This window comes from Sapajus apella, unplaced genomic scaffold (assembly GCF_009761245.1).
Source record: "Sapajus apella isolate SASKATOON/1434 unplaced genomic scaffold, GSC_monkey_1.0 scaffold3, whole genome shotgun sequence".
NCBI classification, from domain to species: Eukaryota; Metazoa; Chordata; class Mammalia; order Primates; family Cebidae; genus Sapajus; species Sapajus apella.
This window is the reverse complement of record NW_022436943.1, coordinates 18,779,460-18,851,548: the sequence shown is the minus strand read 5'-3', so window position 1 is coordinate 18,851,548 and position 72,089 is coordinate 18,779,460. Positions and strand designations below refer to the sequence as shown.

Here is a 72,089-nt window from a genome sequence, read left to right as displayed (position 1 = left end):
GGTTTAAACTTTGAGCCTTACAAAAAAGTGGAAGTCCTTGTATTGTTTTATTAGCTAATCTAGAATTATAGTCATCTCAGAAAACGAAAGACCATATGCATATTTTTTTGCTATGGATCTGATAGCATAACTTATTCAAAACCACTCCCATATAATATGAACCAGTATTCTCCCTATGTTTTGAAAAGCTGCCAATCCACTCACTTATGACAAGTCAACTGGTCACAGCAAAATGTGAGAAACCACTATTGATAGAAACAAATCATCTCTACAGAGACTGTCAAGCAGTTTCCTGCAAGACCAGATCACTAGACAAGCTGCCCATTGCTTCTCATATTTAGGCTTCAGAGAAGGACACAGACTCAAGTGCTGTAGAAAACCGGTAGCCATGATGTAAGGATACTCAATCAGTCATATGGAAAGGTCCACAGGCCACTGAAAATATTTCTGTGTCTTCTAGATTGTTTAATATTACTATTATGTCAGGATGCCTACCTAATGGTTAGTTACCAAAAAGACGAAAGGAAGAAATGTTTCAAACATATAAGGATGTCTTATCTTTGAAGTACTGTGACTATCCGTAACAAGAATTAGATGTCTAACGATTCGGTATAATACTGAACAAGATAAACTGGAACTTAAAATTTCAGATAATTTTGATTAGAAAGGGAGGAAACAAAATTGCTAGATATGATGCTGTCACTTTAAAAGGAGTATTTTAAGTATATGTATGTTGCAGATAAAACCTTATTTCCTGTTGAAATACAGTTTGAGTTTATCTACAATAGAAAGATGAGCATTTTATCACAATACCTTTATAAGTTTTAGCATGTATTCCACTTGAACTATAGAATTATAAAATTATATTCCTAATTTACAAATTTTAGATTCAAATGTTCAAAGTAGGTTATTTGCTGGTTGTATTTTCACTATCATCACTATCTATTGATGGCTGCCTGCCATCTGGAACTGGCCCTCAGCCTAGGACGTATCCCTTAAAGGAAAAGTATGCCTCCAATTAATCAAGTTTCTTAATTTTCTCTACTATGTCTCAGTTTTGTGCATCCCTCTATTGTTTTACTCTTTTCAAGCCATGCTGCAGGTTACTTACTTCTTCCCTTCCCTCTGTACACATCCCTCCAATTTCAATTTGCTCAGGAACTTTCAATGGTTATTGGGTCTTCAGCTTGGCTTTCAAGGCTTCCACATCATCTGGTCCTGATCTACTTATTCAAAATCACTTCCATGACTTTTCAAATGAACCTCCGCTTTATATAACTTAGTCATGTCACTACTGCCCACATAATGCTTACTTTTGCTGTTGTGATTCTCTTCTGGCTTAGGTGTTTTCTTTTCTCCTTACTTATTCAAACTATACCCATGACTTTGTCACCAAATATTTATGACAAATAAATACTACCCTTATTTATAAAGATCAAATGCCACCTTCTCCTACACAACTTTTGTGTCCAACCTGATCCAAACTTGTTCTTTGAAATTATATTTTCCTCATGATTTAGAATGCAAAAACTCGAAAGTATGTCCTATACCATCTTCCATTTTATCAACAGTGTTACAAATCTGCTAAGCCAGGGGCAGAATCTTCAAAATCTTCTAAAGTTCCCACACAAAATCCATATTCAACAAATGTCTTTAAAATATATTCAACTTAGTTTCCAAATCTAAGTAAAAGAGTTTCATTGGATAGCGACGAGCCTGCTTAGCCCAGGGATTACCATTTGCTTCTCCCTTTTAGTAAAAGAGTTGCCCAGATGACAAAACAGAAAGGTCAAAATTCATTTTGGTAGAGACCTGGTTCCTGGCCACAACACAGATTTTTTTTTTCCCATGGATTATACAATGGGATGAAATGATAAACTCTTCCACATTAATGGTAGGTTGTCTATTTTATGGCTCCAAGTTTTCAACATAAAATATGCAGGCCTTCTATTCAAACAAACTGGTAATTATTTTTTCTTAGAAAATTACTTTCAGCAGGTAATTTTCTTAAACTCATATGTAGCAAATGTTGCTTTGGTATGCATGCTTTACAAAGAGAAAGAAAATATAAACAAAAAGGAAGGAATTCCAGTTTAGTATACTAACCAAGCAAGACATTAACTACCCTTCGAAATGCTGTCTACAAATAGTATGCCTCCTGCCATAAGGTCCATAGAATTTTCCTGTGGTTTCTGCCTGTCAAGTGGTAAACTCCTTTAGTAAAGCTTGTTTAATTTTCTTCAAAGGAGGCTACATATATTCACATGCTATTTCAATGGACAGTTTTTGAACCTCTTTTCTAAACATTTTCTCCCATGCCAAAAGTCTGTTTTAATAAAATGGCAAGAAATACAACTTTCTACTCCTAAGTTCAGAAGTTGGTATGTTGGTAACCCATATTTAAACACTACTGCTTCTACAGCAGTAGTCCTTCATCCTGTCTGCCCATGAAAATTACGAAGGGAACTTAAAAAAATTGGTGTCTCCATGGAATATTATGCAGCCATCAAAAATGATGAGTCTGTGTCCTTTGTAGGGACATGGATGAACCTGGAAACCATCATTCTCAGCAAACTGACAGAAGAGCAGAAGATCAAACACTGCATGTTCTCACTCATAGGCGCGTGTTGAACAATGAGAACACATGGACACAGGGAGGGGAGCATCACACACTGGGGTCAGTTGGGGGGAAATAGGGAAGGGACGGTGTGGGGTGGGGAGCTGGGGAGAGATAGCAAGAGGAGAGATGCCAGATGTAGGTGATGGGGAGGAAGGCAGCAAATCACACTGCCACGTGTGTACCTATGCAACAATCTTGCATGTTCTTCACACGTACCCCAAAACCTAAAATGCAATAAAATAAATAAATGGGAAAAAAAATTAAAAAAAAAATTGGTGTCTCTTAAACCTAAGCAGGAAAAAAAAATGGTGTTTGGCTATGAGGATGCAAAGGCATAAGAATGATACAATAGATTCTGGGACTCGGGGGAAATAATGGGAGGGGGATAAAAGACTACACATTGAGGAGGCTGAGATAGGAGAATTGCTTGAACGAAGGAGGTGGAGGTTGCAGTGAGCAGAAATTGTGCCACTATACTCCAGCCTGGGCAACAGAGCAAGATTCTGTCTCAAAAAAAAAAAAAAAAAAAAAGACTACACATTGGGTACAGTGTACACTGCTTGGGTAATGAGTGTACCAAAATCTCAGGAATCACCACTAAAGAACTAATTCAGGTAATCAAACACTACCTGTTCCCCCAAAACCTATTGAAATAAAAAATAAATTAAAAAAAATTGGTGCTTAGGCGCCATCCCATAATTTTTAATTCAGTTAATATGGTCTAGGGCTTTGGGCCCTGGTGTTTTGTTTTTTTTTTAAAAGCTCGCCAAGGGATTCTCATATGCAGCTAGGGTTAAGAATCACTGTTCCAAGGGGAGAGGAAATCGGAGGACCAGAATATTAGAGGAAGTAAAAGAACAGTTTTTGAACAATAATGCTATAATAGAAACAAACATTTACTGCATAACTATATACACTAGGTGGTATGCTAACCATGTTTCATCTCATGTTCGTTATCTATTGCCATATAGCAGATCATCCCAAAGTTTAGTGGCTTAAAACAACAAACACTAGAATCTCACAGTTTCTGTGGTCAGGAATTTGGGACGTTTCTCATGAGGTTTTAGGCAAGCGATCAGCTAGGACTGCAACTGTCTGAAGGCCTAACTGAGGCTGCATGGTCCTTTTATAAAAAGGCTCACTGTCATGACTGTTGGCAGGAGGACACAGTTCCTTGCTGACTGTTGGTAGGGGACCTAGTCCTTTATGCTGTGGGCCTCTTTGTGAAGAAGGCTGCTTGAGTGACTGTATGACATGGCAGCTGGCTTCCTCCAGAGTGAACGATCCCAGACAGAGCAAGTTTTATGACCTTGTCTTGGAGTTCACATATCATCAATTATGTCACATTTTATTCATTAGAAGTGAAACACTAAATACATCCTACTCAAGGAGAGGCCATCTCTCTATCTTTTGAAGGAAGGGGTATGAAAGAATTTGTGGACATATGTTTTTTAAATAAATTTTTTATTTTGAATAATTTTTCTGGAATTATGATAGATTTATGGAAAGGTTGCAAAATTAATACAGGGAGTTTCTATATACCCTTCACATGATTCATTTTTTTCTTAATAATCTTATGTTACTGTGGTATATTTGTGAAATCTAAGAAAGCAGCATTAGTAGACTATTACTGATTAAACTCTTGACTGTATTCAGATTCACCAATGTTTTCATTAACGTCCCCTTCTCTTCCAAGATCCAATCCAGGATATTAAATTGCATTTAGCTACCATATTTCTTCTAGTCTGGAATAGTTTCTCAATTTTTCCATGTTTGTCATGACCTTGATAGTTTTAAGGAGTGCTGGTCAGGTATTTAAAAATCCCTTAATTTGGGTTTGTCTGATGTATTTTCTCATGGTCACACTGGGGTTATGAGTTTTTGGAAAAGATTACCACAGAGATGAAGTGCCCTTCTCATCATACCATTTTAGGAGGTGCATTCTCTCTGATCATGTTAACCTTGATCATTTGGTCAATGGGGTATCTACCAGGTTTCCCCAGGTAAAGTTAGTATTTTTCCCTTCCTTTATGTCTTCCTTGGAAGCCAGTCACTAAGTCTAGCCCATACTTAAGATGCAGGCATGTAGACAATGCTTCTCCAGGAAGTAGAGAAGGAGCATCTACATATATTACTCGAGATTATTTTGTAAGAAAGATTTTTATAGACATATTTTAAAACCACACACATATATTCTATTATTTGATGCTTACAACAATCCTATAAGGACTATTGTTGTTCCTACTTTCTAGATAAATGTATGGCTCAAAAAGTTAAGTGCTGTACCCAAGATGACACACCTAGTGAGACCTGGCATTTGACATGAGGTTGGTCTGACTCCAGAGACTTTTTTTTTCTTTATGGAACCTTTTAACCTTTGCACTGATAAGAACCTGCTAATATAATTTAAATACACTTAACATTTTACAAGATTTTCAAGAACTTGGTAGAAAGGGCAATACAGAATTTGCTTAATGATATCTGGTTGAATATTATTTCCCAGATGTGTATATGTCACATGTACCTCTGTCTTCCCTGAGCACTTGGTACACAGGTACTCAGCAGATACTTATTGGCTGAAAGGAAAATGACTCTTCCTTCTTACAAGTTCTCTACACTGTCTTGAATGTCTATCATGGGATGCCAAAATTTAAGATAGTGGATCAGTTAATGCTCAGACCCAGGAGGAGATCTGGGATATGACAGGGCTCACACCAGAATGACTGGATAGAACCTGCAGGCTAGAAGGGTAGGACAAGCAGGAACTGTTTATTCTTTCTCTGCCCATACTTTAATGAGCAAGTATAACTAAAGATTCAGGTTATTTAGCAAATAGCCCCAAAATCTACTCAAGTAATGAGTATAACTTTTGGATTGCTGAAGTAATGGGTTGTTTTCATCATCAAAGATTACACATCATATTTCTGGGTCATACACAGTAAGTCATTTTCTCCAAATCTTGGGCATTTGGAAGCCTAGATCCCAGGAGAACCATGAGAGTTTTTCAAGCAATCTCTCCTTATACAGCAGATGCTCAGATGGTTCAGGGAGATGTCCCACACTTGGTTAAATTGGAACTCTGTCTCCCTGTGATATGAAAGCTAACTTATGGAAAGGTGGGCAGAAGGCATCCGAGCTCCTCTCCTATTCCTCCTCCCCTTCTCTTATTTGCTGTGTAGATGGAGAACTGGAAGCAGCCCAAAGGAAAGGGATAGTTCCTACTATGCTCAGTGTGCTAACAAACTCAGGAAGGGCCAGCAAAGTCTTCTCTATGAGAAGACTCTAGTTCACCTGACCAATCATACTAAAAAACATTTTTCTTCTCATCAGCCTTCTAGCAAGAAAGTATGCTTGGAACCCACCTCTAGTTTCTTTCCCCTGACTTATGTCTATAGTTGGGAGATTCCCAACTCCCAATCCCTACTTACAGACTCCAGGGGAAAAGAAAATGACTTCTATTAAAATGACTCCTATTACAATTAAAAAGAAAATGACTCCATATTACAAATATGTTTGAGTGACATTAACAGGTTCTCATCAGTGCAAAAATTAAGAGAGTTACTCATCATAACAATATGAGGTATAGGTACTCGGGCAAATTTATAAACATGCTTAAGGATGTGTCTGTATGAACTTAGTGGGTAAACCTCCCTAAATGTAATGTAAATAAATGAACTAAATGTTGTCTGCGGAGAGAGAAGCACAGGCCTGGGATGTTCAGAGAAGCAGGTGGGCTTCAGCACTGACCTAGTGGTCTCCTGGTTGCTGCCACTCCACACACTCCATTCTGGCTGATCTGGAAAGGCTCCTGGTAGCTCAGCCTCCAGCATGCCTGGAGTCTCCAGTTCCTTTCTCAGCAGAGAGCTGGGGGTGGGCCCAACAAACCTGGATTAAAATCCTGACTGTGCCTCCTATTACCCAATGTGACCTCAAACAGGTAGATCAATCTCTGTGTCTCAATTTCCTCATGTGCAACATAGAGATAGAGATGTCTAACTTTACAGGGTCCTTGTGAAAATTAAATTAGATAATGAATAAGTGTAATAAGCTTCACACAGTGGATGGCTCAGTAAGTCCTGGCTTTCGTAATGATCAAAGCTTCCCTTTCCAATGATCTCAAGACTTAAAGATATTGAGAGGTGACTCTAAATTAAGAAAAAAACAAAACTTAGAAATTTTCGTAGCAAAACCCAGTGAGAGGCTTCCAGGCTGCAAGATAGGGAGATCTTTCTAGACTTGAAAAGCGGCTAGTCTGAATTGAGATGTACTGTGAGTTTTAAATAAACACTAGATTTCTAAGATGCATTTTAAAAAACAATCTAAACTACATCATTAATATTTTTAAAATACTGATTACGTATTGAAATAACATTTTAGACACGGTGAATTAAATTTATATTATTAAAATTAATATCCTCTATTTCTTTTCACTTTTTAAAAATGTGGCTGCCGGAAAACTTTAACATGTGCCTCACAACATTTCATATATATGTATATATACATATATATATATATATATGTATATATATATTTGGAAGGCTGTTCTAGAACACTGAAGTAACCCTGAAAGAAGTACTTCATTAAATTTAATCCTAGGGCACTAAAATAGTTAATTCATCTCCCCAAGGCACTATCTGAAAGTAACTTAATCACATGGGAACACAAAATGAAATATGTCACAAACTGCTAATCACATCATTAAATATAGTCTCCCTTGTTGCAGAGTATAATCATTCGTGAGAAGAAAGGGCCCAGGGACTTTCAAATCATGAAAAATTTTAAATATCCATTCAAAAAATCGTGTCATCCCTGCTAAATTTGTCATAATCTAATCTGGCTGCAAATTAGTGCATGACATTTTTATCACAATTCACAAGTGCACTCAACTGGCACAAATATGCCTTTATTTATGCACAGAGCCAAGGAAAGGATGATCTTTGCTCAAAATAATGTGCTTAACTAATAGACCATCCCTTTTACCATTGGGGAGGCTAGAAGTAATGAGAAGATACGCATGAACGAACCAATATTAAACATTCAAGTAGCTAATTACATGATTTAAACTAGAAGACAAACAAATATGTTTTTATTTTTTACTGATCCTCAAAGCTTATAAGTGCCTAAATGTTTACTTATTTCCTTGTGGTAGTAAACTGCTATGAGAAAATGAAAGTAACACAAAACAAATAAACAGAAACAACCCTTGTATGCATTAAAAACTGTATTTAAAAAAATCTATGGCCAATAACTGAGAAAAACATTTACAATTTTATCAACTTTTAAAATGTTTAAATAAGTTTAGAATGAAAAATGTATGCTTTGTTTAAGAGGACACCCATTTCTTCTATTCCTACAACATCCTGTACCATTCTGTTTTTTCCTCAGTTTTACTGTAAATATAGCTATCAGTGTCTCAATATATTTGATATAAACATTTCAAATTTACAAATTTATAATCCAGGAACTAAATAATTTTACTTCTTTTTGGGCTCCTATGGAATTTTAAAGCTGTGTCACACTGCATTTTTGATGGCAGCCCCTACTCCTGCAATATTTTCATTGACTACATTAAGCTGTATAGATAGTCAAGATAGAGAAATTTCAATTCAAAGAATTCCCAATAACAAGGAGAAATTCCTTCATTTTGGTTGGTAGCACTGTGGCAATTATGCATCTAAGTTCCAGGACTAGAAAAATGCTCTGAGGGGAAATTTAACTATGGGGGAGTAATGACATTTTCAGGAGAAACACTATTATGTGGATAATGCCCAGTGTCTTAATAGACTGGCCACCCACCTCAACCAAAGTTTTAAGTAAGTGATATACCTTAAAGTTGTAAATAATAGAATACTCTATAAAATGCACAGTCAACTTTGCTGGGAAACATACGTATTACAACATGGGCATTACTACATATGAATGTGTCCATTAAAAATATTCCTCTAAATTCCAAAATCTATAATTTTGGAAGTGCTTTCACATCTTAAAATACCAGTAAATGCACGTGAGCACGACCACATTCCACATATCACATTACAGCTGCAAAAACACTGTACTTCAAAATGAAGTCAAACACGAGTTCAGAACCAAGCAGATTCTAAAGACAGAGTGTACAAAACAGGAACAAGCAGGCCCTTTGGAAAGACAAGGAAAATATCAAAATCGTCTCAACTACTCTCTACTGATTAAATATATTTCTGTCAAGGGAAAGTAGATTTAATTTCCTAGGACAACTCAGACTTTCTGACAACTTCGACTTTCTCAGGATTGTTGTGAAGATTGTAAAATGGAACAATCACTTTGGGAAACTGACAGTTTCCTGTAAAATTAAACAAACGTCTACTCTGTATTTTCAGATATTTACTCAAGTGAAATGCAACCTCATGCAAGAATGTTTCCAGCACTGTTGGAAAGATTAAATAAGATCATAAATAAGAAAGTCGCTTATACATGTTGGGCAAGTGGAAGGAGCTTATTAAATAGGTTCAATTGCCTTTCATGTTTTTGGATGCATAATAAAAGGCGAAAGATTTACATGATCTGAAGACAAAGCACTGTATATATTTTTGGATGTAATATAAAAAAGTACAGGATTTCAATAGGGCAGACCCGGGTTTATGTCCGGGTCTATTACTTATCCATTTTATTCACTGATTCAACCTTTTTCAGACCTACTCTTTGCCAAGTACTCTTCTAGATGTTGGTGATATTTTACTGAATATGATAGTTTGAGGCTTTACTCTTATGGGGTTCACATTCTAGCACCTTGGACAAGATGTTTAAGTTTTCTGAACCTCATTTTTGCCTCCACAGTTCAAGTAAATTTGGCACCTATGACATGCTGGGTATTGTATTAAGTTTGGAGCACAAGAACCAACTAGATAGAATCTGTGTTTTCAAGTACTTTACAAGTCCAATGAGGGCAGCAGACAAATCATCAGGAGAATTCAGGTGCTGTGAGAAGGATCCGGGCTGGGTGGCAAGGAGGTTGGTCGCAGGAGTGAGTCAGAGAAGGCTTCCTGGAGAAAGGCATTTAAATGCAGTCTGCAGAGTAAACTAGGCAAAAGATCTTCACGATTCACATTATCAGTGAGGTAAAATGAAAATATAGTTGGGAAAGTACACATCAATCAGTCCATAAAGTCCTTCATAATACAAAGCAGCATTATTTCTATTTTAGAGGCAAGAGTATTAAATGGGAAAATCACTGTGTAGCTGAATCCAGTTTGTACTATCCTTGACAGTATGTTATCTTCCTAATATGTGCTTCATCTGGACTTTCCACATCTGCTTCCTCAATCCCAATGCTTCTAGCTTTCTGCTTGAAGAAACTGGGTACTTGAATAAATTGTTTTTAATCATACAGGACCAATTCTGACTTCCAGACAAGTTCCTGGGATTTGCTAAATTCACAGTCTGCCCTGCAGCTCTGTGGTAGGCCACAGTGGCCTCAAAGCATCAAACAGGCCTTCCAAACAACCACGATTCTTGCTATTCTGGTACCCACAAAGCATTTAATAATTTTTTTTCAAGCTAATTGAAAAGTTCTGTTTGTGGCACTTGAATATAGTTTATGCCATAAATAGCCAGAACTATAAAGCAGTACAGGAAACACTAGCTCTGCTGGAAGATTTTTGATCTGCATTTGCTCTTTTATTTTATATGCTACACAAACCTCTGAAAAATGGAAGTAGGAAGTGGAACTGGGGACAAGGGCTTAGTAAATTACTCTTTCCAAATACTGTGGCACTGAAATAAACTTGGATGAAGGATGTCATTAGAGAAATACAGACTACATTCAGCACATCCTCATTCTATGGTATACACTCAGGCTGACTGAAGACCTTATGACTGCATCAGCAATTATGATGAAAGCCACTCCAACCACAAGAACCTTGAATCGTTTAAGCAGATTTTGAATTTTTTTTTTTTTTTTTTAATGAGATGGTGTCTTGCTCTGTCGCCAGGCTGGAGCACAGTGGCACGCTCTCAGCTTACTGCTACCTCTGCCTCCCAGGTTCAAGTGATTCCCCTGCCTCAGCCTCCTGAGTAGCTGGGACTACCAGTGTGCGCCACCACGCCTGGTTAATTTTTTTGTATTTTAGTAGAGATGGGGTTTCACCATGTTGGCCAGGATGGTCCTAATCTTTTGACCTTGTGATCTGCCCGCCTCGGCCTCCCAAAGTGCTGGGATTATAGGCATGAACCACCATGAAAAAATGTTTAAAGCACTTTAATTTCTTCCTGGGAAGTTGCAATAGTGGTTAGATAGCGCAATTCTCCTATAAATGGCAAGGGTTTATGTGAATGTTATACTCCATCTTCAGAAACATCTGTATTATAGTCAGATATTAGAGATGTTTCCTGGATTGTCAGAAAAAAAGAGGCTGTGATACAGAAATGTCCATTCACAAAATAATGGCAAGTATATACCCACAACAAAATCACTGGTATGTCTAATAAAAGTGGGCACCATGCAAAGTCTAATAGAACTCTCTTGCCAGCCTAAGTATGCTGAGAGCCTCATGTGAACAAGAGAAATGTGTCTGGTGAAGTAAAAATGGGGGAGCTTTTGTTCCTTACGGGAATAAACTGACCAAGAGCAGGAGGCAGCTACCTGGTGCCACGGCACCTGAGTTAAGGCTATCATTGAGTCCTCTCTGCTCCAGCATCAGTGCCTTCATATTTGGAGGCAACCAGCCTTTTGACCTTAGAGTTCTATCTCTGCCCTGGACGGATCTCACAAGATCCCTCTAGGCCCAAACCAATGCATTAGCAACATCTCTCTTTTTTTAAACCGCTGTGTAAAATCCATGTTTTAGATTAGGGAAAATGGTAGGGGAAAGGGCATTGCTGTAGAAAATAGCAAGAGTGAAAGCAACTTATTCTTGGGTGGAAAGAACCCAAGGAAAAGAGTAGGAAAAAGTTCTGGAAAAAGAAAGACGGATTGGTGAGGGGAGCTTGGCTTAGAGTCAGGAAAGATACCAAAATTTTGAAGGAAGTTAAGAAAGGAGGGAGAGAAGAAGGAAGTTGATTAGTTCTGAGACATCTCCAGCTTCTCGGCCTCTTCTCAAGAGACATGGTCAGGCCCTTTTTTCTGGGGAGTAAGGAGAAACGCAGAAATTCCATTCAAGAATTTATTTGTTTAACAAATATTTAGTAACTAATGGTTCCGATCATTTTCCCTGGTTCTGAAGCAGAAACTGGTTTAAAGCAATTTGATACTTACAGTCATCTACTAACTGGTTTAAAGCAGGTGATGTGAGCTCAGCCCCTGTGCCCACAATGGAATGCCCGTCTACTTCCTAACAACTATAATAATTTTAGCTACCTGCAAATGACCAGCAGCTTTCATCTCCCTATTAGATTATGAGCCCTTTATTTACTATTTTATTTGTAGAGACGAGGTCTCACTATGTTGACCAGGCTGGTCTTGAATTCCTGGCCTCAAGAGATACTCCTGCCTTGGCCTCCCAAAGTGTTGGGATTACAGGCATGAGCCCTTGCACCTGGCTCCACTTTTTGTCTTTTACAGTGATTTTTTACTGTATCTTTTCTGTACTTATATGCAGAAGATGCTTACCATTGTGTTATGGTCACCTACATCATTTAAACCAACAAGATGGCATGCAGCCACATAGCCTAGAAACAGTATATATCATACCACATAACCCTTAGGTGGGGCTGGATCTACTACCTAGATTTAGTGCATGCAATCGTCCCATAAGCCATGACCAGAGCTGCAACCTCTGATTTAGACAAGAAGTAAAGATGCTGGGACCAATGATCACCAGCTGCCCACCTACCAAAAAATTATGCTTCTGAAATCTCTTGATGTTTATTTTGCATGAAGAGCAATTGAGTTGTCCTATGTGTGCCATTCATAACAGAGCCCTTTTTTTCCCCTTTATTCACACTTTCAATGCATAGAAAAAAAAAACCTAGTGGTTAGCCCACAGTAAACATTTAATAAACACTCAATTAGCATTTGGCAAATACCTTCCAAGGAAAAGTGACCCTGTGGAGAACGGCAAGACATGGGCACCTGTGACCTGTACCTATGGTGTTAGTAACTGAACCAGGGGTGGACTCTTTACCGGAGGTGACTTATCAGGCTGAACTCAGCCAGCCTGGATGGTTCCAGGTACATGAATCTCCCCTCATCTGCACTGTATAAGGTGTTCTGCTCACGGAATCACCTTAACTTTGGCTTGAACTTAGTCCTGTGCCCTGGAAGCTTCTAGTTAACTATCCTTTAGGCCAGTCAAGAACTCCTGGACACACAAGTGATATGGGGCCAGGAGTTCAGGATATTCCTTCCTGCTCAGCCAAAGTATGGTGTCACAGTCCTCAACACATCCCCCCAGGCAGCTGCAACATGGAACAGGGTTAGCACCAGAGGCAATGATGCCAACTTGTATGCAATGGGGGGCCAGGTATAATTTCTCCCTTTGACTCAGAGAGGTGAGATCTCCTTAAACTCTAAGGCACCACTACCCAATAAAAAGGCAATGCAAGCCACATATGTAATTATGAATCCTGGTAGCTACACTAAAAAAAAAAAAAAAAAAAATGAAAAGAGTAATTAATTTTAATAATGTATCTTATTTAGTATAACATATGCAATATATCATTTCAATGTGAAATCAACCTTAAAAATTAACAAGGTGATTTATATCCTTTTCCTCATACAACTCTTCAAAATCCAGCATGTATTTTAAACTTTTTGTTTTTCCTCAGATGGGGTTTTGCTCTTATTGCCCAGGCTGAAGTGTAATGGCATGGTCTCGGCTGGCTGCAACCTTGGTCTCCTGGGTTCAAGCAATTTTCCTGCTTCCGCCTTCAGAGTAGCTGAGATTACAGGCACACGCCTCCATATCTGGCTAATTTTCTGTTTTTTGTAGAGATGGGGTTTTACCATGTTGGCCAAGCTGGTCTCGAACTTCTGACCTCAGGTGATCCACCTGCTTCAGTCTCCCAAAGTGCTGGGATTACAGGTGTGAGCCACTGTGCCTGGCCTTATTTTAAACTTTTAGCACGTCTCAATTCTGATTAGCACCATCTCAGACACTCAACAGCCATGTGCAGCTACTGGCCAGGACAGCACAGCACTGAGGAGTTCAGGAATCTCTGAAGACATCTTGGGTTAACTGTTCCTAAACAAATCTTTTTGACTAAAAATTAGTTTAGGAAAAATAAAAATATTTATGAACAAAGCACTCTAATAATTCCTGTGTGGGAAAATGATTACTCTTGCAATGTAGATTATATGTTTTAACAAAACGATGATAATGAGAAAAGTTTTGCTTTTTTTTAAACCACTCAAATCTTAATATCTGGATATGTTTATTAGAGAAGTGGCAAGGCAGAGGAAGTCTTTAAACTGTCAGCTTGACATCACATAAATAATCACACTATAAAGCTAGGTGGGTGGCAAAATGCTTCTCACTGCTAGGACGCCCTGCCCTGACCAAAGAATGACTCCCTGAGCCAGAGTGCTGGTTCTTTCCTGGTCTTCGTTTACAATGACAATACAAGAGCCCTATCAAGAGGAAGAGAAATAGACTGTAACTTGGTTTCTAACCTGTGGGTCTGAAGTTTCTGTCAGGCCACTGATAACTGTCCCTTGATTGAACAATATTTAATTTTCAGTCAAAACTATTTGCTGAATGCTAATATGAGGCAAGCACTATTTGAGGGGCTGCAATTTACCCACCACATATTTGTATTATTTTCCAAATGTACATGGAAGATATGAGTAAAGTAAAAATTCATAAACAAGCATGAATTCCCAGCAGCTTTCTCCTTTGCATTTTCCCAATCAATGGAATCTAAAAGTACATACATGTAAAGATTCCTGAAGTTGCTTGATGCTAAAGTGTGATCTTTCAGTATTAAAAATCACTGTTTTGCTCTTTTTCTAGTGGTATGAGCGGCATGACTTGAAGCCAGCCAGGACTCTCTCTTTTTTTTTTTTTAGACAGAGTTTTGTTCTTGTTGCCCAAGCTGGAGTGCAACGGTGTCATCTCAGCTCATTGCAACCTCTGCCTCCCAGGTTCAAGTGATTCTCCTGTCTCAGCCTCCCAAGTAGCTGGAATTACAGGTGCCTGCTAACATGCCCAGCTAATTTTTGTATTTTTTTTTTTGTAGAGATGGGGTTTCACCATGTTGGCCCACTGGTCTCGATCTCTGGCCCTCAGGTGATCCACCCACCTCTGCCTCCCAAAATGCTGGGATTTCAGGCATGAGCCACAGCATCCAGCCCTAACCAGGATTCTGAGATAAGATCCACCCATTGCTTGTTATTGAGTTAATGGTCTCTTGTTAAGAAGCACTGGGTTTTAGAACCAACTACAGCCTGAATTTAATTGTTCAATGTTAATACATTCAACATAGATGATTTCATTATATAAATGCACTGGCTACTTTGCAGTATTTCCTTAGGCATAATAAGCTTTTACCATAAAAGCCAAATCAACATTAATCTACAAAGCTGTCATTTTATATACACTGCCAAGGAAAAAAGATGAAAAGAAAGAAAAGATAAAGTCGACCTTTATCAAGGAACTGGACCAGCACAATGATCAAACCAGCTCTCTCATCCCTTTGAGGCAATCTGATTTATAAACTGAGGTTTCAAAGTGTATTTTATTTAATTGTTGAGCGCAAGAGAACAGTAGGACTTTTGGAACCAAGCTCTTTATGGTGCTGGCCTGCTCTGCTTTGGGGAAAAATTTAAAAAAACAATCTTTTAAAGTTAGCATTTTCAAGCCAGTCTAATAATCCCACCAGTTTCGTTTCCTTTCAGTTGCAGTAGCAAAGAGCAAAACGCCACCCTGGTGAACATGTGAAAGTATTCACGTTTCAAAGCTGGCTGGTAGACAGTAGCCAGCCAACTCCTCCTGTATTTCCAAGCAAACACAAAGCACAGCCATGTTTTTTATACCTTTTATAAACAACCTGTGTTTAAACAAGGCATACACAATGCTTTCTTCCCAGTCTCTAAAGGCTGGCCACTGTTGTGTTTAATTATACTCCTAAATCCTAAAGAATAAAACATCCAGCTAGGTAGTGACGGTGTGATCTCCATGCCTTGGCTGGAGGTGAGTGCAGAGCAAACCTGCCCAGGCTCCTGTTTCTAAACTCCTCCAGCAGGGAGGGCCTGAGGCTTGCGGTGCAGCAGAGCCAAATTCTTCCTTCCCGCTGGAGGAGGGCAAGGAGTATGCAGCACACACCAGTTGCATTCATGAGTAAACAATCTTCCTGCCCACCAGCACTATATTTAGAGCCATCTCTTGGCAATGCAAACTTATATTTTTGGGCTTTCTGCCACCCAGACCAAAAAAAAAAAAGGACAAGAAAAACTGGTTTGGTTCCAGTGCTCAGCCCAAACAACAAAAGTTAAATGTGGCCTTCCCCATTGATGCGTTTCTGTGTCAAACATCACTCCTTCAAAAGCAGTGAACACTGGATGTGGCTCTGAAGAATGGAATGCTTTTTTCCCCTTCCAATTCTAATGAGTAAAATGTGTCCTGCTCTCTAAGGGGACATTTTATAAAGAAGGAAGTAATGATACAAATTTATCGGAAAAGGACAGAATGTTTTAAAAATGTTTAAAGTACTATCCATGTTGGGGCTGTCAACTTCCCCAAACATGAGGTAACCCCTGAGAAAAGTTAAAGCCCAAAGCCAGCTACAGGGTTGATGGAAAAAATATGGAGTGCTAAACAGCTAGGCCTCTCCGGCCCTCAGAGGCAGACCCCAAGAGAGATGGTCTCTAGCATTTTGCTCTTTTGCTATGCGAACATCTGGCACTTGGAACTTTCAGGGCTCTTCACTTCCAGAAGAAGTGGTGCAGGCAGAGACCTTAGTGTGTACCCCCTGAGCAAGCAGCTGCCAGTCTTACTCACTTGGCTTCGAACTGTGGAATGCCACTGTCTACCAGAAATGAGCAAAACAAACGTCTCTCCTGTCCCTACACCCAAACCTAACTTCTTCCTGACTTTCTTCTTCTGTTTTTTTTTCTTTCTTACAATTATATTTTCTGAACTAATTTTAACATTTCTTTTATTACCTTGTCATTACCTTGTCATGGTTCTGACTGCTCAGAAATGTAGAATACTAACAGGACAGCCAGTATCTCCCATAAATGCAACAGCAAGCAGGAGAGCCATTTAGTGGTTTGCGTAAGTATTTCCTCCGCACTGGTATGTGCAGTCAGTCACCTCTAACTAGTTCAACAAATAAAAAAGGAAAGAACAAAAATATCTGCTGCTTTGCAGCCATTTTTCCATGCTAAAATTATAATAGAAAATTAAAACAAGTATTAAATTTCTTTTGAAAATCCTCCACAAAATTTCTTAAAACTACAAAATGATATGTATACATGCAAATTAACTCCACTTGATGTGAAATGTGAACACTTCTGAAAGCCCCAGAATAGTTCCATATAATACGTATTCTGATTTGGGATTTCATAAATGGGTAAATGCAAAAAGAAACTGACTTGCTGCCAAACAATTCTCATCGTTCAGATCTTAAAGACTGTTCACAAGGCCTCCTCCTCCCAGGCCTAGGCTGGGGTGTAAGCCCTGCTCCCCTGCAGTTAGGCATGACCCCATGATCTGCATGGGTCAGTGGAACATGAGCAGAAGTGACACATGTTGTTTCTCTATCACTGGTGCTCAGTTCTTTGTGTTCTCTTCCTTGCTACATTTACCTGAATCCTGGATGGACATAAAGCGTAAGCCAGAAATATATTAAAGACTTTTGCTTAATAGACTTTGCTGTTTAAGTCTACTGAGATTTGGGGCTGCTTGTCGCCATGGCAAACTTAGCCTAATCTGACCAATATAGTAAATTAGTAAAAAACGAACAACAATTAGCAGAAGATAATAGGGTAAAAGTTCATCACAGATCTAGTATCAAGAAGGCACTCAATTGTGTTACTCCTTCCACAGTGCTCCTTCCCACCACGGCTTAAGATTTGCATCCACTCGACTTCCGCAATATATCCTTGATCTACTGAAACCCAATGCAAATAAAATGCTTAAGAAAAAAACAGGGCCGGGTGCGGTGGCTCATGACTGTAATCCCAGCACTCTGGGAGGCTGAGGTGGGTGGATCACGAGGTCAGGAGTTTAAGAACAGCCTGGCCAACATGGTGAAGTCACATCTCTACTAAAGGTACAAAAGTTGGCTGGGCATACTGATAGTCACCTGTAATGCCAGCTACTCTGGAGGCTGAGGCAGGAGAATCACTTGAACCCAGGAGGCAGAGGCAGAGATAGCAGTGAACTGAGATTGTACCACTGCACTCTAGCCTGGGTGACAAAGTGAGTCTCCGTCTCCAAAAAGAACACCAAACAAACAAACAACAGAACTGAAAGGGTCCAGCTGAGGAAAACACATGGTTGCTAAGAAACAGTGATTTGCAGCATCTCCAAATCTCTGGTATTCAACACCGATCATCCAGGTTCAACCTGAACTATTCCAAGTACTCAGTTCCAGGTAGAATCCATGCACTGTACTGCTTCCCTGCCTCCTCTGGTGATTTCAGTGTGCAGCCAGGCTTGAGAACCATAGGTTCACAAAACTGGGCTTTATCATTTTCCAAAACTCAGTCCCAGGACACTGAATATTTTAGGAAATAAATGCAGAAACAACAGCACCCCCAAACAGCAGTTCACATTGTAGCAAAATATAGCTGAAGGACAGCCACAGTGGCTCACATCTGTAATTCCAGTGCTTTGGGAGGCCAAGGAGGAAGGATCACTTGAACTCAGAAGTTCAAGACCAGCCTGGGCAACACAGTGAGATCCCATCTCTACAAAAAAGTCAGTAAATCAGCTGAGTGTGCTAGTGCACATCTGTAGTCCCAGCTACTTGGGAGGCTGAGAAGGGAGGATGGCTTTAGCCTGGGAGAGCATGGCTGCAGTAAGAAGCGATCACACCACTGCACTCCAGCCTGGGTAACAGAGGGAGACCTTGTTTCAAAAAAATATACAGCTGAAGAGCTATAGTATCATCAGAGCCCCTCAAAGAACACATGTTGCTGCATCAGAAACCGAAGTCTTTTGGATATCAAGAGAGAAATATCCAAGAGCACAGTATCTCACTCCCTCTAAGAACAACCAAAGTTTCCTGGCACCCAGATCTGCGAACACACATTTCCCCTACAATGGAAACAATGATGATATTGTTATTTACTATTCATTCATTGCTGATTATGTACCAGGGATGTTGTTAGGTATTTAAAAGATACTATTTCATCTTATCTTCACACCAACCCCATGAGGAGGTATTACTATCATTTCCATTTTACAGACTAGGCAGTTGAGATGGTAAGCTTAAAGGACCTATTGTGTTTATTTATTTGAAAATAAAGAGGATATTTTGCCCCATAATATGGAGTAAAACTGAGGAACAGGTCATTTGGAACAATTTCTCTATATGCACTTCTAGTTGTGACAATACCTATTTTTCCAGAAACTCACTTGGTTTAACAACCTCAAGAACATGTCTTATTAATGGTAGACCACAAAGCATAATTTTGACAAACATGTAATGAATGAAAAATAATTATCTGAATGTTGATAAAGTTTGGCATCATTATATGTAATTCAGTTCTTTGCCTGAGGTTACGCAGTGTTCATGCATTCACCCAGTGATGATTTCAGAACCTTCTGAGTACTCGTTTCTGCAGAAAAAATGGGGAGCAGGACACACAGTCACTGACCTCTGCAAGCTTACAGTGCAGCTGGCACACGGGCAATTAGGCAGCAAGAATAATGTGCAAAGGGGCAAGTACTATGAAGTCTCTCAAGGTGGCTGAGACACGAGCGGCCAGCTGTCCTTCCATATACAATCATGCACCACAGTGGTCTTATAGCATTATCAGAGAGCTGAAAAATTCCTGTTGGCTAGTTAGTATACCACACTATACTTTTCATTGTTATTTCAGAGTGTAGTCCTTCTACTTACGTAAAAATAAAAGTTAACCATAAAACAGCCTCAGGAAGGTCCTTCAGAGGTATTTCTGAAGAAGACATTGTTACAACAGGAGATGACAGCTCCATGCATGTTATTGCCCCTGAATACCTTGCAGTACAACAAGATGTGGAGGTGGAAGACAGTGATATTGATAATCCTGATCTTGTGCAGGCCCAGGCTAATGTGTGTGTTTATATCTTAGTTTGTAACAAAAAGATGCAAAATGTAAAAAATTAACAATTTTTAAAATAGAAAGAAGCTTATAGAAAAAGGAGGTAAAGAAAATATTTTTGTGTAGCTGTATAATTTGTGTTTTAAGCTAAGTATTATTAAAAGAGTCAAAAAGCTAAAAAAAAAAACCTTAACAGTTTATAAATTAAAAAAGTTACAGTAAGCTAAGGTTGATATATTACTGAAGAAAGGAAATTAAAAAATACAATGCAGCCTAAGTGTACAGTGTCTACAGAGTCTACAGCAGTGTACAATAAGGTCCTAGCCCTTCACTTACCACTTACTCACTCACTGACTCACCCAGCACAGCTCCCAGTCCTGCAAACTCCACTCATAGTAAATGTCCTATACAGGCATACCATTTTTAATCCTTTATATTTTTACTGTATCTTTTTAATGTTTAGACAGATTTAGATACATAAATACCACTGTGTTATAGTTGCCTACAGTAAAGGGTACAGTAACATGCTGTACAAGTTTGTAGCTTAGGAGCAACAGGCTAGACCATGTAGGCTAGGTGTATAGCGGGTTATACCATCAGGGTTTGTATTAAGTATTCTATGAAGTTTTCACAATGACAAAATTGCCTAATGACACATTTCTCAGAATGTTATCCCCATAGTTAAGGAACACATGATGGTAACTGAAGTGCACTGGGCTTTGTTTTTATACTTGTGGCCAATTTAACAGATACACTCATTGATCAGACTTTGGCCTACTATGGTGCTGTGCCTTTGGAGCAATTTGTATCAACATCACGTTGCTTCAAATACATCTTCATGTCATTGGAAGTATTTCCAGTCTCATGTATAAAGGGTTTCCTTCAGTTCACTGTGGAGCAATTGCTCAGCTAGTCACCAAATTATCAGTTATCACAGGAATAGGGGAGTGGAGCAGAGGTACATTAAAAGCTGGCTCTCAACCTGTTGAATTACTAAGCAAAATTTGGGCCTTTATTCTACCTTCGTTTAAGAGGTGGATGAAGCATGGGAAGCACATTTTCCACAAAACGGCCTTTGTCAAGTGTCACAGTTATTAAGCATTTTGCACATAACTACAGGTCATTATACATCATCTGGTCTGAGATAGCCATTTTGCTAATACCTCCCTCCTTCTTTGAAAAAAACAAAACAAAAAAAACAAAAAACAAAACAAAACAAAAAAAACAAAAAAACAAAAACAAACAAACAAAAACCCAAAAATGGTTTCGTAGATCTGTTCTATAACTCAGTTTCAAGTATTAGAAAAGAAAGTAAAACATAATGGCTTATTTTAAGAGTTTGCAAGAAGAGGACCAATAATTGTTAAGCTCTTACTATATGAAAGATACTTATACCAAGACACTTATACCCAGTTTCTTAAATGTGTGCTATCTCATTTAAACTTTATCAAAACCACATAAGGTAGGCATCCTTGCATTTCATTAATTCTAAAGCACATTTTTAAAAATCATATTTTAATATGTTTGAAATCAGCGTACATCTTGTAATCAATCGAGTTATATCACAGTTTAATTGGCAGAATTTTTTCTTTATGACTTACACAGAAAATAATGCTGTATCTTAAAATATATAGTGCATCAGGATGCAATAAAATATGGTAGTATTATACTCATTTTACAGAGGAAGAAACTGAGGCAAAGAGAATTTGAATAACTTGCACAAGGTTGTATAGCAAGTAAGTGGCAAAGGAAGCATGAGATCCTGGGTTTTTCTGACTACAAAGTTCATGCTCTGAACTGGTACACTATACTGCTTCCCACCACATAGAAACACTAGATTTAAAAAACATTCATCTATTCAGCATTTAGCATCTATTATGAATGAGTCACTAGACTAGGAATTAAAGTAGTAGAAACATGAGTACAATAGCTTTTAATGTGACTGATTAGGGACTGTGGGCATCTGAGCAGTTAACTAGAATGTTCAGCTCTGTAGAGTTTTGATGGGCCCTGCAGTAACATTATACTTAAGCCTGGGCTTTCCCCCCTCCCCCTCCCAGGGCCCTTTTTTTCTTTTCTTTTTTTCCCACTTGCAAAATATCTCATGCCTACGTACAAGCTTTGGACTGGGTGAGTAATATTTAAATCAACATTTTGGTGTGGCAGACAGACTCTAAGATGCCTCCCAATGATCTCACCTACTGTTCACACCATTTTTAATACCCTCTACTAGTGGGGCAGGACCCATGACTTGTTTGTAGCCAAGAGAATATGGCAAAGATGACGGTGTGTCACCTTCATCATTAGGCTACACAGACTGGGGTTCCAACTTGCTGACTTTGATGAAGTAAGTTGTTATGGTGGGGAGGCCCATATAACAAGAAGTTGAGAAGAAGTCTAACTGTAGTCAATAGCAGCTAGGAATTAAGGCCCTCAGACCAACCACCCAAAAGGAAGTGGATCCTGCAACAACCATATAAGTGAGCTTGGGAGAGGATCCCTCCCTAGTTGAGCTTCCAGATGATACTCCAGCCCTGGCTGACACTGTGTTTTATTTTTGAGACAGAATCTTGCTTTGTTTCCCAGACTGGAGTGCAGTGGTCTGATCATGGCTTACTGCAGCCTCAACCTCCTGGGTTCAATCAATTCTCCCATCTTAGCCTCCCAAGTAGCTAGGACTACAGGTGCACACCACCACACCCAGCTAATTAAAAAAAATACTGTAGAGATGGGGGTCTTACTATGTTACTCAGGCTATCTTGAACACCTGGCTTCAAGTGATTCTCTTGCCCCAGCCTCCTAAAATACTGGGATTACAGGCATAAACCTTCATGCCCTGCCCTGGCTGACATTTTAAATTTAGGCTTATGAGAAAGATCTTGATAAGCAGTTGACCCAGCTGTGCCCTGATTCCTGACCCACAGAAACTATAAGAGAACAAATTTGTATTGTTTTAAGCTGCTAAATTTATGGAAATTTGTTATCTAGTAATAAATAGTATACCTGGTACTATGGTTCGAATATACAGGTATCCCCAAAATTCACAGGTTGGAACCAAAATCCAATGTGATTTTGATTAATGAGGCTGAGTTCTACGGATGGGATAAGCACCTGTATTAGTCTATTTTTGCATTGCTATAAAGAAATATCTGAGACTGGGTAATTTATAAAGAAAAGAGTTTAATTTATAAAGAAAAGAGTCATAGGTCCTGAAGGCTGTACAGGAAACATGATGCTGAGGAAACTTATAATCATGGCAGAAGGTGAAGAGGGAGCAGGCAAATCACATGGCCAGAGCAGAAGCAAGAAAGTGAGTGGGAAACTGCTGCACACTTTTAAATCACCAGATCTCCCAAGAACTCACTCACTATCGTGAGGATGACACCAAGGGGGATGGTGCTAAACCATTCATGAGAAATCTACCCCCATGATCCAATCACCTCCCACCAGGCCCCACCTCCAACTCTGGGGATTACAATTCAACAGGAGATTTGAGTGGGGACACAGATCCAAACTGTACCAGTACCCTTATAAAAGGGCTGCAAGGAATTAGTGAGGCCCTCTTGCCCTTCCACTCTTCCACTACATGAGGACACAGCAAGAAGGTGCTATTATGGAAGCAGAGAGCAGCCTCACTAGATACCAAATGCCGATGCCTTGATCTTGAAGTTCTCAGCCTCCAGAACTGTGAGAAATAAGTTTCTGTTTTTACAACTTACCCCGTCTCAACTATTTTGTTATAGCAGCAGGAAAGAACTAGTATAATTGGTTAAAAGGTAAATTTCTTTGTGGTGCTCTCAAATACTTGGTACTAAAAATTATAATTATAAATTTAACCTTTTGGGGGTTTAGGCCATAATCCTGAAAGACAGAATCCCAAACACTATAATCCTGAATACTGAAATCCCAAAATATCATAATCCCTAACATCTAAAATCCTGGAAATCATAATCCTAAGAGATCAAAATCCTGAAAACGTAATTCTGAAAAAAATAATAAAAATTCCTTAAGAGATGTTTATTTACATTTTTAAAAAGGAGATTTGAGAAACATCTAAAAACATGACAGAATATGTTGTAGGCCACTTTACACAATAAAACAGGCAGAACTAATATACAGATATTTGTAAGCATAAACACTCAGGCATACTAACAATGGTCACATGGGTGTAAAAGTTATGAGAAGAGAAACCATATTCATAAATAGGTCAAAAAGCAAAATGTATAAAGCAAGTCATTATGGTTGGTAATTGTGTGCACCCAGCTTTATAACTGTGGCATTTGAAATACCTTGATAGATATCCTAAGTCTTCCGATGAAATCTGTTAAAGACTTCAATGGGTCACCACCATATATGCAGTTGCCCAAAGAACCAAGAGTTAAAGAAATTTTATCTTTAACAAATGCAGGTATACAAAAGGACAACTTCATTTACTGAGGAAGTTTCAATATTTCTACATATGTGCACAATGCTTATACACAATGCTGTGATAATGCACTTTTGTGAAGTCAAATTGGTAAAAAAAAAAAAAAAAAAAAAAAAAAAAAAAGGTCTCTGGGCCTGTGATGGGAGGGGCTGCTGTGAAAGTCTCTGACATGTCTTGGAGACATTTCTCCTATTTCTTGGCTATTAACATTTGGTTCCCCATTACCTATGTAAATTTCTATAGCAGCCTTGAATTTCTCCCCAGAAAATGGTTTTTTCTTTTCTATCATCTGGTCAGGCTACAAATTTTCCAAACTTTTATGCTCTGTCACCTTTTAAATGCTTTGCTGCTTAGAAATTTCTTCCATCAGATACCCTAAATCATCCCTCTCAAGTTCAAAGTTACACAAATCTCTAAGGCAGGGGCAAAATGCTGCCAGTCTCTTTGCTAAAGCATAGCAAGAGTGACCTTTGCTCCAGGTCCTAGTAAGTTCCTCATTTCCATTTGAGACCACCTCAGCATGGACTTCACTGTCCACATCACTACCAGCATTTTGGTCAAAACCATTTAAGTGTCCAGGAAGTTTCAAACTTTCCCACATCTTTCCATCTTCTTCTGAGCCTACCAAACCATTCCAACTTCTGCCTGTTACCCAGTTCCAAAGGTGCTTCCACATTTTTGGGTATCTTTATAACAGTGACCCACTCTCTGGCACCAATTTACTGTATTGGTAAATACAATGCTATAAAGAAATAGCAGTTTTCACATCACTATAAAGAAATAAGTGAGACTGGGTAATTTATAAAGGAAAGGCTCACAGTTCCATGTGGCTGGAGAGGCCTCAGGAAACAATCATGGCAGAAGATGAAGGGGAAGCAAGGACTTCTTCACGACAGCGGGAGAGAGAAGTGCCAGCAGGGGAAATGCCAGATGCTTTTAAAACCATCAGATCTTATAAGAACTATCACAAGAAAGAATGGGGGAAACTGCCTCATGACCCAATCACATCCCTCCCTTGACACATAGGGATTAAAATATGAGATGAGATTTGGGTGGGGACACAGAACCAAACCATATTATAACAGGGGAGATGTCACTCATCTCTGCATTTCTTCCATGATCTTCAAAACTCACTGGATTTACATATGTAGCGTGGTTGTGGTCTGCAAATTTTCTATGTATGCTGTCCAACTGAAAGTCTGGTTATTGCTTGGCCATTGCAAATAAGTGATTTTCTGCTTTTGTAGCACCAATAATGATTAGCTTTTAAATTTTTATCTTTTACCATGAAGGAGCCCTGCATGCTTAACTAATCACAGACTTTTTTTCAAGATAACAATTTCATAGAGCTCTCTCTTTTTTTTTTTTTTTTTCTGATGGAGTTTCACTCTTGTTGCCCAGGCTGCTACTGGGTTCAAATGATTCTCCTGCCTTAGCCTCCCAAGTAGCTGGGGTTAAGGTATGCACCACCACATCCAGCTAATTTTTTGTAATTTTAGTAAAGACAGGGCTTCTCCATGTTGGTCAGGCTGGCCTTGAACTCCCAATTTCAGATGATCTGCCCACCTCAGCCACCCAAAATGCTGGGATTACAGGCGTGAGCCACCACTCCCGGCCTCATAGATCTCTTACATTGGGTCATAAGAAATACAGCAAGAAGGAATGATAATTCAGCTTCTCTAATACCAAATCTGTAACAATCAGGGTTCTCCAGGGAGACGGAACTAATAGCATATGCATATGAGAAGATATTTATTAGGGGAATTGGCTCATAGGATTAAGGTGGTTGAGAAGTCCCATGACAGGCTGTCTGCAAACTGGAGACCCTGGGATGCTGGTAGCCTGGTTCAGTCCAAGTCCAAAGCCTCAGAACCAGGGAAGCTAACAGTGTAACTCTCAGTTTTAAGTCAAAATCCTCAGGCCCTGGGGGCCACTGGTGAAAGCCCTGGAGTCCAAAGGTTGGTGAGTCTAAAGTTCTGGTGTCCATGGCAACAGAAGAAAAGTCTGCCCCAGCTCTGAAATGGAGAGGCCTTCTGTATTTGTTCTCTCCAGGTCCCCAACCAGCTGGATGGTGCCCCCCAATGCTGAGAGCAGATCCTCCCCACCTGGTCCATTCCGACTCATTCACACTAATCTCCTGGGTGTCACTCACAGACACACCCAGAATCACCCTTTAACAGGTTTCCATGTATTCCTCAATCTAGCAAACTGATACCTAAAATTATTCCACAAGTCCACTCCTTGTCAACTTGGCACCCAAACCCACCTCCTTAAGTCATACTTAATTTCCAAATAAAGACAATAACAAGGTAATAGTTCAGCCTAACGTGAGGTAACTAACACGATGTAGTTATCCTACATATAACCAAAAACTCACTATTTCCTTCCCCAGAATTTGGCTGTCAGGATTTTAATATTTGGGATTTTAACCTCTTGGGATTGGGATTTTTGGGATTTTTAGATGTTAGGGACTTTACAGTTTAGGGATTTCAACCTTTCAAGATTTTGACATTCAAAATTACAGTACTTGGGACTGTGTCTTTTGAGATTATGAGTGGCACCTATCTCTTGGTTAGATCACAAAAATAATAAATCAGGATTATGATCAGCAGCAATCTCTTGGCTAGATTATAAAAATAATAGCTACCATTTATTGAGCATCCATTAAAAGCAAGGTAAATTCCAGCATGTATTAGTGTAACTATGACCACATCTACCAAGCAATAATTCATTAGTGTAGTTACTGCCTATATACGAAACAATAAGTGATCATTTCCTTTAGCAATTAAAGAAAGTTTAGTGAACTTTAGTATTTCCTTATCCAATTACTACTCCTTTTCTTCTTTTGGAAAATATCCTCTTGCCTTCTAGAATATGCTACTTCTCCTATTATCAGTTATGCTATTCTAGTGGGTCTTTATCTTATGTGACCTAGTTCCCTGTTTGCAGTAACTGATCAAAGGGTAGCCATCTCATCCAAACTTGGCCAACAGGCACGCTTCTCCAAGATTTTTTTTAATGTGGGGCAGGAGACAGTAATGAAAATTCCTTGAGTTCCAAAACAGGGAGCGTCAAGCATGAACTCTCAAAGGCCAGGTTCCCTGCTGTGTGCAGAAGTCATTCTTCAGACAGGGATAACGCTATGAACACGCAGAAAGGGGCAGTCTGGTTCCTTCCAGTCATTTCTGCTATAATTCCTGATGCCTAGCTGCATCCCTGCCCTTTCTTGGGGGTCACAGAAGTTTACAGTAACATAAACTCCCTTTAGGATCTAAGCAAGCATAATTTAGCTTCAGTTACCTCCAATCAAAAGAGGCTTTAGTTAATACAATTTCCTAAACTATGTTACTGACATTTTGAAATATATGGATACCTTATATTGTTTAGAAACAATTGTTCTATTACTAATGAATTACTACCACACTTAGCTGACTTCTGTATTGCAGAATAATAAAGTTAGAAGGACATTAGAGTTATCCAGTCTGACTCTTACTTTTAAATAAGGAAACTACACCATACAGAGGTTAAGCTACTTTCCACAATAAAAATCCATGCCAGAATTTCCTAAAATTTGACCTCCTACACCCATTCCAGTGAGTGCTATCATTTAACATTATGTTGAGGTCTCAGAATTTATGGAGGCTTATTTTAAAGACTTTGACCTTTGTTTTAAAGATGCCTCACAAATCTGTCATCTTTCAAAGACTTATAATTAACTTGGTTAATTAATAAGTATATTGTAATAAATTAACAATTTATTTGATTTCACCCACAGAATTGTTCATTGTTCATTCTCAATTCTAAGGACCCTGAGAAACACATGGCCACCAGCATTAAAATTATGTAAAATAAAAGGAACTCTATGTTCACTCTTGCACACTCTGGTTTAGTTTAACTGCTTCACTTCTAGACTGCATAATAGTGGCTAAATAACTCAAAATTTACTACATAATCAATAACACTGCTTTGTTTTTCTACTCACGTATAATTTTTAATCATAATATATATTAAATAAAATATGGAAACAGAAAAGCAGAAAGAAAACATTCACTCATGTTTAATGTCTGAAATTGGTATAAACAATATCCCTGAACTATATAATGCTTTGGCTAGACTTTGTAAACTTATTAATACTGAGCAGCTACAATCCAAAACTTCAAAGAGGCAGTTGTTAATATGTTAATCAATACCCTAGGTGTTCTCTTATAAGCGCCTTTACAAAGAAATTCACTTCCCTCTACTCAGCCTTTTTACTGCTATTAAAATTACCTTCTCCTTGAAACCCTCTATAACTAAGGTCATCAGCTCACTTTTCCCAGGGGTTCCTTTGCTTACAGTATACATTTTAAGAATATCTGGGTCTCTGAATCACCTTGAGTTTTAGATGAAACAAAACAGGTTTCCCTGGACAGTTTAGCTCACTTGAAATCTCTATAGCAACCTAAAGGCATAGATATCTTTGGAATAAATAAACCATGCCAAAGCAAGCAGAGATTGTGGCCCAAGGCCATGCATGTTGCAACACAACCTTTGAGTGTAGATTATATTGCAGCTGCAAGATAGTGTAAAGATGGAATACCATCTATGAGACAGTTTTTGGAAACATCCAACAAGATTGAAAACAAGCAGGAGTAAGTGTGATTAATCAGATGTCAGAAGTGATTCTTTAATACTAAGAAACAAGCTTACGGCACAAAGCTAACTGGGGTTTTTTCTTTCAGAGTCCTTAAAAAAATAAAGCTTTATATGGTATGTCCTTTGAAGTACATCTCTCATAAGCCAGTTACCCTCAAGAAGAAATTAAGAGGCTAAACAGGAAAAAAAAATCAGTCTGCTTCCACCATGAGTTGGACACCAGCAAATTACTGTAATTCATGCCTTTCTCAGTGCTCTACTTGAACACAAAAAGGTTTGTATACAATTATAATAAGGCATATTCTTTTTAAAATTTTCTTTTCAGGTGGAGGCCATGCATTTGCTTTGAGACAACTACTGGTTCTCAATGGATCTCTCATACTTTTAATGAGAAGGGACTAGTCAGTAACTTAAAGCCCAGATTTTCTTTGTAATTTTAACTGGACTACACAACGTTGGCATCAGAAAATAAAGGTGGTTAACATCGTATGCTATCTAACTCAGCTCCATCCAGTGCTGTGCTGAAGTCAGCTTATACTAGCTTGTCAAGGGCAACAGATAACATCTCTTTCCAACCCCAAGTTTACACATCGTCATTTTAGTAGCCTGAAATTGGCCATGAGGGAGTACTTACACCAGAGAAATCGGCACATGACACAAATGAGCACTTCCTTTTTCTTCTGGAGAGCTAGTTGTCAAATATTTACCAGAACACCACTGGTTTCATCCATTCATTCAGCTGTCTAACATGTATTTACTGAAATCTAACATATGCCAGCTTGGACCTTGTGATAGGTCCTAAGAGTATACAACCTACACAGTCTGTGCCATGAAAACAGCATATATCTTAGTTTCCTAAAATGTGTGGACCAACAAAAATCCTGGTATATGATTTTCTTTCCCAGCTGAGTTAGATGGTTCATGATGATGTTCGAATCTTTAGAGATTCTAAAGAACTCTATTAGATAATGAAGTGGAGCCTAGGAAAACTGCACAGTTCTTGCTGGAGAGAATTAAGACTTATTGCTGAAACTTGTGATTTGGTAATTCTGCAGAGGCCCGCTTACTCAGCAATTTGTAAACTTTTTAGTTTGAGATAATTGTAGATTCACAGTAAGTTATAAGAAATAATATAGAGAGTTCCCATGTATAATTCGCCCAGTTTCTCCCAATGGTACTGTATTAGGCACTGCTGATAAAGACTAAAGACATATCCAAGACTGAACAATTTACAAAAGAAAGAGGTTTACTGACTATAGTTTCACCTGTTCTTGAATGCTTTGCTGCTTAGAAATTTCTTCCGTCAGATACCCTAACATCTCTCTCAAGTTCAAAGTTCCATGAATCTCTAGGGTAGGGGCAAAATGCCACTAGTCTCTTTACTAAAACATAACAAGAGTCACCTTTGCTCCAGTTCCCAAAAAGTTCTTCATCTCCATCTGAGACCACCTCAGCCTGGACCTTGTTGTTCATATTGCTATCAGCATTTTTATCAAAGCCATTCAACAAGTCTCTAGGAAGCTCCAAACTTTCCCCCATCTTCCTGTCTTCTGAGCCTTCCAAACTGTTCCAGCCTCTGCCTGTTTACCCAGTTCCAAAGTCACTTCCACATTTTCAGGTATCTTTTCAGCAGTACCCCACTCTACTAGTACCAATTTACTGTATTAGTCCATTTTCAGGCTGCCTGATAAAGACATATCTGAGACTGGGCAATTTACAAAAGAAAGAGCTGTATTGGACTTACAGTTCCACGTGGCTAGGGAGGCCTCACAATCATGGCCGAAGGTGAAAGGCACACCTCACATGGGTGTGCCTTTTCACCTACTTGTGCAGGGAAACTCCCCCTTATAAAACCATCAGATCTTATGAGACTTACTATCATGAGAACAGCACAGAAAAGACCTGCCCCCATGATTCAATTACCTCCCACCAGGTCCCTCGCACAACACATGGGAATTCAAGATGAAATTTCAGTTGGAACATATCCAAACCATATCAGTAACCCCTTATAAAACCACTGTCCACTATTAAAACCAGGATAGTGATATTAATATAGTCAAGTGAGAACATTTCTATTACAAGGATTCCTCATGATGTCCTATCTACTTACCTTCTGTCTCCATCTGTCCTTCACTCCTGGTAACCACTAATCTGTTCTCCATCTTGATAGTTTTAATAGATGTGCAGTGATAGCCCATTGTGGTTTTAATTTGTATTTCCCTAATGGCTAATGATGTTGAACATCTTTTTGTGTGCTAATTGTTTTTTTTTTGTGTGTTTATTTGCTATATGTTCTCCTTGGCGAACTGTCTGTTCATGTTTTTTGCCCATTTTCTAGAGGATTGCTTTATACTGTTGAGTTTTGAGAAAACTTTATATATTCTAGATACTATTCCTTTGTTAGGTATGTGGTTTGCAAATATTTTTTTCCCATTCTTCAGCTTGTCTTTATATCCTCTTAACAGAGTTTTTGCAGAGTAAAAGTTTCTAATTTTGATAAAGTGCAATTTACAGTTTTTCCTTTTATGGTCTGTGTTTTTAGTGTCAATTCTAAGACTTTTTTGCCTAACCCTAAATTCAAACAATTTTTCTCCTATTTTTTCTTTTAATTTTACAGTCATACATTTTATATTTAAGTTCATGATCCATTTCAAGTTAATTTTGTATAAGGTATGAGACTTAGATCAGGGGTTTGTTTTGTTTTTTGCCTATGGATATCCAACTGCTTCTCTACCATTTGTTGTGAAATATAATCTTCTCGCACTGAGTTTCCTTTACACTTTTGTCAAAAATCAGGTTGATTCATTTGTGTGTCTGTTTCCGAATTCTTTATTCTGTTGCATTTATCTATGTGTCTATCTCTCCACAAATAGCACACAGTCTGGATTACTGTAGCTATATAAGTCTTGAAATTTATTCCTCCTACTTTATTCTTCTTTTTCAAAATTGTTTTAGCTATTTTACTTCCTTTGACTTTCTGTATAAATTTTTGAATAACCTCTCTATATCTACAAAATACCTTGCTAGAATTTTGAGAGGAATTACATTAAACCTGTATATATTTTTGTGAGAATTGGCTATTATTACTATGTTGAGTCTTGCAGTCCATAAACATGGTATGTCTCTCCATTTTAGATCTTTGATTTCTTTCATCAGTTTTGCCGTTTTTAGCATAAGTCCTGTACATGTTTTATTAGATTTACAATTAAGTATATCTTTTGAGACATTTTAAATAACATATTTTAAATTCCAGTAGTCACATGTTCATTGCTAATATACAGAAATACAATTGATTTTCGTGTTTATTTTGTATCCTTTGACTTTGCCTAACACTCTTATTAGCTCTAGGAGTCTTTTTTTTTTTTTTTTTTTTTTTTTTTAAATAAATTCCTTGGAATAGTCTACATAAACAATTATTTTATCTACAAATAGAGATAGTTTTGTTTTTTTCCTTTGCAGTCTGTATGTCTTTAGCTCATTTTCTTAACTTATTGCACTGGCTAAAACTTCCAGCAATATGTTGATGGACAAAGTTGAGGCCAGAAATCTTTGCCTCATTTCTAATCATATAGAGAAAGCATTCAGTTTATTTGTCTTTTATCAGGTTTAGGAAGTTCCTTCTATTCCTATTTTTCCTCAGCATTTTATCATGAATGGGTGTTGAATTTTGTCAAATGCCTTTTCTGCATTGATTGATATGATTATGTGATGTTTCTTCTTTAGCCTATTAATGTGGTGATTAATAGGCTACAGATTAATTGATTTCCAGTCAATCCAGTGATTTTCACTACAGTGATGATTTTCAAATACTGAGTCAGCCTGGAATAAACTCTACTTGTTCATGGAGTACCATTAATTTTATATATTGCTGAATTCTATTTGAAATATGTTAAGAATTTTTAAATCTGTAGCCATAAAGGATATTTCTTTGTATTTCTTTTTTTTTTTTTTTTTTTTGGTACCATCATTGGTTTTGGTATTAGGGTAATCATAGTTTCATAAAATAACTTGGGAACTGTTCTCTTGTTTTTTCTTTTTTGGAAGAGATGTGTAGAATTGCTTTGTTGATTTACTAACCTTTTCAAAGAATGAAACTGTATTAGATTGTTCTTGCATTGCTACAAAGAAATACCTGAGACTGGGTAATTTATAAAGAAAAGGAGTTTAATTGACTCATCGTTCTGCAGACTTCTACAGGAAGCATGGCTGGGGAAGTCTCAGGAAACTTACAATCATGGCAAAAGCAGAGGGGAAGCAGGCACATCTTACGTGGCTGAAGCGGGAAGAAAAGAATGAGAGAGGAGATGTGCTACACACTTTTAAACAATCAGATCTCATGAGAACTCTATCATGAGACAGCTCTAGGGGGACAGTACTAAACCATCAGACACCACCCCCATGATCCAATAATCTTCCACCACATCCCACCTTCAACAATGGGGAATACAATCCAACATGAGATTTGGGTGGGGACACAGAGACAAACCCTATCAGGGATCTTTGTTTCATTAATTTTCTCCAGTTTTTCTGTTTTCAATTTCATTTATGCTCTGTATAATTTCTTTTCTTTGTTTGTTTTGTGTTTATTTTGCTTTTCATTTATTGTATTTATTTTGCTTTAGGTTCTTGAGGTGACAGCTTTGATTACTGATTTGAAACCTTTGGCCTTCTCTAAAATATGTATTAGCACTGCATTAGCTGTGTCTTACAAATTTTGATAAACTATATTTTCATTTTCATTTAGTATAATGCATTTTAAAATTTCTTGAGACTTCCTCTTTGATTCATGGGTCATACAGAAGTGTGTTATTTAATTTCCAAGTGTTTGGTTATTTTCCTGTTGTCTATTATTCATTTTTAGATTAATTTTATAGTGGTCAAAAAGCATACAGTAGATAATTTTAATTCTTTTAAATCTTCTGAGGTTTGTATTAAGGCCCACAGTATGGACTGTTTGTTTCACTATATTTTATTTCTCTGTTTTCTTTTCCTGCCTTCTTGTGGATTAAATAATTTTGAGATTCCTACTTTTATTTACCTACAGTGTTTTTGAGAATGTCCCTTTGTATAGCTTTCTTTAGTGGTTGCTTTAGATACTACATTTATTACATTATGTATACATAACTTGTCACAGTCTATTAGTGTCATCACTTTACCAGTTCAAGTGAAATACAGAAATCTTATGTCCTTTTACTCTCCCATTTTTAATTGTTTTAAATATTTCCTCTATGCACATTTAGAATTACATCAGACATTATTATATTTTTTGTTTCAACCATCAAACACAATTTAGTAAACTCATGAGGAGAATGTTGTATTTACATGTTTTTGCTTACCATGCTCTTTCCTCTTTTCTGACATTTTAGAGAACTCCCCTTAGCCATTATTTTAGGGTAGGTCTGCTGGTGACAGATTCTCTTAATTTTCCTTCATCTGAGAATGTCTTGTTTGCAATTCATTACTGAAGGATATTTTCTCTGGGCATGAATGCTGGATTGACAGTTCTTTTCTTTCAGCACATGAAAAATATTTGGCTATTTTTTTCACCTCCATGGTTTCTCAGCAGAGACTATTCCTTTGTTGAGCCTTTCTATTTTTTCATTTGTTTCAAGCATATTCTTAATTGTTCATTGAAGCATTTTTTTTTTTGAGACAGAGTCTCGCTCCATTGCCAGGCGCCAGGCTGGAGTACAGTGGCAAGATCTTGGCTCACTGCAACCTCCACCTCCAGGGTTCAAGCAATTCTCCTACCTCAGCCTCCCGAGTAGCTAGGACTACAGGCGCGTGCCACCACACCTAGCTAATTTTTGTATTTTTAGTACAGATGGGGCTTCACCATGTTGGCCAGGATGGTTTCAATCTCTTGACCAATCCACCCGCCTCGGCCTCCCAAAGTGCTGGGATTACAGGCCTGAGCCATCGTGCCCAGCCTCACTGAAGCATTTTTATCATGACTGCTTTAAAATCTTTGTCAGATAATTCTAACACCTCTGTCATTTTGGTATTGGCCTGTATTGACTACCTCTTTTTTCATTCAGTCTAAGATCATCTTGGCTTTTTGTATTGAGTTATTCTGAATTAAATATAAGCTGGACATTTTAGTATTATGTAATAAGATTCTGAATGTTGTTCAAATCTTCTTCTCCTTTTTTTTTTTTTTTTGATACAGAGTCTTGTTCTGTTGTCCAGACTGCCAGGCTGGAGTGTGGTGGTACAATCATAGTTTGCTGTAGCCTCGAGCTCTTGATCTCCCAGGCTCAAGTGATCCTCCCATCTGGGACTACAGGCATGTACCACCATGCCCGGCTATTTTTTTTGGTAGAGATGGAGTCTCCTCATGTTTCAGACTGGTCCTGAATTCCTGGGCTCAAGCAACCCTCCTGTGTTGGCTGGCCTCACAAAGTGCTGGGATTACAGGTTGAAGCACTACAACCAGCCTAAATCTTCTTTTTCTAACTGGCTTTCTTCGCCATGCCTCTGGCAATGGAAAGAGTGGGGGGCTGCCTTGTTACTGCAAGGTGGGGACAGAAGTCTAAGTTTCCTACTCAGGTCTGCTGACAGCTGAGGTGTGCGGTGCTGCGTTACTGTGGGTAGAGGTGAGTTCTGATTCCCCACACAGTCTCCGCTCATACCAAGAAGGGAAAAGGGTAATTCCTGCCCAGGGGGGATAAAAGTCTAAGCTCCTTACTTGGCCTTCTCTGAAACCACCCCAGCAGGAGTGTTAGGATACCTCCTTAGGGCTTCACAGGGTAGAAGCCTGGGTTCCCCACCAGGCATTTGCTGGCATGGGTGACGGTGGGCCCACATTTCCTTCCATAGTGCTCAGCTAGAGGACTGTCTAAAAGTTTTCTGTCTTACTAAGATGTTCCTGTCCTGGTCTTTTAGCTAACAGAGAGCAGGCTTCATTGGAGCTTTGTCTATGCTGTTGACATTTCCTATTTGCCAGCTTCTTCAGCTCCAAGTCTGGGATACATGAAGCAAGATGAAAATCCATGGAACTTATTGCTGTGCTGCTGCTGTGGCCCAGGGGTTTCTAGACAGTCTGTTTTCTTCTACCTTTCATCTTTATAGTTTTCAAATATATAATGTCCAGAGTTTTAAATTTGACTTAGGGGAAGAAATAGAAAAAGTATGTCTACTCGACCTTCCAAAAGTGGAAATCTCCTTCTCAGCTATTTTTATTAACTATCCTGTTGGTTTAGGAATGAAAAAACAAAATCACTAGATCCCAAGAAGGCAGTTGGTATTCTTGCTAAAATTATGGAGCATCAAACATCTTGGTTAAAAAACAGAATTTAGTCTAGATCAACTGCAAGGAATTAGCTGATAAGGCATGTAAGAAAGATTATGGGTTTTGTGACTTTTGTTTCTCTTTCAATTTACCCGATATATAATAGTTTTAAAATTAGAATATCAACATTTCTAGATAAAGCATGGATGCTAATGGTTGGTCATTCTGTTGGTCTGTTCTTACTATATTTACAATGGTGGCATCTGAGAAGCTCTGCAAAGTGCTTGAAGGTAAAATAAATGATAAGGACATTTTCAGCAGGTTATTTTTCTGCATGTACGGAGCGGACCTGTACTGACTATACTCAGATGAGGGCAAACCTAAGGTAGGTAAAAATTTTAGAACAGTAATCATCATTTAAGTTGAATATCCCAAATAAACTATTTGCTGAAAATATTTTCTTTAGTTTATACCTTGATTTACTCAGCGTGTTGGAGAAGTAATAGGGTGGAAGAAATGCAAAAATCATACTGTGAGTACAATACAATACAGCTGTTTGAATACGTATCTTTCTGGACAATTCTAGAGTGAAATGACAAGTGATTAAAATGTGCTCCAATACAAAACACTGCCTTGCATGGGAGACTGCATTAAATTATTTCTTTTCTTTAGAGGGAAAATAATATACTATAAAGAAAGTAAAAACTTTGGTAAGAAGAATAAATATTTAACCTAGTGATAAAGAAAAGCTCATAAAATTGGCTTTAAAATTTATACCATTTGTATTATGCACATAATTTTTTAAAAACTTCACATTTCAAAATAATTTTTCCATGCAATCTCCACAACCATCATTTTAAATAGCTGCATGATAGTCCTTTGGGTATGATACCATAATTCAATTTTCTAAGTAATCTATTATTGCTAAATATCTAGCTCACTTACAGTGTTTCATTTCTATAAATAATAAGAGTGACAAGTGTTTTGCCTGTAGTTTTCACCCTATCAATATTTTGGATTATTTACTTAAGCAAGAGACCCTGGAGTAGAATTACTGAATCCATGGTATAATTTTTATGACTTCTTATAAGAACTGCTAAATTATTTCCCAATAGAGTTGTACAGCTTTGCAATATCACCATCAGTGTATGAAATAGGAGCTTGTCTGCACCCTCTCCAGTATATTACTGTTATTTTTAAAAGGTGATTTTTAAGTTGAAATATTCATAACTTAATTTGTATTGATTTAATTAGCAGTTATTTACTAGATTTATTTTTTGGTGAATTATCTGTTATTGACCTTAGTCATTCATTCCTTGAGATTTGGGAGTTTAATCAATTCAAATTAATTCTTTATAATAATAAAAGCTCTGCAAACTGTTTTCTAGATTAGTCTTTACATGTGTTAGCAAGGTTATGATTTTTATACAGTTAAAATTTCTGATTCTCTTCTTTTTCTTATTATTTTTTAGGAGAAGGGGTCTTGTTGTGTTGCCCAGGCTGAAGTGTCGTGGCTATTCACAGGTGTGATCCCATTATTAATAAGCATGGGAATTCTGATCTGCCCTGTTTTCAACCTGGGCCAGTTCACCCCTCCTTAGGCAACCTGGTGGTCCTTGGCTCCCAGGAGGTCATCACAATGATGCCAAAGTTAGTGCGGACACCCAACTGGCATAGTGCACCATAGCCCAGAACTCCCTTTCGCCTCAGCCTCCTGAGTGGCTGGGATGATAGGTGTGCACCACCACACCCTGCTAATTCTTTTCTTTGTGATTTGTTCAGTTTATTCTAGGCTTAGGATCTCATTCATCATAATTATTTTTCTTTTTATATTTATTTATAAAGTTTTCTATCCAATATAAATTACTTTAGTGTTTGTTTGAAGAAGGGCAAAGTTATTTTTTTTGAAAATTACTAACAATTTATCTCTATATGATTTCCATGAATATTCCTGCCCTTCCCTATTGATGTATCATCTGAGAAATTTCTAGCTATGCGAGGTCTTCTGGCTATTTATTTCAGTCCATTAATCCCTATTTAGCCTTGTATCATTACTCTTTTAATAACTGTAGCAATACAGAAATAGTATGAAGTCAATATCTTCTTGTTAAATGAACAGTGGATCTGGCACGGCTGATAGCCTTCAGTACAATTTCTAAGAGTTTTCCTTAATATTGTCTCCCCTGCTTATTTTTGAACAATGTCAAACCTACAGAAAAGCTAAAGTCATAATACAATGAACACCTGTGTATATCCTTTACCTCCAGCCACCAATTATTAATAGTTTGTCACATTTTATTTTCTCTGTGTATCTTTAAATATATGCAGCACATGCACATACACTTTTTTTCCTGAACCATTTGAAAGCAACCCATGGGCCAGGTGTGGTGGGTCATGCCTGTAATCCCAGCAGTTTGGGAGGCCAAGCTGGGCGGATCACCTGAGATCAGGAGTTGGAGACCAGCCTGACCAACATGGCGAAACCCCACCTGTGCTAGAAATACAAAAATTAGCTGGGTGTCGTGGCATGCATCTGTAATCCCAGCTACACTGGAGGCTGACGCACAGAATCGTTTGAACCGAGGAGGCAGAGGTTGCACTGAGCTGAAATTATGCCACTGCGCTCCAGCCTAGGTGACAGAGAAAGATTCTGTCTCAAAAAAAAAAAAAAAAAAAAAAAAAAGTAACCCATAAATATTGTAACAGCTCACCCCTAAATATTTCAATATAGCTCTTAAGAACAGGGCTTTCTTTTTTGTAACCACAACATTACTGTATTCAATACTATTATCCAATACCCAGTCAATATTGAAATTCAATATTCCCATAATTAACTTCAAACTTTAAAAAAACTGATCAAGAATTACCCATTGAGAAAATACTTGCAAACCACATACCTGATAAAAGTCTAATATCCAGCATCTATACAGAACTTAAATAAATTTTAAAAAAACATTAAAAAGTGGGCAAAGGACATGAACAGACGCTCTTCTAAAGAAGACAGACATATGACCAACAAGTATATTTTTAAAAAGCTCAGTATCACTGATTGTTAGATAAATGCAAATCAAAACCACAATGAGATACCATTTCACACCAGTCAAAATGGCTATTACTAAAAAGTCAAAAAACAACAGATGCTGGTGGGATTGCAGAGAAAAGAGAACACTTATACACTGTTGGTGAGAGTATAAATTAGTTCAACCATTGTGGAAAAAAGAATGGCAAATCCTTAAAGAGCTAAAAACAGAATTACTATTCAACTCAGCAGTCCCATTATTGGATATATACCCAGAGAAGTATAAATCATTCTACCATAAAGACACATGCATACAAATGTTCATTACTTTACTATCACAACAACAAAAACATGGAATCATCCTAAATGCCCACCAATGGTAAACTGTATAAAGAAAATGTGGGACATACCCACCATGGAATACTATGCAGCCATAAAAATGAGATAATGTCTTTTGTGGGATCATGGATGGAGCTGGGGGCCACTATCCTTAGCAAACAGATAATCAAATACCACATGTTCTCACTTAAAAGTGGGAGCTAAATGATGAGAACACATGGACACAAAGAAGGGAACAACAGACACTGGGGCTTCTTTGAGGGTAGAGGGTGGGAGGAGGTAGAAGAACAGAAAAAATAACTATTGGGTACTAGGTTTAGTATCTGGGGGACAAAATAATTTGTACAACAATCCCCAGTGACACAAGTTTACCTATACAACAAACTTGCACATGTACCCCCAAACCCAAAATAAAAGTTATAAAAAAAATTACCCATTACATTTAGTTAAGTGTCTTTAAAATCTTTCAACATGTCTTCCTTCCTCCCTCCCTCTTTTCCTTCCTTCCTTCCTCTCCTTTCTTCTTTCCCTACTTCTCCTTCCTCTCTCATTTCTTTTTATCTTCTATGACATGACATTTAGAAAAATTCTAGGCCAGCTGTTTTATAGAATGCTTTTAAATTTGGATTTGTCTTATCTCCATTCATGTAATTATTTTTGCCCAGGCTGGTGTGCAGTGGTGCAATCTTGGCTCATTGCAAACTCTGCCTCCCAGGTTTAAGCAATTCTCCTGCCTCAGCCTCCCAAGTAGCTGGCACCACAGGTGCATACCACCACACCCAGCTAATTTTGTGTGTGTTATTCTTAACAAGTTTTGAAATTCTTTTATGTCTTAGTTTTATCCCTTGGAAGAAGAGACTCATCGTATTGGAATTTTGATCAGTATCCTATTATATAAATAAAATATTTAAATATTCCACAAAAACGATGCTAAACCTTAAAATCAATGTATAAAGAATGGCATCTTTACATTATCTAAAGGAAAATAGTATATATTTATTTTAGTCATCTTCACTTGTGTCTCAAAATTTAAAACATCATATAAATATTAATAATACACTTCTCATTACATTATTTCACTATTGAGAATTTTAAAAATATATTTTCTTACTGGTTATAAACTAGGGTCACCCTCTAACTACAGGATAGCTGATTTTTTTTTTAATTGGTCTTGTTTGCTGTCACTTTACTAAACTTTAGAATTACTTTTCTTAATTTTGTTTTGTTAATTTTCCTACATTTTCAGTCAAAATAGCTGAATATGATAATTCTTTTTTCCACATTTATACATATTATCTTACTAATATGATCAAAATGTTCTAAAACGGTATAAGATATGAAGACAACTCTCTTCTCTTACTTTAAAGACACTGGGATAAGATGCTTTTAAAAGAATTCCAAAAATATTTTGAACAAAATCAGCCCTGCTGAAAACCAGGAGGTATAATTACTGACTCACACAAGATTTTACCTTATAACTTTCATTTGATGGAATTTTTTTTTTTTTTAAATAACTTGTGTTGCACTTTATATATCTATGTCAGCTCAAATCTGGCACATTTTCCAATTTTAAAAGAACTTTTTAAATGAAAAGAATACATGAACCAAGAAAATAGAAAAAATTTATAGTGTATCTGTACTCAGAAGTATGTACTCATAGACAATGCCCAAGGTGCAGTCAAGCTACAGAGTCGCTTACAAAACCAAGGCTTGACAGCCGCCTGCACAATACCATCTCTACCTCTACCTGTCCACCCCATTCCTGATTCTCTAGTCACACTGCTGTCCCATAATCCACGACACCTCACCTCTCTAGCCTGCATCACCATTTCTCTCCCTAAAACACCATGCTCAAGGAGAATTTTCCATTTTCACCAATCACAACTCATTCAAAGCCACCACAGACAACCTGTCACTCAGGGCACAAGTGCCTTCATGAAGGTTTGCCCTCCATAATCTGACTCCATAATCTGACACTCTTTCCTAGGTAACTGAAGAAAATCAGCTTTCTTTACTATAAATTAAAAAGCATGACAAGTAACTGTAAGACTATATTGTAAGAAATGAAGTGAAATGGGATTTAATATAGATTCAGGTCGTTGCACCTTTAAAGTCATTGAAAAACTTGAGAAGTCCCCTGTAGAATATTGCAAGTCTCCATCTACTCATCTTGTGTATTCCTCTGATTAAACTTGGTTTTCTTTTCTTTCTTTTTTTTTTTTTTTTGAGACGTAGTTTCGCTCTTGTTACCCAGGCTAGAGTGCAATGGCGCAATCTTGGCTCACCGCAACTTCTGCCTCCTGGTTTCAAGCAATTCTCCTGCCTCAGCCTCCCAAGTAGCTGGGACTACAGGCACATGCCACCACACCCAGCTAATTTTTGCATTTTTAGTAGAGACGGGGTTTCACCATGTTGACCAGGGTGGTCTCGATCTCTTGACCTTGTGATCCACCTGCCTCGGCCTCCCAAAGTGCTGGGATTACAGGCGTAAGCCACTGTGCCCGGCCTAAACTTGGTTTTCTTTCATTATCAGCATTAAGAATAAGATAGTTGCATCTTACAGAGCAGAAGGATGGTTACCAGGGGCTGGAAAGAGTAGTGGGAGGTTTGGGGTGGCGGGGAGATGGAGATGGTTAATGGGTACAAAAAAAATAGTTCCTTTATTTTCCCAGGCACTTGCTTCTATCAATGGATGTCACAAAAATTGAAAGTCCCTATGGTTACTTCTAGTGGTTTAGTATTTGGCAACAAGCTAGTCTATATGGCAGTAATCACTAAAAGATGAATACCTTATTTAACCACCAATTACCCATGTAATGAAAAGAACTAGTATCAAAAAGAATATAACAACAGGATCTCTAATGATACTGCCAGCAAAAGAGAGAAAGTTCATTTATTTATGTCTTGCTGAAGGCAGGTTGTACCTACTAGAGTTGATAAAGATGGAGTCTGAACAGAAAAGCACAGGCTGCCTCCTTCTGGTGCCAGGTTTGAATTTAGCGATTTAAATTCTATAAGTATTTATTTAATACCTACTATAGAAGTTCTTGTGTTAGCTGTTGGGAAATAGAGACAAGACAATAATAACAGATAATATTTCATGCTTAGAATTCCAGGTATTCTACATACATTATTTCATTTTAGCCTCACAATACCAGGAAGGAATTGTTACCATAATCTCCATTGCGGACGGAAAACTATAGTGAGAAGAGGTTGAATAACTTGTCCAAGGATACGTGGCTGGTTAGTGACCAGAGCTGTACTGGGCAGTCTGATTCAGAGCCCTTGTTCTTAGCCACTGTGCAATGCTGTCTCTCACAGCCCTCGACCTGAAGACATGGAGCATCTAGAGCCATTATGACACAAGGTAGGACAAAATAAACACTGTGTGAGGTGCCAAAGGCTCAGAGATTCATCCCTAGCAGGGAGGAGCAGCAAAGCTCTCATGGGGAGGTGGAACCTCAGATGGGCTTTGAAAGATACCTGGGTGTTAGGTGATACAGGGGCAGGATCATAGTGATAAGGATGGAGGAACAACCAGTCTTCCAGGAGGAAGGAACAGTGTGAGAGGGTTCAGAGAGAAGGGAGGAGCAGTGAGGGCAATGGCAAATAGCACAGTGTGGCTAGAGGGCAAGGTATGTGTAGCAAAGAAGAGGGAGAAGGAAATGGAAAATACGCTGGCAACATTCTGCAGAGAGCCCTAAATGTCAAGCTCACAAGTGTGTTCTGAACTTTTAAAAGAGTAGGAAACCGTCAGAAATTTTTAAGAGATTCCTACGGCAGAAAGAGATCAGAATGGTGGAAGCAGGACTCGAGAAGGGACAGAATCTTCAAGATTTGAAAACTGACCAGCTATTAGGGAAAAGGGAGAACAACAGCATCTGTAGTGAGTTAGATGGTGGCCTTAAAAAGGAGATGTCCCTGTCCTAACCCCCAAAACCTGTCAATGTGGCCTTACTGGAAAAAAGGTCTTTGTAGCTTTGCTGATATAATTATATTAAGGATCTTGAGATGAGATCATTTGGATTAGCCGTGTGAGTCCTAGGTCCCATGACAAATGTCCTTAGAAGAGAAAAGCAGAAGCAGATTTGAGACAGATGAAAGAGAAGACAGAGAAGAGGAGGCAATGAGATCACTGGGGCAGAGACTGGAGTGAGGCACTTACAAGCCAAGAGTGCTGATAGTCACCACAAGCTGAAAAAGGCAAAGAATGGATTCTTTCCCTGAACTCCCCAGAGGGAGCACACCTCTGCTGGATTTTGGGCTTCTGGTCTCCAGAACTGTGAAAGAACAAACGTTTGTTGGTCAGATCAACTCAGTTCATTATCTGTTACAGCAGCCCTAAGAAACTAATACAGCCTTCTTTCCACAAAATAGAAAAGTTTGGAAGAGAGCTGATTTGGAGAGAAGTGCTTAGAAACTGATCAACATAATTTAGTCTGTAGAAAAATTATGGCGTTGGATTAAAATGCTGTAAGTTGGTCAGAAAAAGTGGGACAGAATATTTTCCTTTCCCATAGCCTTACCTCATGATCATTAGTCTTGTCTCAGTGTTTGCCTAGGGGTGACCTTCAAGAGCTTGCTTAAAATGTACATTCTTAGACTCCCATTTGTAGACATTCTGATTCATTTGGTCTGAGGTGGGGCTCAAAAATTCAGTTTCTACCATCCCATTAATACAAGAGTGGGCAAGCTTTTTCTGCAAAGGGCCGTATCTGTAAATATTTTAGGCTTTGTGGGTCATACAGTCTCTGTCACAACCACTCAATTCTGCTATTATAATACAAAAGCAGCCAATGACAATAAACAAATGAGCATGTGTTCAATAAAATTTTATTCATGCATACTGAGAGTTGAATTTCATATAATTTTCACGTCATGAAATATCTTCTGATTTCCTCAACAATTTAGCGATGTACTAAAAACAGGTGGTGAGCCAGATTTGCTCCATGGGTCACAGTTTGCCAACCTCAGCTTAAACATGTTGCACTTTGCAAATCACTGCTTTAAATGTTAAAGCTGAGAATTTTCAAGCCAGTGGCATGTCATGAACCAGCAGGAGAGAAAAGAATACACCAGGATAATCCCCAGCAAGCTGGCAGTCTCTTCTAAAACAGCAGCCCATAATGTGCCACCACACTTATGGAAGGGTGTCACTCATGGGAACATGGTCCTTCAAACATAGACTTAAAAATAAACCGAGGGGCAATGTGCTGGAGTAGTGATTGGCAAACCCAGCTTATCAACTGGGTTGAGCCTAGATGAGAAAGCCTGATTTCCACTAGTTTAACTCCACCATTTTTCTCCCACTGAAGAATGGCTGAATAATGATAGAGTCTCAAATTCACTCTAATTTATAGGAATAAGTTCTTCACAGGCATCAGTTTGTTAAATGTAATTAGCAATAAATGGCTTTTGCTATATCTCATAATGTTGAACTTTGAACTGCCTCCAATATGTATTAGGAAATTACTATGTAGAGAATGGGTAGTTGCCCTCTGCATCCCTGAACAATCATCACTGCTATCTTCTCTCAGTACCTCTTGCTTTGAGTTAGCCCAGCTGGTATATATTTATTTTCAAGCCTCTCTACCTGGATTGCAGACACAAGCAAGTATGCATAACAGAAATCCATGACAGAACCAAGATTCAATGAGATCTCAACAAGCTGGAACTGTGGACTCGAAATAACAAGATGAAATTTAACTAGGACAAATGTAATTGTCTGCATTTACATTTAAAGAGATTCGATTATAAAAGCACAACTTGGAGGAGAGACGGCTTTATAAGCAGCTGCGTGATGCAGCAGTTCAGAGGACAAAGGCCTCAGGGATGTTTTTAACCGCAGTCTCAACGAGAGCTAGGGAGATGGGGATGCTGAAGTACTTAATATAATTTTGGTTGCATTAATGCAATTACAATGTCCAGATGAATACAAGAGTCCACTGTACTCTGAAATAATCATATAATACGTAGAGTCCTTCGGCCATTCTAGGCATTAGGTTTTAAATGCAACATTAAAATAAAATAGTAGGAATGGTATTTAGTAATGGGAGTGTAACCAGAAGAGGAGGAGGAGAACCAGGGTAAGAAAGAGCCTGAAAAATGGGGTTCATTAAGGAAACTTGAGGGAGTTGGGGTTGTCAGCAGTGCTTTTGAGGAAGTATAGTCGCTGCTTGGTATTCACAGGGGAATGGCTGTAGGACCTCCATGTATGCAGGTTTCACATCCCGTGAAGACTGTATTTTTGATTGGCGTTTGGTTGTGGATGTGGAACCCACCTATATGGAGTGCCAACTGCACTTACTGAAAAAAATCCACAACCAAGTACAGTGTGTTGTTCAAGGGCAATGTACTTGGAAAAACTTGGAAATCAGAGAAATGTCATGTTTTGAAAGTTAAACTTCAAAATCAAAGCATGATGAGTCAGGGCCATAAATGGATAAAGTCTATACATTTGCCCACCTGGAAACCAGATAACCAGATTGAACATATGTGTTCAGCAGAGGTGTGTATGTCCACATGGAGCAGGGGCAAAAAAACACATTTGCGTTGCCCATCCTGCCCTGCCCAACAGAGAAGTCCTGTCCATCTAAGAAAAACGAACATTCAACTATAGGAGTTTGTAGCCATCACACATTAAAATTATGCGACTTAAATCCATTCTTTTTTTTTTTTTTTCTTCCCAACCTTTAAGTTCAGGGGTATGTGTGCAGGATGTGGCAGTTTGTTACATGGGTAAATGTGTGCTGCAGTGGTTTGCTGCACAGATCATCCCATCACCTAGGTATTAAACCCAGCATCCAACTAAAGTCCATTCTTGTCCTGACTCCATGTTCTCCTAGTAACCGGGGTAGTCTTTGGATAATGTGACTTCCATTCAGCTTGTCTAATGGGGAAAGAGGACGTAATAGATTTCTTACTGGCATTTTAGAATTAATAAACTTTGTTTTTTAGAGCAGTTTTAAGTTCCCAGCAAAACTGAAAGTACAGAAAATTCCCATTTTCCCCCTTCCCCAACCTGTACAACCTTTCCCACTGCCAACACTGCCCACCACAGTTACAACTGATGAACCTACACTGACGTCATTATCACCCAGAGATCATGGTTTACACTAGGGCTCACTCTTGGTGTTGTGCATTCTAAGGGCTTTAACACATGTACAATGACATGCACACTCACCATTATAACATTATGCAAGGTAGTTTCAGTGCCTTAAAAATCCTCTGTGTTCTGTCTACTCATCCCTCCCTTCCTACAACCCTTGGCAAGCACTGATCTTTTTACTGTCTCCACAATTTTGTCTTTTCCAGAATGTTACATAGTTGGAATCATACAGTATATGGCCTTTTCAGATTGGCTTCTTTCACTTAGTGGCGGGCATTTAAGCTTCTCCATGTCTTTTCTTTATTTTTTGCTGAGCACCCTGTGTCTTCATACTCCAGGTCTTTTCATGGCTTGATCGCTCATGTCTTTTTAGCACTGAATGATATTCCATTTCTGAATGTGCCACAGTTTATCCATTCACCTACTGAAGGACATCACTGCTTCCAAGTTTTGGCAAGTATTAATAAAGCTGTTATAAAGATCTAGATGCAGGTTTTGGTGTGGATATAAGTTTTTAATTCATCTGGATAAACGCCAAGGAGTGTGATTACTGAGTTGTGTGATAAGGATATGTTTAGTTTTATAAGAAACTGCCAAACTGTCTTCCAAAGTGACGGTACCATTTTCAATTCCTATCAGCAATTACTAAGAGTTTCTGTTGTTCCACTTCCTCACCAGCATTTGGTGTTGTAAGTGTTCTGGATTTTGGCATTTTCATAGGTATTTAGTGATTTCTTGTTCCAATTTGCAATTTCCTAATAACATATCATGTTGAACTTCTTTTCATATGCTTATTTGCCATCTGTGTATCATCTTTGGTGAAGTGTCTGTTCAGGTCTTTTGCCTATTTTTTAATTGGGTTGTTTTCTTATTGTTGAGATTTAAGAATTCTTTGTATATTTTGGATAAAAGTTCTTGCAAATATTTTCTCCCAGTCTGTGGGTTGTCGTCTCCTTTTCTTGACATTGTCTTTTGCAGAGCAGAAGTTTTCAATTTTAAGAAAGTACAGCTTATTAACTGTTTCCTTCATGGATCTTGTCTTCGCTGTCATTTCTAAAAAGTCATCACCATACCAAGGTCATCTAGGCTTTTCCCCAGTTATCTTTAAACATTTTTTAAAATTTATTTTTTAGAACAGTTTTTGATTGACAGAAAACCTGAGACAATAGTGCGGAGTTCCCATATAGCCCCCATGCAGTTTCCCCTATTATCAACACCTTATATTAGTATGATACATTTGTCACAACTAATGAAACAATATTGATGCATTATTATTAACTAAAGTCCATACTTTATTCAGATTTGCTTCATTTGCTTAATGTCCTTTCTCTGTTCCAGGATCTCATCCAGGATTCCATAGTACATTTAGTCTTTATGTCTCCTCAGGTTCCTCCTGGCTGTGATGTTTCTCAGACTTTTCTTGTTTTTGATGATCTTGCTGTTTATTTTACACAATATGCCTCAATTGGGATTTGTCTGCTGTTTTTCACTTGACTACACTGGGGCTATGAATTTTTGGGAAGAAAACCGCAGAAGTAAAGCATCATTTCCATCACGTCATATCAAGTGTACATACTAGTAACAATACTTATCACTGTTGATGTTGACCTTGATAAACTGCGTAAATTAGTATTTGTTAGGTTGCTCCACTGCAGTTACTCTTATTCTTTCCTCCTTTGCATACTGTACTCTTCAGAAAGACATTATGAGAAGCCTATACTGAAAGGGTGAAGGGTTATGTTCTACTTCCTTGAAATGGGAGTACTGACAAAACTTATTTGGGATTCTTCTGCAAGGCTATTTATCCATTTTTTCCTCTTTATCATTTACACACACACACGTATGGTCTCATGGGTGTTACTTTTATAGTTTAGGTTACTGTCAGATACTACTTCAATTTGCTGCTTAAGTTGTCCCAGCTTTAGCCACCGGCAGCTCCTTCTGTTGGCTCTTGTGCTCCTTTTACATGTGCTATCAATGAGGTTTGTTTTTGTTTTTGTTTTGTACTTTCCCACTTTCTGCTTTCCGGTATTATAAGATGCTCCAGGCTCATCCTGTATATTTCCTGACTCATTCCTAGAATCAACCATTTTTCCAGGATCCGATCCCTTTTACTAGAAAACTATTAAAAACCAAGGTCTGGTTGCTGGGTGCTCTTCTTGCTGCTGGGGTATTGTTGTATCTAGGCCATCTTGGCTGACAGAGCAAGAAAATACATGTGTGCATACTAACCCACGTATACACACATATCTATAAATATTGCATCTAGGCTAGTTACGGTGGCATATACCTGTAATTCAAGCACTTTGGGAGGCTCAGGCAGGTGGATTACTCAAGTACAAAGTTTGAGAACAGCCTGGGCAACATGGGAAAGCCCTGTCTCTATAAAAACCCACAAAAATTGGCCAGGCATGGTGACATACACCTGTAGTCTCAGCTACACAGGAAGCTGAAGTGGGAGGACTGCTTATGCCCAGGAGGCTGGGGTTGCAGTGAACTGAGATCATGCCACTGCACTCCAGCCTGGGTGATAAAGCAAGATCCTGTCATAAATAAATAAGGCACCTGCATTTACAGTCCCTTTTCATATGAGCTGCCTAAGTGCTGAGTTGCCGTCAGCTATCTGGTCAACCCTACAGAGATCCAGCTTCGGTGTCTGAGGCCTACTGGGTTTTACTTCAACAATTTTCTGCCACACTGCCACCTACCATTCCTTTCTTCAAAACCTCCACAAGGATGTTTGGTCTGAAGAATATATTTAGAAAGGACATCATAATTGCATTCAAATATTTGAGTGACTGCCATGTAGAAGACAGACAATCTGCAGTTACTCCCTAGGGCAGAATCAACCATCCATGTAAATTACATGGAAGACAATCTGAAGTTAATATGAGGAAAAGTGTGTACAAATCAAAACTTTGTCATAAGGAGAAATGTGCTGGTTTTGAAAAGTCATGAACTCTGTATCATAAATAGGTGTGCTCAGTCAGATGGTTTGTCCTGGATGTTGGGATGGAGACTCCTGTTCCTGGTCAGAGACTGAACTCACTGACAGCCCAGACTTTAAGCCAAAAGTCTGAACCCATAATGAGAGCTGTTTTAAAATAAACATTCTTATATACTAAGCCCACGTGCTGATAGCCCAGAAGATCAGGATTTATTATCAAGAAATGATTAAGACTTCTGATTATTATACAAAAAGAATACATTTATAGTAAGTCTGCGTTCATTGTTAAATATGGTAGAAAAATATAATAAAGCACAGAAGAGGCTTGTTTTTATGAATAAGTCTGAGTGAAGCAGAGGTGGATAGTATACACTTTAATTGCTAAGATTATGGCAAATATTTGAACCAATGCAATAACCTCATGCAGAGAAAAGATTTCATGCACTATTTTACATCTGCTGTACTCAATGTGCTACTTCATCTGATAGGAAGCTTCTGGGATAGCATCCAAGGAAATCAGGCAACTCAGAACACCTTTTTTAGAAATGCTGCCAGATTTTTTTTTTAACCTTCCTTTTTCTTAGAAAATTATGCATATGACAGCACATGTATGTATACGCACATTTGCACATGTACATGTGCGTGCACACACACACTCACCTTAAAGGTCTATTAATGTTACCAGTATGTCATCAGCAATCCAAGAATTCTTGCTCAGCAAAGCAATAACACAAAACCCTACAGAAGTTAGTGGATCAAAGTGATTCCCAAGCTAATTTTTTAATAAACACAGCCCCAACATCCTGTGGAGGGTAACTGCATTTTAAGTATGCACCTATAGTCTTACAATCTATACAGAATGAAATCATCAGGAATTTAAATGAAAAAAACATATATTTTAACTGAATCAATATGGTTGATTCCTTTAACTTTCTGGTTTTGTTTTTACAGTGAGGAAAGTTTCATTACCTCATGTTTACCCCTTTCCAGTACATTTTCTGGTGACAATAATCACAGCTCAGTCCCACTCTCCCTCCTTCCTACTTCTGAGATCTGCAGCACAAAACTAAGTTATGTTACCAGTTCACACTGCACCTTATGATTTAAAATGCCCCACAAGCACCACCAATATGTTGGAAGTGGAAAAACAAATTATAAAGGACTTTATTTCTTTTAAGAAATTATCTTGTATAAAATCTTAAGTGCAATAAATTTTCCATCTAAAACTTGCTTACTCTGATAAGAAGAGGAAACAGTTTCTTTGCCATATTGTAGCCATTATGATTTGCAGGTTCCTGCTTTCCCATATTAGCAGGATTTCAAGTATACTTGCAAATTGCAAAATCAAAACACCAGGCAGCATACATTTATGACACATTTTATTTTTATTAATAAAATTCCATGCATGATAATCAGAATTTTATGCAATATGCAGTGACACGATTTTTAAGAAGTGTTGGAAAAATTAGAGTAGTTCAATACTTTTATAAACACAAAAAAGCAAAACCAACAGAGTAAAACTTCACTCATTTGAACCAAACTCATTTAAAATTTATAAAAATTAGCAAATGCTGGTTTTGGGTTAATCAATCTTTTACTACTAGAAAATGTAGAACTTTTAACAACATATCATAAAGAAAAATTAAAATGCTCAATGAACAGCAGATTACCAGCTACCAGCTCTATAACCAGTCTCTTTTTCTCACTAACAGAATGTTTCATTCACTTGGGATGGCAGTAGTCCCAGCTAAAAAATTATATCTCGCAGGTGATGAAAGTGGCCAAGTGACAATTCTGTCTAGTGAGATGTAACTGGAAGCTATAGGGAAACAGTTCAGGGAAAGCTGCCTAAAAGGGCAAACTCAATCTCCTTTACCTTTTGTTCCCTGGATTTCATCTTGTGTCTGCCTGGAAAAAAAGTATGCTGTTGGAAGGTGCAGAAAGGATCTTAGGTCTATGAGGATAACAGCCACCTATGAAGGAAGGCGGAACATGAAGTCACAAGGAGTCTGGGCGTTTACAACACCTGAGCCATTATATAAACTACAGTGGTTTTTTCAAGATTTTTTTTATTACATGAAATGGAGAAAATGAATTTGTTTAAGCCACTCTTTAGTCAGATTTCTACTGCATGCTCCAAACCAACGCTAATGGATAAAAGTAGTGTTGCATGCCCTTAAGAATTTCAAAATCCCCACTTAAAAACAACTATGTAGTAACCACTGCCCGTTCTTCTCTACTTCTTAAAGCAGATCTCCTAAGGACCTATACTTTGAAGAACTATCGATTGTGTTTGGGTAAATATGTGCTCCTGAAAGAAATGTACTATTTTCATTAAAAATTATTTTAAAATTAAAGTTTTCACTGTTTGGATGATACCACATATTAAAGCACTGCAAAGTGTTAAGAGTAAAAAGATTCTATGTACCATTAATTTCAATTAGGTTTCCTACAATGACCAATGCTAAAACCAAGAAAAACCATACGTAAACAACTCCAAAAACACTTATTAGGAAGAAACTAGAATGATGCTACAAAAGAGAAAAACAGCACTTTGGATGACAGTTTTAAAGTGAGGAAATGATTAAAAACCAGTACAGCGTGGACATCATCATGCACTTATGACAGTGTCACAGCATAATTAGTATGCTCTGGTGGTAGAAAACTAGCTATTGATTATCAGATTAATATATTATTATTATATGTTAGAAAGGTACTGGAAATAAAAATCACCTACATAACATAAGACCTAACACCATAAAAACCCTAGAAGAAAATCTAGGCAAAACCATTCAGGACATAGGCGTATGCAAGGACTTCATGACCAAAACACCAAAAGCATTGGCAACAAAAGCCAAAATAGACAAATGGGACCTAATCAAACTCCACAGCTTCTGCATAGCAAAAGAAACAGTCATTAGAGTGAATTGGTAACCAATAGAATGGGAAAAAATTTTTGTAGTCTACCCATCTGACAAAGGGCTGATAACCAGAATCTACAAAGAACTAAAACAGATTTACAAGAAAAAAACAAACAAGCCTATTCAAACGTGGGCAAAGGATATGAACAGATACTTTACCAAAGAAGACATACATGAGGCCAACAAACATATGAAAAAATGTTCATCATCACTGGTCATTAGAGAAATGTAAATCAAAACTACATGGAGATACCATCTCACGCCAGTTAGAATGGCCATCATTTAAAAATCTGGAGATAACAGATGCTGGAGATGATGTGGAGAAATAGGAACACTTTTACACTGTTGGTGGCAGTGTAAATTAGTTCAGCCATTGTGGAAGACAGCGTGGCAATTCCTCAAGGACCTAGAAATAGAAATTCCATTTGACCCAGCAATCCCATTACTGGGTATATATCCAAAGGATTATAAATCGTTCTACTATAAGGACACATGCACACGAATGTTCATTGCAGCACTGTTCATAATAGCAAAGACCTGGAACCAACCCAAATGCCCATCGATGATAGACTGGACAGGGAAAATGTGGCACATATACACCATGGAATATTATGCAGCCATCAAAAATGATGAGTTCGTGTCCTTTGTAGGGACATGGATGAACCTGGAAACCATCATTCTCAGCAAACTGACACAAGAGCAGAAAATTAAACACTGCATGTTCTCACTCATAGGAGGGTGTTGAACAATGAAAACACATGGACACAGGGAGGGGAGCAACACACACTGGGGTCTGTCGAGGGAAATAGGGGAGGGACAGTGGGGGTTGGGGAGTTGGGGAGAGATAGCATGGGGAGAAATGCCAGATATAGGTGATGGGGAGGAAGGCAGCAAATCACACTGCCATGTGTGTACCTATGCAACAATCTTGCATATTCTTCACATGTACCCCAAAACCTAAAATGCAATAAAAAAAATCACCTACGTTAATTCACACGAAAAATAGCACCTATGTAGGGACGAGGAAGGAGCAATGGATCTGAAAGAAATTTGGAACTGAATAACCTAAGACTTGGTGACTGATTTAAAGTGGGGTGGGGGGACATGGATCAAAGATGATGTCCAGCTTCCTGAACTGAGCAATAAGAAGCAACTGACATGGGAACATTGGAGAAAAAGTGCATGTGGGGGAGATGATGTGTGTTATTGGGAGAACACCAAGTATTGAGGGGTATGTAGGGTATCCAAGTTGGGAATGTTTAGTATATGGTGGGCTCAAGACTCAAATGGGAGAGATAAACCCCAAAAAGTGGCACATATAATACAATTCATTCATTAAAATTATGCTTTAGATATAAATATTCATGAAATACATTCAAAATGTATTAATTACTATGTATTAAAAAGTTCAAAACATTATGTACCATGTAACCCCATTATTTAGAAAAGTAAGCTATTTATAAGTAAAGCATAATATAAAGGAATGGGTAGAATAATAACAGAATTAATAGCAGTATCCATAAACCAAATGACTAATTTATGGATGCTTTTTGTTTCCTTTCTTTGCTTATCTATACTTACAAATTATTTAAAATAATCATATATTTCATTATAATAAAAAACAATTGCATGAGTAAGAAGAAAATAAAAATCGTCAATAATATAGAATGCTACAATAAATTAAGGAGGTTTCATTTGTTATTTTTATTGACTACTTTCTATATACTACAATGAAAACTGAGATTTGGCAAGAAGAAAGTGACTGCTTATCTAAGACAATGCAATGCTACCTCCTCATTAGTGGAAAAGGTTAAATGACTTGTTCCTACTTGCTACATGTATTGAATGGTATCCAATTCAAATAGGGGGATGAAAGAATTTCAAATAATGTGGCACAGACACGATAATAAGTATTGCATATGAATAGGCATCATTGTATAGACATCTGAAATTTATACTTGATATAAATAACAAGAAAATTGACAATAGTTGGACAAAATTAAGAGGTAACAAAGCTACAAAAAAGAGAGCACCCAGGCAATGAAACTATGAATAAACTAGATGTATATGTATCACAGAGGAAGAGAAATTTGTTACTTCAGGGAATCTTAATATTGTTTTGAAGAATTTTGACTTTTTGCCTGACAGATACGTTTCTTAAGAACACAAGCAACTTTAGGACAGAAACTTGAGATTCTTCAATTCTGCTGGCTTTATAAAGACACTCATATAGTAATCATTCACAGTTGGATTTTAATATCAATAATGTAAAAAGAACAATATTAATAGCTCAGGTTGATCATCAAAGAAACTGCTGTTAATCTTGTAGCTCAACATTTCAAAAATCTTTCCAGGAAACAGCTCATATAAAAGACAACCACCCAATATAAATATACTCTTCAGAAGACAAATCAACTCTTTTGAACAGCAAGATATCACACTGAAAGAAACCAAAAAGTTATTTTAATTTTCCAACATGTCTAATTGGTTCTCAGGAAGAAAGCTATGCAACATGAAACTAAAGCTTCTAGATGAGGGATATCAAACAGTAAAACTGCCAAGGTCTTTGCAAACAAATGCACAGTTAATTACAGATTCTGCTTCTGTTTGGACACACACAAAGCTGCATCTGGGAACAAAACAACAAGTGGATGTGAAGTTAGCCATTCTGAATAAGTGAACCATTAATGGTAAATGTGTAAAATGATAAAACTGCAACTAAACTTGAGGTTCAGGTTTGGAGAGAAACTCTAGGATTATCTTGCCTGTCTGGTTTCTATGGGTGCCATGAGTAGAATTCGAAGGAACATTTTTATGTGTGTTTATGAAAACAAAACTGAACAGCCACAGTATAAATGTATGGTACATGAAGCATCACACAGAGACTGAAGTGCAGAGGATAAACCCTAAATTGAGCAAGTCTATGTTCAAACCAGGAGATGAGATGAGTGACAGATTTTATTTCCTGGATGCAGCGAAATCCAACTGTACCCCACACAAATGCACAGAGCTTTGATAAATAGCAACACAAAGACTCAGTGGGACAGACAAGAAGTACCAGCACCTAAAAATGAAGAGACAGTGCAAATGAATGACCCTTGGGTTTCTGAATGGAACGTGCCTTTTTCTGTTTAAAAAATGCTGTTCACTCTGTTTTAATGGCATGGAATAAAAACGGCACTGTAACTTGTAATTTTGAGATATAAAATGTGAAACATAAAACAAGGGGTTATAATTCAGCTGGAGACCAATTAAAATACTTAGACTGTCATTCAAAAACATTGCACAGAATGTAATAAAATGAGTGGGTGGTTGGTTCTATTTTAATAACTGAAGCCTGTAGGAAGATTTTATTTCTTTAAACTATCAGCCAAATATATCCAGGACTGACTGGAACATTGAAAATACACTTTGACATTATGTTAAACTGAAAAAAAAAAAAAGAAATAAAATGCCTCAAAAGACTGCATCTGAACCCTAGCTACTTGGGAGGCTGAGGTAGGAGAATCGCTTGAACCCGAGAGGTGGAGGTTGCCATGAGCTGAGATCACACCATTGTACTTCAGCTTTGGCAACAAGAGGGAAACTCTCTTAAAAAAAAAAGTATTTGTGTAGCTAATATAATAATAAAATTACATTTAACTGTTATTCCACCATTTAATGATAAACATGAAATCAACCAATGTTTTTCAATGAGAGTGCACTCGCATTTGTAGTAGTGCAGGACTATTTTGTGGAACTAAAATTAGCCCTCACACATTTCCAAATGCCTTTTGTGGGCAGAATGGGGCTTGGTGGTGGTGGTGATACTAATCACTTACTGAAAACAACTGATTTTGACTGCTCCACAATCTGTGTCCTTTAAATGGAGAAACATAGCTATGTGCTTCTTGGAAAAATTGACCCTTATCTAGAAGCCAAATAAAACCTGGTGTCTTAGTCCATTTTCTGTTGCTTATAACAGAATACCTGAAACTGAATTTTGTTTAAAAAGGAGTTTATTACAGTTGCAGAGGCTTAGAAGTCTAAGGTTGAAGGGCCGCATCTAGTGAGGGCCTTATTGCTGGTGGGAACTCTCTGCAGAGTGACAAGATAGCACAGGGAATCATGTGGCAAGGGGCCTGAGTGTGTAAGCTCAGGTCTCTCCTTCTTCACCTTATAAAGACAGCAGTCTCACTCTTGTGATAACTCATTAACCTATTGATCCACTAACAGATTAACTCATTCCTGAGGGCAGAGTCCTCATGGCTCTATCATGTCTTAAAGAGGTCTCTATCATCTTCCCACATCTCAATACTGCCGCACTGGGAATTAAGCTTCAACATGAGGGAACCAACATTTAAACCATAGCATTCTGCCTATGCTCTCCCTGTTCAACATAGAATTGGAAGTTCTGGCCAGGGCAATCAGGCAAGAGAATGAAATAAAGCGTATTTAAATAGGAAGAGAGGAAGTCAAATTAACTTTGTTTGCAGATGACAAGATCCTATATCTAGAAAATCCCATTATCTCAGCCCAAAAGCTTCTCAAGCCAATAAGGAACTTCAGCAAAGACTCAAGATTAGAGTGAACCAGCAACCAACAGAATGGGAAAAAATTTTGCAATCTACCCATCTGACAAAGGGCTAATATCCAGAATTTACAAAGAACTAAAACAGATTTACAAGAAAAAAACAGACCCATCCAAAAGTGGGTGAAGGATATGAACAGACACTTTTCAAAAGAAGACATATATGAGGCCAACAAACATATGAAAAAATGCTCATTATCACTGATTATTAGAGAAATGCAAATCAAAACCACATTGAGATACCACCTCATGCCAGTTAGAATGACGATCATTAAAAAGTCTGGAGACAACAGATGTTGGAGAGGATGTGGAGAAACAGGAACACTTTTACACTGCTGGTGGGAGTGTAAACTAGATCAACACTTGTGGAAGACAGTGTGGCACTTCCTCAAGGACCTAGAAATAGAAATTCCATTTGACCTAGCAATCCCATTAATGGGTATATACTCAAAGGATTATAAATCATTCTATTATAAAGACACATACACACGTATGTTCAGAGTAGCACTATTTACAATAGCAAAGACCTGGAACCAACCCAAATGCCCATCGATGATAGACTGGACGAGGAAAATGTGGCACATATACACCATGGAATACTATGCAGACATAAAAAATGATGAGTTTGTGTCCTTTGTAGGGACATGGATGAATCTGGAAACCATCATTCTCAGCAAACTGACACAAGAACACAAAATCAAACACCACATGTTCTCACTCATAGGTGGGTGATGAACAATGAGAACACATGGACACAGGGAGGGGAGCATCACACACTGGGATCTGTTGTGAGGTGGCAAGGGAGGGACAGTGGTGGGCAGTAGGGAGGTTGGGGAGAGATAACATGGGGAGAAATGCCAGATGTAGGTGACGGGGGATGGAGGCAGCAAGCCACATTGTCATGTGTGTACCTGTGCCACAGTCCTGCATGATCTGCACATGTACCCCAGAACCTAAAGTACAATAAAAAAAAAGATTAAAAAAAAATCAATGTGCAAAAATCACTAGCATTCCTATATAGCAACAGGCAAACAGAGGGCCAAATCATGAATGAACTCCCATTTACAATTTCTACAAAAAGAATAAAATACCTAGAAATATAGCCAACAAGGGAAGTGAAGAACCTCTTCAAGGAGAAATACAAACTACTGCTCAAAGAAATCAGAGGACACAAACAAATGGAGAAACATTCCATGCTCATGAGTAGGAAGAATCCATATCGTTAAAATGGCCATACTGCCCAAAGTAATTGATAGAATCAATCCTATTCCCATTAAACTATACTGACATTCTTCACAGAATTAGAAAAAAACTATTTTAAATTTCATATGGACCAAAAAAAGTCCAAATAGCCAAGACAGTTCTAACTAAAATGAACAAGGCTGGAGCATTACACTACCCGACTGCAAACTGTATCTCAAGGCTACAGTTACCAAAACATCATGGTACTGGTACAAGAACAGATATATACACCAGTGGAACAGAATAGGGAACTCAGAAATAAGACCACATACCTACAACCATCTGATCTTTGACAAACCTAACAAAAACAAGCAATGGTGAAAGGATTCCCTATTTAATAAATGGGAGAACTGGCTAGCTATATGCAGAAAATTAAAACTGGATCCCTTCCTTATACTATATACAAAATTTAACTCAAGATGGATTAAACAACTGGCTAGCCACATGCAGAAAATTAAAACTGGACCCCTTCCTTACACCATATACAAAAATTAACTCAAGATGGATTAAAGACTTAAATGTAAAACCAAAATTACAGAATCCCTAGAAGAAAATCTAGGCAATACCATTCAGGACACAAGCACAGGCTAAGATTTCATGACAAAAACACCAGAAGCAATTGGAACACATGCAAAAATTGACAAATGGGATCCAATCAAACTAAAGAGCTTCTGCACAGCAAAGAAACTATCATCAGAGTGAACAGACAACCTAGAGAATAGGAGAAAACTTTTGCAATCTATCCATCTGACAAAGGTCTAATATTCAGAGTCTACAAGGAATTTAAGCAAATTTAGAAGAAACAAACAAAAATACCCATTAAAAAGTGGGCAACGCCATCAAAGATAGACTGGATAAAGAAAATGTGGCATATATACACCACAGAATACTATGTAGCCATAAAAATGGATGAGTTAATGTCCTTTGCAGGGACATGGATGAAGCTGGACACCATCATTCTCAGCAAACTAACACGAGAACAGAAAACCAAACACCACATCTTCTTCCTCCTAAGTGGGAGCTGAACAATAAGAATACATGGACACAGAGAGGGGAACATCACACACCAGGACCTATTGGAGGGTGGGGGCTGAGGGAGGGATAGCATTAGAAGAAATACCTAATGTAGATGATGGGTTGATGGGTGCAGCAAACCACCATGGCACATGTATACCTATGTAACAAACCTGCACATTCCGTACATGTACCCCAGAACTTAAAGTATAATAAAAAAAAAAGTGGGCAAAGGACATGAAAAGACACCTTTCAAAAGAAGACATCCATGTGGCCAACAAACATATGAAAAAAAACTCAATATCACTATTCATTAGAGAAATGCAAATCAAATGCATAATGAGATATCATTTCACACCATTCGGAATGGCTATTATTAAAAAGTTAAAGAACAACAGATGCTGGTGAGGTTGCAGAGAAAAAGGAATGGTTTTACATTGTTGGGAGTGTAAATTAGTTAAACCCTTGTGGAAGACGATGTGCCAATTCTTCACAGACCTAGAAGCAGAAATACCATTTAACCCAGCAATCCCATAACTGGGTATATACTCAAGGGAATATAAATTATTCTATTATAAAGACACATGCACACATACCTTCATTGCAGCACTATTCAAAATAGCAAAGACATGAAATCAACATAAATGCCCATCAATGACAGACTATATAAAGAAAATGTGATACATATGTACCATGGAATATTATGCAGCCATAAAAATGAATAAGATCATGTCCTTTGCAGGGACATGGATGGAGCTAGAAGCCATTATCCTTAGCAAACTAACACAGGAACAGAAAACCAAACACCACATCATTTTCTCACTTATAAGTGGGAGCTGAAGGATGAGAACAAATGGACACATGGTGGGGAAAAACACACATTGGAGCCTGTCGGAGTGGAAGGTGGGAGGAGAACGGGCATGAGGAAGAATAGCTAACGGATGCTGGGCTTAATATCTAGGTGATGGATGGTCTGTGCAGCAAACCACCATGGCACATGTTTACCTCTGTAACAAACCTACACATCATGCACATGTACCCCTGAACTTAAAATAAAAGTTGAAGAAAAGAAAAAGCCATTTTAACACCAAAAAATGCAAAACTATCCATCTGGCTGAAAATTTCATCACGGATTGGTGGGGTGAGGAACCTGCAGTACTTGATTTTTCTATTAATTCCTTATTTCTAATCACCAATGTAGTCAACATAGTAGTGACTAGTAAGGTTTATTACTGTTTCTTTTAGAATGCTACTTGGATGTAACTATAAGTATCATTACCAATCTGTAAAAATTAAATATCTTACCTCTGAAGTAGGCAAGGACTGGGTACATAAAATCTTACCTTTTATCAACAGACCAATTAGCTGACTGCTGTGCAAGTTTCAAGCTTGGGACCCATCTTGTCACTTAACAGAATTATTATTGCCTTTAAAGCAGCCATCCCCTGCTTTTCCCTAGCACTTCCAGCTTGTGATCTGTAGTTCTGGGCAACATAGAGAACAAACTGGAACTAAGAAATTGCTTTTCTCTGGTAAGATACTGCATCATATTCCCAAGCACACAACCTGGAATCCACACCTACTCAATTCCAGGGTCTTTGGTGACAAATCCCTATAGCTATCAACCACCTTAACAATTCTGGAATTATGGGAGCCCTAGCCTTGAGCTAACATCTCCTCTTAGATAACAGGAAATGTTACTTGGGAGTAATTTCACTTAACTAAGAGAAATGTAGAAAGTCCCTGAAAGTCAAGGAATTAATGTAAGAAACTAGCTACCTGTTTTTTCACTGTAGGATTTTTTCTTTTTTATTTCTCATGAATTTTAACAAAAATTGTTCATTTGTTTTTAGTACCCAAAAGGCACAGGAATAAAAATCAAAGATAAATGGCTTAGTGTTCTACCCATCAAATTAAGCATCACATTTTCCAAGATTGATCATAATTCTGATTATAGTAAAAGTGGCCTGTTATTTCCTAGCATGGTCAGATTTACATGAGAATATGCCCAACTTGGATTTTTAATTGTCCTTCCTTACCCTAGGATTCTCATTCGGCTCCTGTACGTCTGCAGACAGCAATGCACCACACTGGTTGCATTGATCTCTCCCTAAGCTGCCACCTGCCATCGCCTCCCACCTTTGATCCTTTGCCATCATCAGTGCCTTCAAACAGCACTGCTGTGTTCTGCCTGCAAAAACAAGTGTACTCCTCAGTGGAAAAATACCACATTCCAGCTTGGTGAAGCAGGTGGTGTGTTTCATAGGATGGAGCAGAAAGTAGCATCTCTTCTTCTCAAACAAGAAGGAAGACTATTAGCACATCAGCACATAAAGTCGTGCATGATAAATTTTAAGTGCTGCCTCACAAATGAAAATGTGATAAAGTTGGAAGAATCAGCTTTGAGAATGTATTTAAATCCATTATTCAAATCCAAAATCTTAACTTTTTTTTTTTTTTTTTTTTTAAAAAACCCAGTTTTCCCATCTTTCAAATAAAGGGGATGCAGCAGATGATGTTCAAGATGCTTAAAATTCTTTTTGCTCCATGAGATCTAAAACCTGACCTTGGCATCACATAATGGCCATCACAGTCAACACTGCTCACAACATCTACAGTGGGGTTCCTGGTATGTTTTACAGCTATTATCTGGACTAAATATCCCATTTCATTTCTAGCCTAGGTAGGCAGAAGATGAAAAGGTTTGTGTTTTTTTCTTTATGTGGACAATTGGAATTAATGTAATTAAATTACTCAGTCTGGGAAATGAAGAAGCAATAAACATATCTGAATATCAGAGTTTCTGCTACAGGCTCAGAAGAACTCAGTTTTTTAATTTTTATTCTTGGAAGAAAGTTCTTTTTTCCATGAAGGCTCGTTCCTCTGAAGATAAACAGGACCAAATGGAGTTTCAATAACATGGAGACAAAATCCCATAACCAAGGAATGAATGTAAGAAACTAGACATCTTTTTTTTTAGATAACCAAGAGTGGGAACTGTCCCGTGCTATAGAAACAGCCTTGCAAATGCAGGGAGTTCTGCCGGATTCTGACTAGCACTGGTGAAGAAAAAGGCTGACATTAAACACAGCAGCATGCTTCATGGAGAAGGCACCAGCCACTGGGCCACTTCTAACTGTGACAACTATAATTCAGGGCCATACTGTCCTCCAGCTGATACCATGTACACACAAAGAAATGACTTTTCATTTTTGCACAGTTTTCCCACACACTGCTGGAATGACCAAAGCAGAAACTCTACAGTTTTGCTATATACGCAGGAGTAATCTTGCAAACTGGTGTGGTTTCATTTTTGAGATCAAAGGAAGCCAACATTAGACTCAATCAGCTTAGCTGGGTATGATTCCATAGGGAATACAAGCACCATAATTCCAATGTAATCATGTCTTTCTCTATTTACAAGTATGCAATAGGAGTGACTCAAAATAGATAATTCTGAGCCCTGAAACACCTTGCAGATCAATGACAAGCTATGGAAGCCCATTCCTTACTGGTCTCTTGCTTGCCCAAGGGGTAGGAGATAACCCTGCCTCTGGGTGCCACATTCAGGCAGGTCCAGGGGCTGCTGCTTGCCATTGCTGAGTAGAGTCTGCCATTGTGTGATGAATGAGGCAGGAAGCCCTCAGCCAATGCTAATGGAAAAGAAGCCATTTCATCAGATTCTTACTGAATACCTATCCAGTGGAAAGGTGTTTTTTTTGGTTTCTGTTTTTGTTTTTGTTTTAATAATGAGGAAAAAAAAAAGCTTACTGAGTTCTCCAGATCACAGGCCTTGGGACAGCATACCACAACTATTACCTCTAAGTGAATATCCAATAAACACTTCTAATTGATGCAAAAATCAAAGTTAACAGTAAACCAATATTTACAGAAAAAAAGTGTTCAATATATGCGCTTGCTTGGCTTACAAATGTATCAGGTCTGCTTACTCTATTCTTTATTTGCATTAAAAAATAAATAAAAATATAAAAGTATATGTATATTTATATTCCTGTTTTTATATGTATATATAACACTATTGTCTGATCCATTGAGAGAGGAAATGATTTGCCTTTTTATATCTGTTACTGAAGCTACAGAAGTGTTCACAATTTAAAAAGTAATATTATAAACTAGCACTTGTTAAACATAGGTTGAATACTTTTAAAACCAGAAAATGGGCTTTTACCTCATTTTAATCTTAGCAGATTATTAGGCATCTTTCTAGTTTTGAAGGAGGCAGTGAAGTCTCCAATATTCTTGGTTTTCTCTATTCAGCCTGTTCTTATCTAATCTAAAGGAAGAACAGGTTATTCCACCAGCTTTGGACAAACAATGTTGGGAGAAAGGAAACTCTTTGGCTAGCTGAGGAGCAGCAGAGACCCAGCCAGAAAGGCTAGTTCCTGTGTGGCAGAGGTACACGAGGTGCCTGGCCCGCGCACACATGGGAGAAGTGAAAAGACTTCTTTATGATTAAGGAGCAGCAAAATGCTGCAATTCCTCCCTCTTAACTACCAATTTGATTACTAACCTATTTTATTTCCACTGCGGAAACATACTTTCCAAGGACTCTCTTGCTCTTTGAAATTATATTCCTCCCAAAATTATCTGCACCTGAAGGTAGATTTTTTTTTAGTTGTAGATCTTGCTGTACTTAACAAATTGGTGGTGAATCACAAAATACATCTCTTTTTTAGGTTGTAGCAACATCAACTCCAAATGTTAATTTTCAAGTTGTAACATTATTTGTGGATATGTGGAAAATATGACTGCACTGCTTGTTAGGAATGAGTCAAAAAGAGAAACTTGTTAGTCCTGAAAAATACACATGCGGGAGAACACAATTCTTAAATATAGCTTTAATGGAAGGTGATGCCTTCTATTATGGTTAAAAAGCACAACAGAGGTTAAATGCTATGCTCCCCATGGTCCCTCCTTACAAACGTGGTGCAGCTGTCTGGCACTTTCAACGTGATCATTTGATACAATCATTAACACTACCCACCTGCTTAGTATTTGCAAAATTACATTGCATGTGCAAAGAACTGAGGTGATATTTTGAAAACCACATAATGTATTTATCAGCTGTGGTTAGAAAGAATAGTTCCTCCAAAAACAGCTCACAATTACCAGTGTTCAAGATAGTTTTCTGTTTTACTCAGCCTTTGATGGATTTGGTAAAGTCTGATCACATCCAAGGGTCATTAAAGATTAGGGTTATCCTGGAATAATCTATCCCAAAGAAAAATAATACATGTTTATACAAAGATTTGATAAAACCTCACATCTGACTGGGCAGGGTGGCTCAGGCCTATAATCCTAGCATTTTGGGAGGCCAAGGTGGGCAGATCACTTGAGGTCAGGAGTTTGAGCCCAGCCTGGCCAACATGGTGAAACCCTGTCTCTACTAAAAATACAAAAGTTAGCCAGGCGTGGTGGCATACTCCTGCAGTACCAGCTACTCAGGAGGCTGAGGCCAGAGACATGCTTGGACCTGGGAAGTGGAGGCTGAAGTAAGCTAAGGTCATGCCACTGCACTCCAGCCTGAGCGACAAGAGTGAAACTTCATCTCAAACACAAAACAAACAAAACTCTCACATCTTGTAGAGAAAAGCCACACTTCACTTTTAAAAAACATGTGATGGCAAATTAGATGCAAAAAATGGCAGATGATCTTATAAGATGTTACTCTCAGAAAGGACAGCAACATTAGGCAAATCTATTATGAGACAGAATACTACTTTGGGGGTTGATTTAAGAAAGCAGAGTTCATGAGCTTCCTTGAAAAAGTCAATGTTTGCCAAATCTAGCTAAAACAAATCCTAAGCAGGAGAGAGCAACCAAAATCTCTTCATCATTTAGGAATTAAGCCGTACAAGCAAAACTTGCCTTGAGAAATGCCAATGTATGAAAATGAAGATGCAGAGAGGCAGTTATATATATATTAAAACAAAATATGATAAAATAGCAACCACTTCTAGTACATTTATTTCATGACTATGGTTTGGCTAAATTGGTCTACATACCATTCTTTATAAATATGTTTATTGTTTATTTGATTTTTGCTCAAAAGTATGCAGGTCTTTGTTAAAGACACCTTAAATTCAAGACGTCTTAGAACAAACTTCTGATTTCCACTCACATCTACTTTCTTTCGTATTACTCCTGAATTATTATTCTCTTTTTATTGGCATCACCAACCATTTTTTCCATCTAGCTGCCCAAGCCAGCATTTCTGACACCATCCTGAGTACTTTCTTCAACCTTACTAAGCTCCCTACCGGCTTTATCCCCACCAATGCCTCTTCAACATAGCCCTCTTCCCTGTTGCTTTTGTACTGGCCAAAAGTTTCACAATTACCCCTTTCAGGTTCCTATATCTGCCTCTTAATTATTCTTTCTGCTTTCAGTGTCAACACTTGTAGACACTTCCTAGCTCCTCATCCCCACAGGGTACCAGATGACATTTCTGAAACGCCAACTTATAGTAACACCTGAACAGCTCTCCATCACCTAACAGATAAAGATCAAATTCTAAAAGTATTCCAAATAAAGCCTAGCTCTCTAGCTTTATCCTTATCATTTCTCCACCCAGAACTCTATTTATAGGAGAGAAAAAAAAGGTTAATACGTAAAAGAAGAATCAATAACAGTTTAAGTCAATAACAAATTAAATCCTTTGTACTTAGAGGTCTTTAAAATATATATTTGGCATATTTGTTGCATTTCCTAGTTTACTAGCAGTATGTATTAATGTGTTTTTTTTTCAATATAAAAAAAGCAGGAGCAAATGCATTCAGTGTGGTAACTGTGGTCCAAGCCTACAGTATGTTTACTTGGTATGTTTGAACTGCTCTAAAGATAGCTACAATGGGGAATGTCAGAGTATCTGATAATAACTAAAGAGGTTCTCTCAAACTCTGGAAATGAAGCCTACTTTTATGTTTTTAAAGAACCAGAACTGTGATAATACCCATTTAACCTTCCTTTGATTTAGATGGAATTTAAGCATCTTCACAATAATTATAATTGTACTAAACATCAGTGTTTAGTACACTATACGCCTGGCCCACAGGTGATGAAATGCCTCTCTCCTTCCTGTGGATGCTCCTCCCTGCCACCCCAACCCTTAAGAAACACTGCCATAGAAAGCTATGTTCCACCCCTAGCAGTGTGAGTGAGGCATTTTCTTCCTGCGTGTTAGAGTAGGAAAACAGAGAGAGCGAGAAACCAGCCACTGCCTTTGGGATAAATGAGATGTTGGACTGAAATGCAAAATTAACTTAAGCTTTATTCTAAAGCTGCACTGTTCAATACAGTCCTCACTGGCCACATGTGCCTATTCCAAACTGAGATGTGCTATAAATATACAGATTTTTTAAGATTTAGTATGCAATGTTTTTACTCATAGGTAAGAGTTGAACAATGAGAACACATGGACACAGGGAAGGGAATATCACACCCTGGTGCCTGTCGGGCTTGGGGGCCTAGGGGAGGGACAGCATTAGAAGAAATACCTAATGTAAATGATGGGGTACTGGATACAGTCAACCACCATGGCATGTGTATACTTATGTAACAAACCTGCATGTTCTCCACATGTATCCCAGAATTTAGAGTACATTAAAAAAAAAAAAAGATTTAGCATGCAAAAAAAAGAATGGAAGGTATCTCATTAATGACTTTTGATATTGATACATGTTCAAATAATGATATTTAAGACATTGAGTTAAATAATATGAGGTATTAAAATTATTTTCACTTGTTTTGTTTTCTATTTTTTAATAAAAAATTGTATTTACTTAGAAGCATTGAGAATGTCAACAAAACAGTGTAGCTTTTTTTTTTGTGATTACAGTGGTATTCAGTTAACAATTATTTCATATAACCTGCATCAGACATAACTGAAGATGAAACAACTATCATCCCCCTAAATAATTCATTTGTGCTATGCACCAACAAGAACATGCTTTAAATTTTCATGGTAATTTACAACCCCCATACTGTACCAGGCACCATTAGTGGCTATTGAAAATACCACCAGGACAGGACTATCTAAAGACATATGTGGTAGTGTGTTAACTATACAAAAAAAGGCACTGTACAGTTTAAAAACAAATCTTACACAGCCTTAAATTTCGATTTTTTTCTTTAAAAGGAGTAAGTTGTGTACAAGGGGGTTTATAGTTATAGCAGGGGTCCCCAGCCACCCCAACCCAGGAGTCTAATGCCTGTTAGGAACCAGGCTGCAAAGCAGGAGGTGAACTGCAGCGGGCAAGTAAGCATTACTGCCTGAGCTCCTCCTCCTGTCAGATCAGTGGTGGCATTAGATTCTCATAGGTGTGAATGTGAGGGATCTAGTTTGCATGCTGTTTATAAGAATCTAATGATAAAAGTAATGCACTTGAATCATCCCGAAACCATACACCCCCCATGGAAAACTTGTCTGCCATGATACTGGTCCCTGGTGCCAAAAAGGCTGGGAACTGCTGCTTTATAGATAAGAAATAAAAATTGCACTAGAACTACAATTTAGCAATCATCATCGTCCTCTTCATCTTCATCTTCCTCCTCCTCCTCTTCCTTTCACCGTCTTGCTTTTTTTGTCCTTGATGACTCCCTTTTTTTGAAAGCGTCAGGCTTTCCTTTTAGCTTGATATGCAGCGATACTCTTTGGGTATTTTTCCTGCAGCTTTGCAGGCTTCTTTTCATAAGGCTGCTCGTCATCTTCGGCAGCGTGTCATACCATATCTCTCCCAGTTTCTTCGCAGCATCATCAATGGATAGGCCAGGATGTTGTCCTTCGTGTGTTGGGATCCTTGAACTTCTTTTTTGTCCCTCCTTTAGGAAAAATAGAGGTTTTCATTTCTCTTTCACAATGGGCCTTGTCCGCCTTTGCCAAGTCTTCCAATTTTCCTTTCTCTTTCAGCAGACATGGTCTTCCACGACTCTGAGAAATTCTTAGAAAACTCTGAGAAGCTGATAGAAGCATCTGGGTACTACTTCCTGTGCTCCTCCCAGCAAGTCTGTGTAAAGTATGCATACAATGACTTTTTGCCTTTTGGTTTCTTAGGATTTTGCCTCTATGCTTCTTAGGATCTCCTTTGCTTATGTTTAGTTATTTTTCCTCAGCAAGGCAAGAGTCATCCAGTGCCCATCTGGCTCCCATTTGCCCTGGCACTATCTCAACGGAGCTCAACATACCGCAATGACTGTCTCTTTTTCCTATTTTTAATGTAACTATTACAAATTTCTATATTATAGATATAGTTCACATTAAATTTCTATTGGACAGTGCTGCTTGAACGTTATCCTTTTCAGATAACCAAATGACCAATATCTTGCTTATTACTTGCCTTTCTGTAATAAAAGCAGCATACAGAATCCATACTGACAAGGGGAGATGAAGAGTAGGAGGAAGCTCATTATTTCTACTTCTTGATTATTTACATTTTGAATAGATACAGGGAGAAAAAAAAGACACTGCATTACATCTAAATGTAAACCAATTCTGCAGAGGCAACCTATGGCATGGGCATCACAAAAGTGGTATAATAGTACTCCTAAACGTTTTAGAACATTCCCACATATCCAATCTGCAACAAAGCCAATGGTCCACCTCGTACAACAGTGCTACCAGTGCACCCGAAGTTTCAGTTGTTAACTTTTCTCCATTTTGCTGCCAATGATAATTTATACAGAAGGACTTTTACTAATTATCCAAGGACTCTCTGGAAGTGATACTTGCAAACGCCCAAGCTTTGTTGATCCAGAGAGCATATCCTTCATTAATAGCAAAGTCACATAAATTATTATTTTAAAAATTCATATTTATGACCAGAATTCTAAATTCACAATGCCATTCTAAACAGGTGGCACATTATAATCTAGCACTAATGTGTGCTTATAATAAAGGGCTTACAGTACACAGAAAATTATGAATTTTGAGTGCCATTTTTAACATCAACCAAATTAGAAGAGTGTAAAATTCTTTTTAAAATACACATATACTACATGGGCCAAATTTGTGTCATAAAACAAGCTTTCCTAAGCTGTGATTAAGAAAATTAACATAACATCAATGTTATTAGTGTTGGTACAAGAAATAGAACTGCTGGTTTAGAAAAGTTCTCATCTTACTTTACTACCTTCCTTCCCATTTCTGTAGAACATTAGGAAAGTGAAATGGTAGCATATGTGCGTTTCGATTACAGAAATTCATCTACAGGCACTTGGCAGGAAGAGAGGGCTATTTTTAAAAACAACAAACAAAAACCTACCATTCCATTCAATGAAATTTTGCCCCAGAGTAAGAAGGGAGACAGAATTGTTTCTTTTTCACGTGGTTTCAGATCCCAAGTCTTTCAAACTGAGTTCTGTTCTTACAGGTAATGGAAGACACTGTAAAGAACAATTTTGTCTGTACTTGATTTGCGTGTTGATGTGAGAAACTAAATCCTCAGCAAGATGGGACTTGATTGTGTACTGATGGCACAATGTGTTGCATTAAGTCATAATGTCAATTTTATTGGTTCCTACCATTTCCCTGTCTGCTTCCCCCTATCCCCATGATTATACTTCAGTTTTAGAAAGATCATTTTGGCAAATGTGTAGCAAACAGACTAGCAAGAAACGAGGGACAAGAGATATTTGCTGTTCTGAATTACTAAAATGATGGGAAGGGATGGAAATGGAAAAAGGTTTCTTGGAAAAGCTACTCTTTATAGCTACTTTGTGGAGATTGCTTCAGTTCTTAAGGGGAGTCCACCAATTACATGGTACCAGTATTTGTCTAACATGAGTGGGTATATTTATATTCCCTTCCAAATATGTTTTTAAAAAGAAATGTTCTAAAATTTCAATGTTCTATTTTTTAAAAGAAATATTTTAAAGTGTTAAAGTGGCCTTTTTTCTTTTTTTCAGTCTCCTATTGGTTACAGAGTTTGTGACCTGAAAAGTTTTTAACACATTTAAACATTAAACATTTGTTCAGGAACTGCTAGGCTTCTAGAGATTCAGAAATAAAAGATAACATTTTTGTCTTATCTCACTTAATTACAAATTTGACATAGGAGACTTTCCTATAAACTGTATAAAGTACATAAAAGAAAGGAGAAAATATAGACACTGCCATTGAAAATGGTAGCCAAGTTAGTTCACAGTTTTCCATCGTATTTATAGGATTTTGCCTGTAGCTCAGATCATTTCCTAACTTTGAACTCAAAGGTCAATGTGTTTCTGAAGTTCTTTTAAACTATACAATTCCCAGAACGGCATGCTATAAGGAGAAGATGATTTCATTTTATCCAGCAAGTGATAAATATGACATCACTATATTTTAAAACCCTGAAAAACAAACAGTACCATATGGTTTGTTTTCTTCCAACCACAAACTAACAATCTGTAGTATTCTAATAAACTGTTGTTAGATCTGGGAATATTTGGGGCCAAATTTTCCTTTTTTCTTTGTTGTAACTGGTTTGCTAATAGATTTCTCTAGCTTAGAGTTATAATTAGAAGACAGTTACTACTTCGCATAATCAAATTGTAATTGCTGTTTGGGTGAAATCCAACCAATTTAAGCATTAGTACTTTCAAAGCCACGATGTCTGGCAAAACAGAATCACAAATGTCATGCTCTAATGATCTAGGATATCGAATAATGCTTGCTTAATGAATTGTTTTAGAGGCTAAACAGCAAGTAATACTTGAATTATCAATATATTTTAAGCATCGCATTTGTAAATGACAATAAATTAATGGTCTCCAATATACACAAAAGGTGATGATAAGGAACAAAAATTCACTTGATATCAGAAACCTATCCCAGTCTTAGGTCTGTCATTGGTGACAAATGTGTTTCTGGGTGAGTCAGTCAGCTTTCTGAATCTGTTTACTCATTTGTAAAATGGAAGTTATGATATCTAATGATAATAGACATTGGTCCGTTTTTTTGGATGCCTCATGGCTGAATTTGCTTCTGTGTCTGGAGAATTTCCTAGCACAGGTGTCTCTCACTTTAGAAGCCAAAAAGCCCAGTTGCAAGCATGGTTCTGTAGAGTGAATGAACATAACTATATTTCTAGCTGCTTACCCTCCTGTCCATTTTCTGACCTGGTTCCCCAGCCTTCCCAGCAACTCTGTGAGCTACCTGAGGGTCTTTCAAAAAATTCCACTCTTTGTTAAATCAGCCAGAGTCACTGTCTGTTCTTACAACCAAGAAGCCTCATTTTTACCTGAAGGTCTGGTCTGTCCACTTCTCTTAATCTTAACTGTCACTTGTCTAAACTACCATAATTTCTTTCCTGCATTAATGTGGTGGCTTCCTGACTGGTTTTCCTGGGTCAATTCTTGTCCCCCTCTGATCCGTTCTACATAGAACAGCTAAAGTAATCTTCCATCAAGATGAATAAAATCATATTCTCCTCCACAAAATCCTTCTCAGGGACATAAAAACGTAATTTAAACACCTTTCACACAATCAGTATAGCTCAACATGATCTGGCTGGCCTTCTCTTCCAAGCTCAAATGTCCATTAACTGATGAGTACATAAACAAAATGTGGTGTGTCTGTGGAATAAAATATTTTGGCAAACAAATAAAGTACTGACACATGCTACCACATGAATGAACCTTTCAAATATGCTCCCTTTTCCTGTCCTTGAGTTCTTAAAGCCTATTTTCCTCAACTCTCCATAGGTATCAATGAAACCAGTATTTTTCCCTAGAGATACTTAAAAAATACTTAACACTACATATTTACTAACTTTTCACTCTCCATTCACAATCTCTTTTGGAGGGGGCTGTGTTTTATCTTTTGTAACCAGGCATTACTAAATTAACGTGATGAAAC

General features: G+C 37.9%; 2 long non-coding RNA genes and 1 other non-coding gene across 3 annotated transcripts; all 3 read right to left on the bottom strand.

The window, feature by feature from the left end:
* Positions 1–12,387: 12,387 nt before the first annotated feature.
* On the bottom strand, positions 12,388–12,520 carry LOC116536129. Its single transcript, XR_004262491.1, has one exon. It is a non-coding gene; the product is annotated as a U11 spliceosomal RNA (small nuclear RNA).
* A 25,110-nt stretch (positions 12,521–37,630) lies between these two features.
* Positions 37,631–56,618, bottom strand: LOC116531656. Its single transcript, XR_004260508.1, has 3 exons — positions 56,608–56,618; positions 48,227–48,232; positions 37,631–37,774 (listed from the first exon to the last, which is right to left on the bottom strand). It is a non-coding gene; the product is annotated as an uncharacterized LOC116531656 (long non-coding RNA).
* Positions 40,943–43,574, bottom strand: LOC116531652. Its single transcript, XR_004260507.1, has 2 exons — positions 41,947–43,574; positions 40,943–41,625 (listed from the first exon to the last, which is right to left on the bottom strand). It is a non-coding gene; the product is annotated as an uncharacterized LOC116531652 (long non-coding RNA).
* Positions 56,619–72,089: the final 15,471 nt, after the last annotated feature.